We start from the raw sequence: 72,089 nt of genomic DNA, 5'->3' as shown, positions 1-72,089 counted from the left end.
ATTGAACGCTTTATGCTCAGACCTCCCACCCTTAAATTTAGAGAGTAGCAAGGTTCTCATTGCTGAAAAGTGAATTATGTGATTGAATCAGAAAGCTATTGTAAAAGTGGTTTGAAGTAAAGCTTGCACACTTGCTAAATCCTAGAAATATTTCCTAAGGAAAAATCCCAAAACTTAATACTAACATCGGTTGAGCCAGTTAATACACAATATCATCATTGAGGTCATTATTGGAAAGCAAAGCAAACAGACAATTAAGCGATCAAAAGTATAAACAAGATACAAACAGAAAGAAAAGGCAAAGAAAGATAAACAAATGTTGAGCAAGAAGAAAATTTTAAAGGAACAACACCACCCCAAAATTTAGTTTCTCCTGCATCATTGTTATTTTGCTCCTACAGTGGAATTTCATTGGGAAATTGTAGAGGAGCTTGGAGATGCGAGGGGATAGGTGGTTCAACCATGAGCCGAGCAATGACGTCTTGGAAGAATTGGATCATAAAATGAAAATGGTCGTGTTGCCTCTACTCAGTTGCCGAATGAAGTTATGTGTTGCACTCTACTAACCTTGAACAAATTCCTTCAACTTTTTATGTTGCCTAATGAGTTCATCTTGCTATCACCTCAGATCATTCATTGTGCTTAAAGTGATTGTTGCTACCGTGACAGGTCATCAAGACCGCCTAAAATTGGTTCTCAAAGATCATCGTGAGGGAATTTGTACCATTCATCTTTGGGTTCAATTCTTTCCGATGCGTTGGCTTTAGTTTGTTGGCATTCTTCATTGGCTAACGTTCACTGGCCTCGTCAATGCCTGAGCTACTGCCTATTTCAAATCTAGGCGATGGCAAGCTTGGGTCATTAGCTGTGGTGCGTGGTGGACTTGTTTTGGATTTAAGGGAGGGTGGTGGAGTTGGTAATTTGGATGCGATGGGAGAGATAGGAAAATGGTAGTCTTTGGTAGCATATGGCTTCTCGAGTGATGGTAGGCACTTATTGAGATCAACGCTTAGCCTAAGAGACTCTTCATGATCAGTGTATTCAGGGGAGTTTGCTCTAAGCTAAGGCAGCAGAGACCTTTCTTCTTGGGGCGATGCGACCACCCTCTCTTCGACTTTTGAGGAAAATGTCACTTTTCGCAATTTTCGCTGCGACGACTCTGGAAGCGTTTGGCCTTGTTGGAGGTCATCGCTTGGTTTATTTTTTTGGCTGGATCTTAGTTTGAACTGGCAGTCTCATGAGGCGGCGAAGGGTATTACTTGTGAATATACTTCTTACTTCAACATCCTCCTCCTCCGCGAACCAGCCTTGTGCCATACATAGCTTGGTACAAGCGATGGGAAGAAGAGTTGCCCCCTTGGTCTTGAGAAAAATGACCATATTTAATCAGTGATCAGGCGACCAACATTAATTGGAATCAATCGGATGATGCAGAATATAACCATCACTCTCTCTCGTGAGACCGAGTGATCGTGCGTTGTTGGGAGCAACTTCCTCTTGACGAAGTACAACCACACATTTGCTTCAAGTGTTAGGCTGTGTGGTGACAATGTCTTGACCTCTTTTGTTGATGTGGTCCATTTCATTCTAGGTAATGCGACCACCTTCAACGCTTCCCTTTGCTATTCAAATGTTGGGTTTTCGATGATTCAGTTTCCTTGGGTGTTGAAGACATCCAAATTGTACAAATGACTAATTTTCTTGATGTCGAAACCGATGGTCGCTTCACCAAAATCTGTCGATACCAATCCAAGTGCGGCTTCCCTTCATAAAATGTGGTCACCATGGTTGGTTTGACCGTCCTTGCCCCTTCATAAAAATCTCTCCATCCCAACGTATCGATTGTATTTGTGGTGAAGGGGGTAGATGTGCACTTTCTGGGAAGAAGCCCATCTCGATAAAATTGGGGGCCTCTTTTTAGGTGCTCTCTTTTCTTCCACTGTAGGCGCCTTGCCCTTGTCTTCTCCCCTTCTTACCGCTCGCTTTGGCACACTTTCTTTCCTTAAGACACCACTTGCTTCTACCTTCTTCTTTTCTTCCTCCACTTTCTTCTTCTCACCTTCTACTCTTGGCAAACAGTTTTCTTCTTGAATTTTCTTCAAGTTACACTTGATACGCTAGGCCTTTTCCTTTCTGGCCTTCTTCTCTTCATTGCCTTCCTCGCATCATTCCTTCTCAAATTTGATTGCAACACGATCCGCACTGTCCAACGATTTATTAGATCGTGGTTGTGATGAAACTCCCGCGTTTTCATGCTCCTCATCGTACATTTCACGATGGAGTTCTGTCGTCGCGATGAGAGTTGTTGCTTCCTTCCTTATTCCTTTGGGGCCTTCCTTAACTTTTTTTGCCTTACTTTTAAGTTTCTCTACCATCGCTTTTGTAGATGAAACTGGGAGAACCTTGTCATCTCCTCTTCTCTTCTCTCCCTTTGCATTTTCCTTAACAGGGGTACTTCTTATATGTCTATTACTTCGATGCACCCCACTTCAGTCTTGTCGCCTTGTTTCTTCGCTTTCTTCTCTTCGAATGCAGAAAATATTTTTCCTAATGGCCCTTCCTTGACACTAATTGGGCTTAGCGCATTAAAGGCTAATGCCTCTGTGCCACTCATCACATGGTCGGAGCCATGCAAAGACACCTCAGCACCAATCTTTTCCTTGCTCAGTTGGTTCACAACTTCTTCATCGTCCAAGGACTCGATCGGGTTCAGATTCTTCAAAATGTCTCCATAAACTTCCCGTTCGTCCTGTTGCCTGGCTTCACTGGTGGTGGATGTATTTGGCTAAAGGAGATCATGAGAAGATGAAGAGCGCAATAGCGTTGAAGCAGGTCGGATGAGGGTGGGATTGAATAGGGAAGGAGAAGCCCCGTGGGTGGTGGTACAGAAACCGGTGCGGAGGCGACTGGAAAGGTAATGGGTCAAATGTTAGCAGAGGAGGTTATCACCTCATAAGAAAAGTTGGGAATGGAAGAACAGGCAGAGGAAGGGGTGTTCTAGTGGGCCATAGATGAAAAGTGTAAGAAATAAGAGAAATAGGTTGGTCAGAAATTTTTTAAATGGTCGGAAAATTTAGAGAATTTGGAAGGCTTAGGGTTTTAGTTGAGTGCAAAGAACTTTGGGAGATTGAGAGGAAACGATCAATTGCGCCTCGCGATTCGAGGCAATGATGGTGCACGTGCAATAAATGTGATCTGATGGAATGTCAGGCGGCATGTCTTTTCACTATCCTAACAATAGGCTAACGTATGGTTCCCTCACCTGCGATGAGCTTTTCTTTTTTTTTATGCATTGGGCTATAATTCCCATGCATCAACAAGCTCATCGCATCACTCATCGCCTTAAAACCTAAATTTCCCCCTTCCAAATTTTGTTCAAAATTGCCAATCAGTCATGATCACAAAACAGGAAAGAAGAAAAAAATAAACAAAAGATTTCTTAATTAAAAAAAACAAGTAACATGAGTATAAAAGAAAGGATACAAAAAAAGGATATGATGTGTCCCTGAAAAAAGTGCCATCGCTGCTTGACGTAGGGACTCCTCGTGTTACATTACTCAGGTTTTCCCAAGTCAATAGAGGTCTTTTCACAATCAAAATTACCTTCATAGTAGGGCTTTATCCTTTGGCCATTAACTTTGAATGTGTTGGTTCCATCTTCATTTCTCAATTCCATGGCTTCATGCGGGTAGATTTCTTTGATCATAAAAGGTCCTGACTAATGCGGCTTTAGTTTCCCAGGGAACAAATGCAATCTAGAGTTAAATAGTAATAATTTTGGCTGATTTCAAAATTTCTCTTACAGATGCATTGATCATGCCAATGTTTTGTGCGCTCCTTATAGATTTTGGCGTTCTCATATGCTTGCAGTCTCCACTCATTTAATTCCTACAACTGTAGCTTCCTTGCCTCTTCTGCATCTTTCATATTGAGACTGAGTTTCTTTGTGGCCCAAAATGCTTTATATTCAAGTTCCAATGGCAAATGACATGCTTTCTCGAAGGCCAAAGCATATGGAGACATCCCTGTAGGTGTTTTATATGCAGTACATCCCTATATGTGTTTTATATGCAGCAAGGTATGCCCATAATGCTTCGTCTGGCCATTGTGCCCAATCCTTGCACGTTGAGTTAACAACTTTCTTGAGTATTGACTTAATTTCCTGATTAGACACTTCAGCTTTACCATTTGCTTGGGGATGGTAAGCTGTGGCTATCTTGTGATGAACATTGTACTTGATCAAGAGTTTATTGATGATGCAATTAGAAGTGAGTATCTTCATCGCGTATAATAGCAGGTAGAGTGCCAAAGCAGGTAAATATATTCGTTTGTAAGAAATTTGATCTGCTTTATTAGAGGCACATGAAATTGCCTCCACCCATTTTGATACATAATCAACAGCTACTAGGATGTAAGTATGGCCATTAGAGGGTGGAAATAGGCCCATAAAATCAATTTCCCATACGTCAAATAGCTTGACTTCGAGGATAACAATCAGAGACATTTCATTCTTTTTCAGAAATGTTTCTTGTGCGCTGGCACTTATCACATTTCATGACATATTCTCTGTTCGGTTTTATGTTCTATAACTCGCAGTTTGTATTGTCAAACATATTCTATTAGTAACAAAGATGTTATTGACATTTATTCAATAAAACTATTGTTGAGTATGTAAATTATACTTGTAAAGACTAAATCCAATAAATTAAGATCCATGGCTATTACATGAATACTTGGACTTTATGTGAAAACATAAAGATGGATCAAGTTCGAGTAAATAGCCAAAACGGTTTATAGTATATGAATAAGATTGGATACTTTATTCTGGTAACACTATAGGATGCGACCCACTTTGTATCTAGTACAAATGATGTGATCCTAAATCGTTCATGTGGAGATATCAAAGAGTTTGTATAAGACCAAGACCAAGAAATAAATCACTCTTACTTTATAACTTACTATTTAAGACTGACTGATTCAAATCAATGACCTAGATAACTCGACTTTAATCTTAAGTTAACTATGAACTCCTGTTTATTCGAGATTATCCTTAGATTTACATAGGTGAGGATTGGCTCAACAGCACCAGCTCAATAGACCTCCCATTTCAGGAGTAAGACCGGGTAGATAGCTAGGGACATAGGGTGCAAGACGAAATTCACTCCTACCCATTTCTAGGGATAGTAGAGAGGTTGTTCTCTTAAGTATTGATTCCAGGTCTTGAACAAGGGGTCCTACCCTCTCATTGGTCCGAGAGGACTCAGTTTAGTGATTAGATCACAAACTCATTGTTTATTAGAGGATCGATGGGACTTAAGGAGCAAGATGTAATTTCGGGGGTAAAACAACATTAGACCCAACCATTATTACGAACAACCTATGAAGGGTTGACTTACTAATTATGGTTAAATCAAGTGGACAGAAATATATCTACAGTGAGGAGAGTGCAACTATTGATCTATAGTGGTGTATCTCGTTAGTTAACGAAAAAAGATTAATTTAAATAGTTTAGTCAATTAACCTCAAATCGTTAGAGCTCATGATCTGTAGGTTCATAAGGTCCCTCTACTAGCTCATAAAAGATTCTCTTGGTGGTCTACTGAAGACTTGAAGGTCAAACTCGTGGAGATTAGCAAGGATTTGGAGAAATTCTTCAAAGGTTGTATTTCTAAAACCCTCTTTGTAAAACTATGTTTTTTTAGCATGCTTTTCACTCAAATTAAGAGTAATTAAAGTGCTTAATGATTCTGTTTGCTCCCGATTATTGCATGTGTACTCTATCATTCTTGGACATCCTTGAACAGGCTGGGTCAATGATACCCACTTTGCAGTATATTTGTCGTTGTGCGTTAACTCCCAAAGTGGCCACCGTAGGGTGACTCTTGGCATTGGTAGAGAATATGATGAAAAGATGTTTTCAGAACGCATTGTTCAGAATATGATTAGGGCCTCTTTTGTACAAGTTGGGCTCATCCCAGTAATAGAACTTGCAATCGTGCATGAGCTTCCTTTTCTACTGCGATGTATAATCTTCAGGGAATTTTTTATAGAGTAAAAAGTTGATGATGTCTGCAAACCAGGGTAGATATTCATCAATTTTCAATAGTAATTCATCAGGGAAGGAAGCATTTACAACATGCTGGTTGCGATCAGTCTCGTGATTTTCAAGGCGTAGTAGGTGATATACAACAGTGTTTTTCGATCCTTTTCAATTGATTATCTCAGTATCAAACTCTTGCAAAAGCAGAACCCATTTAACCAATCTTGCTTTGGCATCTTTCTTTGTCATCAGGTATTTAATTGTTGAGTGGTTTGTGTAAATAATGATCTTTGACCCTAATAGATAAGGTCTGAATTTCTCCATGGCAAAGACCACTGCAAGCAACTCTTTTTCGATGGTGGTGTAATATTCTTGAGCACTGTTAAAAGTTTTACTTCCAAAGGCGATAGGATGCAAAACCTTTTCCATGCACTGGACCAAGGTTGTGCCCATCGCATAGTCACTAGCATCACACATTGAATCAAATGAATTTTTCCAGTCAGGTGCTATCATAATGGGTGTTTTGATTAGCGCATTTTTCAGTTTTTCGAATACGCTCAGACAGTTGCAGTCAAAATCAAAGGGTCTGTCCACTTCTAATAATAAATTCAATGATATGGCAATCTTGGAGAAATCTTCCCCAAATCTTCTATAAAATCCAGCATGCCCAAGGAAACTTCTTTAAGTTTTCATGTTGGTGTCATCTATCTTTTCTTTGTCGACTTCTAATCTAGACTTTGACACTTTATGTACGATGCCTTCAGTTACCATAAAATGGCACTTCTACCAATTCAGAACTAAGTTTGTGTCCTCACACCTTTTCAAAATTTCCTCGAGGTTTGCCAGATATATTTCGTATGTCTTACAATAAACTGAGAAATCATCCATGAATATTTCAACTGAATCTTCGAAATATTATGAGAAATTGTCCATCATGCACCTCTGAAAGGTGTTGGTCGTTGCATAGCCCGAAGGGCATGCATCAAAAGGCAAATGTCCCATAAGGGCATGTGAAAGTTGTCTTCTCTTGGTCTTCTAGTGCGATCATTATTTGATTATATCCAACGTAACTATCCAAGAAGCAAAAGTAATCATTCCCTGCTAGTCTATCTAGCATTTGATCAATGAATAGTAAGGGAAAGTGATCCTTTTAGGTTACTACATTGAGCTTCCGATAGTCCATGCATATCATCCACCTAGTGACTATACGCATGGGTATCAACTCATTGTTCTCGTTGGGGACTACAATCATTCCTTCTTTCTTTGGAACGCATTGTACAGGGCTGACCCATGTGCTATCTGAGATTGGAAATATGATCCCTGCATCCAACCATTTGATAATTTCCTTTTTAACCACTTCCTTCATCATAGGGTTCAACCTACGTTGGGGTTCAACGGATCCTCCTTATCCTTCTTCAAGTCTTATTTTATGCATGTAGTAGAATGGACTGATACCTTTGATATTGGCAAGAGTTCATCTTATTGCCTTAATATACTTCTTTAAAACTTTCAACAAAGCTGCTTCTTTCTCTTTTGGTAGCGTGGCTAAGATAATGACTGGTAGGGTCTCATCTTGTCCAAGGAACTCGTATTTTAGGTGGGTAGGTAACACCTTTAAATCCAACACAGGTGACTGCTTAAGCGAAGGCTTGATCTTGCCTTCCCTCTCTTCCATACTTAATGGTTCAAAATGTTTCTGTATTTCTCTCACCGCCTAGCATGATTCAAGTGATGTAATGGTTTCATCTTCCAACTTCATCTCTTCATCAATTCCAAACTCAAGCCTGCAGGACAATTCATCCTCCAATGCAACTGCCTCACATGCATCAATCTCATTGGGATAGTTCATTGCCTTCAAGATATTGAATTTCAATTGTTGGCCATTGATGTACATCGTAATTTATCCCTTATGTACATCGATCTGAGTCCTTCCCGTGGAGAGAAATGATCGTCCCAAGATGATGGGGACACCTTTATTTGCTTTGTAATCTAGTATAATGAAATATGCAGGAAAAATGAACTTATCCACTTGGACTACTACATCTTCAAGCTTTCCCTCCAGATGTACCAATGAGCGATTTGCTAATTGAAGAGTAACTGTGGTAGGCGTCAGTTCTTCAATTTCCAACTGTTTAAAGATTGACAATGGCATGAGTATGCTTGCTCCCAGATCACATAAGGCATGCCCGATGTAGATTCCACCAACGGAACGAGGGATTCTAAAACTTCTTGGGTCTCACATTTTTAGAGGAATGATAACATTGCAATCTTGCATCAGAGCTATTGTCTCATAATTGCCTATTTTCCTCTTTTTGGATATAATATCGTTCAAGAATTTGGTATATACTGACATATGTTCTATCACCTCGATGAAGGGAATATTGATGCGTAGTTGGTTTAGCACTCCAAGAAATTGTAAACACTGGCATTCATCATTCTTTTTTCTTAGTCTCTAAGGAAATAAAGGAATTTGTACCTCATTTGATACTTTTGACATGGAGGCTACATTAGTTGCGTCTCTTGATTTTTCTTAGGCTTCATCTGTTTACTATTGATAAGTATTGTCATCAGATGCATGTTGTCGTGCTTCCTTTTGAGTTTCAACAGCTTTACTTGATTTTCCTTTCATGGTTTCTATTGCGACGCATCCACTTCTCAATGTCAATACTTGACATTGCTCCTTTCCTGAATTTCTCACATTGTGAGGAATCTCTGTGCTGCTTGGGAGTGAGCCTTGTGGTCTATTCTTTAATTTGCCAGTGATTTGTCTCATTTGAACTTCTAGATTGTGAATTAATGTCGCTTGATTTTGGAAAACCATTTCATTCTTTTGTATGTATTCCTTCAATAAGCTTTCAAAGGAAGAGGAGGTTGATGGTTGAGATGAGCTGGCTGCTTGCTGGTGCTGACTTGGTCTTTGATGGAACCCTGGTGGTCTATCTCTTTGGGCGTTGTGAGAGTTGGCTTGTGATTTCTGGTTACCTCCCTAAGAGAAATTGGAATGATTTCGCCAACCAGGATTGTAATTGTTGGAGAAATGATTATTTTTTATGAAGTAAATAGATTATGGATCGCGCGAGCACCCCTCAAAGAAATTAGGTTATTCACAAAAAATGCAACTTTCATTGGTCATCAGAACAATTGCGTTCACTTGCCCACTTCACGCGCAAGACTTGTTCATGGTCATCACCTGAAGCAAATTAGTCATTGTGCTCACCTGTGTTTGCAATGATGCGATATCATCATTATTTTGACCTCTATTATTCACCTTAACCCGTATTCATTTTCTTGTCAGTCTTCATGATTCTTTGAAATTCGATAAAAAAAAATGTTATTAGCCTCAATATATATCTTGTCCAATAATCCACCTGCCGCAGCAGCATTTACCGCAATCTGCAATATTGAGTTTAAACCATAATAGAAGATTTCCATCTGTAGGCAGTCAAAAAGTCCGTTATGTGGGCAGTCTCTGACTAGTCCCTTGAATCTTGCCCACGCATCATTGAGCATTTCATTTTCTTCTTGCTGAAAGCTTGTAATTAATCTTCTTCTCTTTGCATTTTCCGCTGGTGGGAAGTATTTTTTTTTTCATAAACTTCTCTACTACTTGCTCCCAAGATGTTATTTCACCTAGTTAAAGTGAATATGTGATGCGTTATTTTATGATGTGAAAATGTGGATGAAATGCAATGATGAAAATGTGTTGAGCACTCAAGTTTTCTCAGTGGAATCCAATGTAAACCCCACTGAATTCCTGGTAAGTCCAAGGTCGAAATAAGGGACTTGGGAAAACAGGTTGCGATAGTAATTTTTAGAAAACTTTGCAGTAACCGGTAACTCAATTAATTGTTGGTTTGTTTGTTGATTGTGGTAATGAAAAATAAACAAATGTGGCGGATTTGAGAAAAGTCTGATTGTATGATAGATGCACTGAGTATGCGGATGAACGGGTTGAGAAGGTCTTTAGCTAGCGTTACTTGGGAATGCGTCAAAGTATGCGATAATGCTACAACCATGCACAGCAAGTCATTTTCCAATGCAAATGTGATGCTTCTAAGTCTAGGACGCATGTGTTGAATGCAAAAGTATCCATAGAGCTTATTCCTAAGTCTCTACTCTTTTCCTATGCAATGATGCAAGATGCATAAAGGCAAGGTGACCACACACAATTATATCCTATTTCTAGGATGAATGCGATGTGTTAATAGCAAACAGTGCTTATTCCTAAGCTTCTATCTCTTGATTATGCATTCTAATCTGACTCTCCCGAGCCTAGATTCTAATCTGACCTTCCCAAGCCTAGATCGTGTCCTTAGACTACCCTCCCGAGTATCTCTAATAGATAAATGAAGCATACATAATAAAAGATAATCGCATGGAATGAAGATCCCCAATTATGCTAGCTAAGTGCTTCTCAACCCATTCAACAGATTTAGCTACTCATGCGTAAATAACAGAGAGTGAACAGATATAGAGAAGTAAATTCCACTTTTATAAATGAGTTTGAATACAAACTAATAATGGAAGTTAAAGGTAGAGAGCTTGGTAGCAATCTGTTGCTGCCCAAGGCTTTTACACTGGCAACTCTATTCGGTTCAAAAGATATTCCTGCTTCCATAGGAGTCAGCCCTCTCTCTGATCTTGAAGCTTCCGGTGCTCTCCCAAGCTTACCAAAATGATTTTCCGACCCAACCTTCTTCTCTCGCGTCCGTCTTAAAATAAAAGAAAATCTAAGAACAAGGCTAAACTATGAACAGAACTTGTGAACTCAGAACTTTCGAATCGATGAATGCCTTTTCTGAAGGATGCCTTTGGTAATTATAGAGCTTCGGGGTGAAGGCGGCTTCTCTCTTATGATCGCAGTGATGGGATGGCTTTAATTCCCTGACTGATATGCCGAATATTTTTCACCGAAAAGCTAAATATACTTGTTATCGTTAGTGGTTATCAGCTTAATTCAGATTCGACCGTGATGACATGCAGGCCTTTTACTTAGAATTATGAAGGTTGTTAAGCAGAATATGCGGCAATCATGATAGGAATTCACGAGAAAGTGAGCTAGCGTCGATTAGCATGTTGAATCTCAGCTAACCCGTTATTTTGCGTTATTATGCATTCAATGCTCTATTTTTGTAGCTAATGCAGGAAATGAATGCAAACGCAGAAACTGGACCACTACATAGATGACCGCATGCAGAGAAACACTCCATCGCAAAGGCAAACGTATCGATCAACGCATGGATGGTGCGATATCAGCCGTATGCGTCCATCGCATGGGAATTGTGCTCGTCAAGCGATTGCGGTCATCATGTAGAGTTGCGGTATTAAGCGAATGCGGCCATTAAATGATTGCGGCTACACGACAACACATTCTAATGGGATCAACACAAGGTAGGTGGAATGAACGCATCAACGCATCTACCTCGAGAAAAACCAAAAGATGATGTTGACATTTCACCTACCACGCCATTAGTGGCAGAGGTTCAGAAAGGACTAACGCGCCGAACATCAGACTCAGAGCAGTCCAATTAATGCTGTCGGCGACCCAAGCTCTATAAATAAAAGTTGTTGAGCTAAAATTCAAGTTATCCGGGGAGGATCCTTGTGATCCAGGGATTTTCCCCGCGATCCAGACAAACGCATGAGAAGATGGCTGAGAGTTCTTCACCTCCTTCATCCATTCCGAGTGACGACCGAAGCTAGATCTCGAAAGAGTCAGTTCCTCCCCCCATCCATGGCACCACCAGCAGCCTTGACGCACATCCGCTGGGAGAAAATCTTTGCTTCCAACCGGTCATTTCCTTTTCCTTTCTTTCTTATATTGTATTGTATGACATATTGGAATTAAGGAATTAATACAATTTGTTTTCAATGCATTTCTCTGTTCCTTCGACTCCATCTTCATCTTCTTTGCTTAGCATCTTTACTTTTATTGCAACACTTAGTGGGACTGCTTAGGTATCACATACTTAGTCAATAAGAATATGAAGCATGTAGCAACCCGCTGAGAGGTGTGTGTTGTGTGAGTGTGGGAGTAAACTTATTTGCTTAGTGTGAAGCTGCTGCAACGCCTACCTATAGGTATGATATTATGTGTGTCACTCTGTCATCGTATAAATGAGAATAGAGGCCTATGTGTAGGTCCTATAGACTTATCGCATATATCGCATGCGTTCTAGTAATGAAAGTCGTAGCATTCGCACCGAGAGGTGGTTTACTAGTATGTATGTTGCATGATCACATTGGCTTGTGTTGACTAAGGTTGTCCTTGCGGTCACTCTTAAGGGTTGCAATGAAATCATCTTCACATTTTATCTATTTTCCCACACATTTATTTCATGTCAAGGTTTGTCGCATCTCTATATTTCATGCATATTCTCATTACGTTGTCTGTTAGATAGAAGTAAGAGTAGGATTAACTTAGCAACATCCCCTCCATTCTTTTATTTAAAACGCTGCATGCACATTACCGCAAACATATAGCTACAAGTCCCTGTGTTTGACCTCGAATTACCCGAGAAACTTGCGTTCGTGTTATACTTGACGTGAGCGCAAGAAAACTTGTGGCAAGACGTATGGTCATCGCATACATTCATTAACACATTATCAGTCCAACGCATGACCATCGACGCATGACTATCAACACATATCTTAGGAACATGCATCGTATACCACGTCCACAGGATTTTAGTTGTTGAATAATTTGACTTCTAATTTCCCACCATCAACAGTCATCAGCTTTCTGTCTCATCGTGATTAATTATGCCTTTCACCTAGATGCGCCCACTAAGTTGCACCGACTCTATGCGGCAATCCTTTTTTAGTAGATGTTTGCAAATACAAATCACTACAAAGCCTTGCGGGAATGCTATGCTCGACCAATGATTTCTTATGATCGCTCTTTTCGTCTTGCATACACGCATATTCTGCATAAAAATACAAAAATCAACTGTTTCTATGCGATGAACGCATGCGACCACAATATTATGAATTTGATGCTTTTTGGACGCAATCTAACATATTTTATCAATGCAAGCCAGCATTGTTTAAGAACTTAGCACTATGATAACGTGCATTTCTGCCCTTTATCACACCCCACAATTTAAACAATGTTTCTCCTCAAGCATAAACTAAAGATTTCCTTTAGCAAGTTGATCGCAATGTTCTTTTCCTAGATTTCTCAAGGAGACTTTGTTCAAATCCTATATACCAAAGTTTCCTTAAGTCTTATTCAAGTCTCCTCTTAAAATATTTCTAAGACCTAGGGACCACAAGCTTAAACTTCAAAAGGACTTTACTAAATTCTAGGACATCGCATGATTTATTTCAAAAAGAAAACTTTTCCACTGGGGTGTCAAATGAATTTATCCTTGCATATTTCTTGACATTATTATTTTTTTTGACCTTGTGCTAATCCGAGTGTCTTGCCTTCATTTTGGCCTGCCCCCACGTGTGTCATGCAGACATCCAACTACGAGCAATGTGCTCTTCCTCAGACTAAACTCATACCTACTTGGCAACGAAGTTGTGGTCATTTATTTATGCGTTGATCCGGCGACTTACTTTCGTTTTGGCTTGCCCCCACGTGTGACATGCGGACATTCAACTACGGGTAAGTGCCCTTCACAACTTAACTCTTATCAACATGGGTTTCCCATTGCGTTGACAGTGGAGTTGTTATTTTCCTCTTTTCTTCTTCTTTTTTTTTCCAAAATAGCAAGGTCAAAAATAAATACCTCACCCCCAAATTTAAAATATGGCAATGTCCTCATTGCCAAAAGATTGAAAGAAATCATGTGATGTTCTTAGAAAGCTTCATAAAGAGAGTTTAAAAGAAAGCTAGCACACCCCTAACTTCTAGAAATATTTCATGAGGTGACTATCTTAAAGTTAAGTTGACTCTAGTATATATGAAAGAAATAGAAGCATATTTTTCATCATTGAAATCATAATTGGCAAAGAGACAGCATGTGGTAACTTACTAAATTTATCGATATTAAATGATTGCGGTAATCAAAGAGGATGCGATGAAAAAACTTTTAAGACTAAAATGCGATGCGATAATGTAAAATTTGAAATAAAGTGAAGGAAGAATACAACCCTCAAATTTGCACGGTCGCCCGCATTATGTATTGATGCATCCTGCCTTACAGCGATCTATCTTCTTTGGATTGCGGTGACGGAGTAAGATGAGTTACTTCTTCGTGTAACACCTCCACAATCCTGTGCCTCAATCGTTGTACTAAAAACAGTGAGAGGGTCAAATAATTTTAAACAAAACAACATTCTTTTACCGCAATCTTTTTTTTTTAGAATGCAGTAGTAATAAGTAAAATGCAGATAGATAAATGATGATTAAAGTGTCAAAGAAATGAGAGTTCAAGAACCAAACAAAGGATACTCCAAAAGGCTTGTGCCCCAGATGATGTTGCTTACCAGTGTAGGGGCCACTCCATTTTTCTCTATTCCGGGTTTTTCAGATCCACAGAGGTCTTTTGTGGCTGAAAATCACCCCCCAATATGCCTTAACTCGCTGTCCATTAACCTTAAATGTATGGATTCCATCCTCAGTGATCAACTCCACCGCACCATGTTGAAGTATTTCTTTAATGATGAAGGGTCCGGACTAGCACGATTTTAATTTCCCAGGGAAAAGCCGGAGTCATGAGTTGAATAGTAAGACCCTTTGCCCAACTTGAAGGTTTTTACCGCATATGTGTTTGTCATGCCAGCGCTTTGTGCACTCCTTGTAAATCTTTGTGTTCTCATATGCGTTAACCCTCCATTTTTCTAGCTCGACCAATTGAAGTTTTCTCGCTTCTTCTGCTTTCTTCGATCAAAGTTTAATTTCTTTACCGCCCACAATGCCTTGTATTCCAGCTCTAGAGGCAAATGACACGCCTTACCAAAGACCAATGCATATGGTGACATACCTATAGGCGTTTTAAATGCAGTCTGGTACACCCACAATGCATCGTCGAGCTTCGATGCCCAATCTTTCTGGGAAGGCCTTACCATCTTCTCAAGTATCAGCTTAATCTCCCGATTAGACACCTCGGCCTGACCATTCGTCTGCAGATGGTATGCGGTGGCCACTTTGTGGAGAATGTTGTATTTGCGCAGCAGCTCCTTAACAGTATGATTGACAAAGTGAGACCCCTCATCACTTATTATGGCATGTGGGGTGCCAAAACAAGTGAAAATGTTTTTTATTCAGGAATTGAGAGACTACCGCCACATTGCTTGCGGCGCACGCCACTGCCTCTATCCACTTGGATACATAGTCGACGGCTAATAAAATATAATGTTTACCATTCGAGGGAGGGAATGGTCCCATGAAATAAATACCCCACACGTCGAACAATTCAAGCTCCAAGATGGTGTTCATCGACTTTGCATGTTTCCATGAAATGTTACCTGTGCGTTGGCACCGATCACACTTCCTGGCGTAGTCAGCTGCATCCTTAAACAATGTTGACCAAAAGAATCCACTCTGTAAAACCTTGGCTGCAGTACGCTGTCCTCCAAAGTGCTCACCATATGGTGAGTCGTGACATTGCGATAATATGCATTGTTGAGCAGCATTTGGTACGTATAGTCGCATAATCTTGTCTACCCCTCTTTTGTACAGTTTTGGCTCATCCCAGTAATAATATTTGCATTCATGTTTAAGCTTCCTCTGTTGGTGGTAGGTATAATCTTCAGGAAATTGTTCGCAAACCAGATAGTTAACTATGTTTGCATACCACAGTAGTTCTTCAATCTGAAACAACTGCTCATCTGGGAACACTACACTCATCTCTGACTCATTGTGGTCAACCTCAGGGTTTTCCAATCTAGACAAGTGATCCACAACTTGGTTCTCTGTCCCCTTTCGATCAATTATTTCTATGTTAAATTCTTAAAGGAGGAGAACCCATCTGATCAACCTCAGCTTTGCGTCCTTCTTTGTCATTAAGTACTTTATCACCGAATAATCAGTATGGATAAGTACCATTATCCCCAGCAAATATGCTCAAAAATTTTTTCAACACAAAAATTACCGCAAGTAGCTCTTTCTCTGTGGTGGTATAATTGGTCTGAGCAGGATTTAACGTCTTACTCACATATGCGATGGGATGTAAGATTGTTTTTCTCTTCTGTGCCAAAGCTGCTTCCATCGCATACCCACTTGCATCGCACATTATTTTAAAAGGAAGTGTCCAGTCAGGTGCAATTAACATGGGTGTGGTAATCAGTGCATTCTTCAAAATTCTGAATGTGTTGAGGCAATTATCGTCAAAATCAAATTTTCTATCAGCCTTCAACAATGCACTCAGTGGTCGTGCTATTTTTGGAAATTCTTTGACAAAGCGTCTGTAGAATCCAACGTGCCCCAAGAAACTTCGTACAGCCTTCACGCTTGTTGGAGGTGAAAGTTTTTCAATTGCTTCGATTTTTGCTTTATTCACCTCCAACCCGTCCTGAGAAACCTTGTGCCACAACACGATGCCCTCCTTAACCATAAAATGACATTTTTCCCAATTAAGAACCAGATTCGTCTCTTCGCATCTCTTCAGTATCTTCTCCAAGTTGGGTAGACAAACTACATAGGTGTTCCCATAAACAGAGAAGTCGTCCATAAAAATTTCAATAGAGTCCTCAAGATAGTCTGAAAAGATAGCCATCATGCAGCTTTGGAACGTGCTTGGCGCATTGCAGAGGTCGAACGACATGCTTCGAAAAGCAAAGGTCCCATATGGGCAGGTGAATGTGGTCTTGTCTTGGTCTTCTGAAGTTATCATAATCTGGTTATACCCGACATAGCCATCCAAAAAGCAGTAAAAGTCATTTCTAACTAGACGGTCTAGCATTTGATCAATGAACGGTAAGGGGAAATGATCTTTCTTTGTGGCCGCATTCAACTTGCGGTAGTCCATGCAAATGGGCCACCCAGTGACAATCCTTTGTGGTATTAGTTCATTGTTTTCGTTCGGGACTACCGTCATGCCACCTTTTTTCGGCACACATTGCACGAGGCTGACCCACGTGCTATCTGCTATAGGATAAATAATGCCCGCATCTAACCATTTAATTATCTCCTTTTTAACGACCTCTTTCATTGCAGGATTGAGCCTCTGCTGATGTTCGATCCTTGCCTTATCGTCTTCTTCGAGACGAATGTGGTGCATATAGTACGCTGGGCTGATTCCTCAAATGTCAGCGAGCGTCTAGCCAATTGCTCGCACATGTTTCCTCAGAATGCTCATCAACACATTCTCTTGGTTTTCGTTGAGTTCAGAGGAAATAATTACTGGTAGCTTCTCATTCTGCCCTAAAAACTCATACTTTAAATGATTCGACAGGGTCTTTAATTCCAATGTTGGTGGTTCTAATAGGGACGATTGCATTGTTTTTCTTTCTTCTTTTTCTGTTGACTCTTCTTCTTGGTTTTCGATCATCTCTTCTTCCTTGCTTGTATTTGTTATAATCGCATTACAGTCAGCAATGGATGCGCTTGCATCATCTTTTTCATTCTCTTCGTCAAACTTTTCTTCTTCACTCAAATTTTGGTCGTCGTCTGAGTCGTGTAGGTCTTCTTCGTCAGGAAACTTCATGGCACGGATTATGTTGAACTTGAGCTTTTGTCCATTGATGCTCAAAGTGATCTCCCCTTTATGCACATCAATCTGGGCGCGACCTGTTGATAAAAATGGTCACCCCAAGATGATGGGCACATCTTTGTCGGCCTAGTAATCCAAGATGATGGAGTCGGCTGGCAGAATAAATTTGTTAATGGTGATCAGCACGTCCTTCACCTTTCCTTCTGGATGAACCAGAGATCTATCGGTTAGTTGGAGAGTCACGGTTATGGGCACAAGTTGCCCTACATTCAGCTGCTTAAAGATCGACAGAGGCATCAAATTGATGTTGGCTCCAAGGTTACACAATGCCTGCCCGATGTATAGTCCTTCTATAAAGCAAGGTATCGTAAAGCTCCCAGGATCACTCATCTTTGGTGGAATTATTGATTTTGAACTCTGTGTTAACGCCACCATGGCAAACTTACCAGCTCCCCTCTTCTTGGTTATCATATCCTTCAGAAACTTTGTATAGGCAGGCATCTCCTCAATCGTTTCACTGAATGGAATATTAATATGTAATTGTTTTAACATAGACAGGAAGCGTTGGTACTATACCTTTTCATTCTTTTTCTTTCTCAGTCTCTACGAGAAAGGTGGTAACTACACTTTCACGGTCCCCTTCTCTATTGGTTTTGAGGTCGACGCAACTTCTGGCTCTATTGCTTCTTTTTCTCCTTCTTCTTCTTGTGTCTACCATAATTTTAGGTTCCGCCGCAATGGGAGCAGTTCGACTCGGCTTCTTTCTTTCTTTCTCCACTGTTTTTCCACTCCGCAATGTCATAACATGACATTGCTTCTTACCTAATCCCCCCGGGTTGCATGGGAGTTTTGTTGAACTCGGCAGAGCCCCTTGTGTTCTGTTGTTTAACTCACTTGCAATCTGGCCTATCTGTAATTCTAGATTTTGGATGGACATAGCCTGACTTTGAAGCACCATTTCATTTTTCTTTATATATTGCTTTAATAGGCTTTCTAGGGAAGAAGATTGTGGCGGTTGTAAGCCACTAGCTTGATTGCTTGTCTGACCGTTATTGCAGGAAGAATCCAGGTGGCCCTTCTTTCTGCGCCACAGGTTGGAAATTTTGCTACTCATTCTTTCATGTAAAATTGGGGTGGTTTCTCTACCCGGGGTTGTAGGTATTCGAAAAGGGATTATTTTTCACAAAGTAAATAGATTGTGGATTCTGTGGGCATTCTTTCATTACGTGCCCATCATCGTAAGTCGTACACCTTGTGGTGTTTTGACTAATTGTGTTGATTTGCCCATTTGGAAGTGTTGGGCTGCTGATCGCAATTCCCTGAATTAAGTTCATCATTGTGATCATCTGATTCTGTAGTGAAGTAATAGCACCATTACTTTCATTGTTATCCTTGATTCTTAGTCTCTGATCACTCTCTCTCCAATCTTCGTGGTTCTTAGAGATGCGATCCAAGATTTTCTTAGCCTCGTCATACATTTTTTCAAGCAGACCACCAGCGGCTGTCGCATTGGCAGCGGTCTGCGAAGCGAGATTCAAACCATGATAAAAGATTTCCATTTGAAGGTAGTCTAACAAACCATTATATGGATAGTCCTAGACCAACCTCTTAAACCACGCCCAGGCATCGTTGAGCGATTCGTCCATGTCTTGTTCAAAACTTTTATGAGTTTCCTTCATCTTGCATTCTCAGTCAGTGAAAAGTATTTCTTCATGGACTTCTCTACGACTTGTTCCCATGAAGTGATCTCTCCCGACTCGAGGGAATACGCCCATTTTCTTGCCTGATCACAAAGAGAAAATGGGAACAACGTTAGTCGAACTTCTTCGGCAGAGATGTTCAGGAACACAAAAGTACTGCAGATTTCGATAAAGCTATGGAGGCGGGCCTGCGGGTCCTCGCCACGCGGCCTCCGAATTGTCATACAGTCTGGATCATCTGTAGCATCACCAGTTTCATTTCGAATCTGATTCCATCGAGGGTAGGCCTCATGATTCCTGAAGAGAAATCATAGAGGTTTGGCAATGATAGTTCATAATGGGTCTATTGCGATCGTTAGCCTGAAGGATTGGATTCGCCATGACATTGTTTTCGTTTGGTGCTCCGTTTCCAGGCTGCTCTGTCATGTCTTTTTTATCTGACTGTTGTTGTTGGCAGTCTCTTAATCCTCTTTTGAATGTACTCTCAATCTCCAGGTCATAATTCGCCAGAGATTGAGAGTCTGTAAAGAAATCAGAAAATTTACCGTTAGCACACTATTTTGCTGAAGTCCCCAGCAACTGTGCCAAAAACTTGATGCGTTATTTTATGATGTGAAAATGTGGATGAAATGCAATGATGAAAATATGTTGAGCACTCAAGTTTTCTCAATGGAATCCAAGTGTAAACCCCACTTAGTTCCTGGTAAGTCCAAGGTCGAACTCAGGGACTTGGGAAAATAGGTTGCGGTAGTAATTTTTAATAAACTTTGCGGTAACCGGTAACTCAATTAATTGTTGGTTTGTTTGTTGATTGTGGTAAGAAAAAATAAGCAAATGCAGCAGATTTGAGAAAAGTCTGATTGTGCGATAGATGCACTGAGTATGCGGATGAACGTGTTGAGAAGGTCTTTAGCTAGCGTTACTTGGGAATACGTCAAACTATGCAATAATGCTACAACCATGCACAGCAAATCATTTTCCAATGCAAATGCGATGCTCCTAAGTCTAGGACACATGTGTTGAATGCAAAAGTGTCCATAGAGCTTATTCTTAAGTCTCTACTCTTTTCTTATGCGATGATACAAGATGCATAAAGGCAAGGTAACCGCACACAATCATATCCTATTTCTAGGATGCATGCGATGCGTTAATAGCAAACAGTGTTTATTCCTAAGTTCCTATCTCTTGATTATACATTATAATCTAACTCTTTCGAGCCTAGATTCTAATCTGACCTTCCCAAGCCTAGATCGTATCCTTAGACTACCCTCCCGAGTATCTCTAATGGACGAATGAAGCATACATAATACAAGATAATCGCATGGAATGAAGATCCCCAATTATGCTAGCTAAGTACTTCTCAACCCATTCAACAGATTTAGCTACTCATTCGTAAATAACAAAGAGTGAACAGATATAGAGAAGTAAATTCCATTTTTATATATGAGTTTGAATACAAAATAACAATGGAAGTTAAAGGTAGAGAGTCTGGTAGCAATTCCTTGCTGCCCAAGGCTTTTACACTGGCAACTCTATTCGGTTCAAAAGATATTCCTGCTTCCGTAGAAGTCAGCCCTCTCTCTGATCTTGAAGCTTCTGACGCTCTCCCAAGCTTACCGGAACAATCTGTCGACACAACCTCCTTCTCTCGCTTCCGCCTTAAAATAAAAGAAAATCTAATAACAAGGCTAAACTATGAACAGAACTTGTGAACTCGAAATTTTCGAATCGATGAACCCCTTTTTCTGAAGGATGCCTTTGGTATTTATAGAGCTTAAGGTGGCTTCTCTCTTATGATTGCACAGATGGGATGGCTTTAATTCCCTGACTGATGCACCGAATATTTGTCACCAAAAAGCTGAATATACTTGTTATCGTTAGCGGCTATCAGCTTAATTCGGATTCGACCATCATCAGCTTTTTGTCCTAACGTGATTAATTATGCCTTTCACCCAGATGCGCACACCAAGTTACCCCGACTCTATGTGGCAATCCTTCTTGAGCAGATGTTTGCGAATACAAATCACCACAAAGCCTTGCGGTAATGCTGCACTCGACCAATGATTTCTTATGATCGCTCTTTTCGCCTTGTGTCAACGCGTATTCTGCATAAAAATAAAAAAATCAACTGTTTCTTGCGATGAACGTATGCGACCGCAATATTATGAATTTGATGCTTTTTGGACGCAATCTAACATATTTTATCAACGCAAGCCAACATTGTTTAAGAGCTTAGCACTATGATAACGTGCATTTCTGCCCGTTATCAGTATGCCCACTTTCTAGCATCATCGCATAGTGAAAATGGGAATAATGTGAGTCACACTTCCTCTGGAGTGATGTTGGGAAATACAAAGGTGTTGCAAATTTCGATAAAACTTCTTAGATGAGCGTGAGGATTTTTACACACATTACCCTAAATTGGCCTGCTGTCTGAATCATTTGAAGCATTATAGGTTTCATTTCGAATCTGGTTCCATCTAAGGTTGGTCCCATGATTCATGGTGAGAAATCATATAAGTTGGGTGACGTATAGTCCCTAATGGGTTGGTTGTGATCATTTGCTAATAGAATGGGGTTGGCAAATGAATCATCATCATTGTTGATCACTACTCGCGGCTCTTCCAGATGAGCTTGCTGTTCTACTAGCCTTCGAGCTCTATTCTGTTGTCTTCTTCTGTTAACTCTCTGTCTTCTGCAAAAAGTTCTCTTGATTTCTGGGTCATGTATAAACTCGGGCATAGTTCCTTCACTTATAGAACGTTTGTAACTTTCTCACAGTCAAGATACAATAATCCAACAATCGAGGTCTACAAAGATTAAAAAAAAAAAAAAAAGTCTTAGCACTCTTGTTTACTGCAATCCTCAGCAACAACGCCAAAAACTCGATGCGTTCATACTATGCAATGAAATAAATAATGATTGTGAGGTTATAACGCTCTGTTTTATCTAGTCGAACCCAAGTGCAAGTTCAACCAGAGTCCTGATAAGTCTAGGGTCGAACTCAGGGATTTCTTATAAGTATGCAATGCAACTAACACTTTGATCTAGATGCGATTGAAATGCTTAATAAAATGGCCAATTTTGATATTATTCTAACTTGAAATTATATGCGATGGGGTTTGCACTTTAGGTGAAACAGTGTATGCAGTGGTTGTTGAATATATATATGTGATGGTAGGGTTGAGAAGAATATTCTCTAACACTTCCTAAGCAATCATATGAATCATGCGTTCAAGCATTATTCTCAATATTACAACTTACACTTCTCAGTGTACTTAGCCACATTATCCTATCTCTAAAATGCGTGAGATGAAAGTAATATGCAAAAGATGCAACTTATTTCTAAAGAACCTCTCTTCTTATTTTATGAGTTCTAATCTCGAGTTCTTTCAAACCTAGATTCGATTTACTTAAAGTAATCTTTCGAGTTGACCAAGTATCTCATTCATGCATACATAAAATAAGTAAAACACATGATTTAAATGTTGCTTAGTTTATGTTAGCTAGATGCTTCTCAACCCATAAAATAATTTAGCTACTCATGGTAAAAGTAGAGAAAATGGACATAGGATGAAATGAATATGTATTCATATTGTAGAATTGGGTCATTCAACGTTAAACAATACAAATACACTTTAAGGTAAAGGATAGAGATAGAGAATAAATTCGTGGTGCACAATTTCTTACTTCCTTCGGCTCTACAATGGTTCCTTCACTGCAAGTGTTGAACAATGGAGTTCCTCTCCTTCTTCCACAAAAGACCCAAGCTCTCACTAAGGTTTTGACTGGCTATAAGAGAAGGATTTTTTTTACAGAGTTTGGATTTTTTACAGAGTTTTTCTTCTCAGAAATACGGTCTCTCTTTTGCATGGCGATTTCATGGGTATTTATAGGTATCCAAGGATAACTTTTCTTCTCTCACTTATGATTGCGCTAAAAGGTACATAAAATTTCATACCTTGATGTGCCATCTGCTGCGTGTCAGAAGTTCATTGGTTTTGTAACAAAGCTTTCTTATTAGCCACTAACTCAATCTTTGTTTTGACCTCCACCGTTCACATGCCATATCATGCTTCATTGCCTAGAGTCATCGACTTGACCAGCTATGCGATTAGTGGACATTCTGCACTTAAACAAAGAGATTAGGATTTTGGCGTTGAGCGTGTGTGATCACATACGTCAATTATTTATATGAATTTCTTAGCAAAATATCGTAATTTCAGAGCTTTTTTCTTAATTGATTTAGATAAAAGAGGCAGAATAACTTGTATTTCTACAAGTTATCTATATCCAATATTAATAAATATCCACCCAAATAATTTCCTCATATTAAATGATTTAAAATATTTGAATCACATTTAAATAGTTATTCTCAACATGAGATTCAAATTAAGTAATTACTTTTCTAATCCAATTCAAATAAATTAATTAAGTCTCCATTTATTTATTTAATTAAAATCTAATTTAAATTAAATAACCTATTTATATGGATCTTATCCAAATAAATAATTAATTCTCTATATTATATAGTTATTATTTGAATCTCATTCAAATAAATTTTGTAATAAATTATATATTAACCGTATCCAATACAATTAATATTTTTCCTAAAAATTTGAACACTTCAAATTTTCTTTCAAACATAATTGATCATTGTTGGTTCGTGGTGAGCTAGCAAGAGATCTTATGGACCTACAAAATATAAGCTCCAATGTGATCCAATATTAATTAATTAAACTTTTTAATCAAATTCACCTTCATTCATTAACTATAGGTAAACTACTATAGACCCGTAGAACTCTTATGTAAGTCGATCCTTCATGAGCTATTTTTATTTAAAGTTGGATAAAAAAATGTTTGTTTTACCCCTGTAATTACATTTTCCCTTAAGTCCCATTGATTCCTCTAATGAATAATTTGTTTATTGTCCAACCACAAACTAAGTCCCTCTCGGGCCGATGAGAGGGCGGGATCCTTTTGTTCAAGACCCAAAATCAACAATTAAAGGAACTACTCATCTCATTACCCTATATGGGAAGGAGTGAATTCCTTCTTGTGAAGTTATGTTTCCAGCTCCTCACTTAGTCAAGTCTCCAAAATGGTAGGCTTATTGAATCGGCAAATCAGATCTCTGTCACCCATCCAAACCAAAGGACTGACCTCACAAACCGGAATTCATAAATCACTTAGGATTAAGATCGAGTCGTACATGATCATCCTATGAAATATTATCTTATCAATTGACGAATTTACAAAGAAAGATTAAATATTTCACTGATATGATATTATACAAACTCTTGGTATAGGATACACTCACTCACATGTCTCTACCTGAACGGTTTAGATCAAACCATTTGTAACTATTACAAAGAAGGTCGTATGCATAGTATCACAAGGATAAGACATACAACTTTATCCATATACTATAGACCTTTAGGTTATTTCTTGAACATGATCCACCATATGTCAACTACATACATGTTCACGATTTCATACAAAAACCTTGGATTTTTCTAGTTTATTGGATAATGTTATGCAAAAGAAGTAATTAACCTAAAATACAACAATTTATTTTATTAGTTAATAAATAGTTTATAGTTTATTTACAAAACTACGAGCTTTAGAGCATAAACCTCAATAAGTTTTAGGCCCCGTGTGGTAACCATTTGACTTTTTATTTTTTATTTTTGAAAATTAAGCATACAAAAAATTATTGCACATGTAAATATCTTAAGTTGTTATCTACTTTTTATCTAATGAAAAAAACTATCTAATAGATCATTGAAATTTTAATTTTATGTCTAATGTATATCTAAACTTTGAAAACGTGCTTATGAGATCTTTAAATTTTCACTTTTGTATCTAATAGATCGAGATGATAAAACATGAATATCTTTTGCTTTGAAAAAGAATACTTTTCCAAATTTTTTAGAGGCAAGACTAATAAATATTTTGAAGTTTTCGTATAATTTGAGTATTATTTCTCAAATCTAGTCAATCAAATTTTATTATTTTTTTCACACAATAACTAAATAAAAACCAAAAGGTTTGATTTTTGTTCTATTTTAGCTCATCACCTCATCTTTATTAGTATTCTTTTTATAAATTGTGAAAATATATTTATGAAGAACTTTTTATCTTTTATTATATGAAAAGTATTACTATTATTTCACCAATTTCAATAAAAATTAATTTAAAAAAAATTAAATCTAAGATTTATTAAAATGTTAAGTGGAGAAATAAAAATATAGGGACTAAAATATAACAAAACTCAAATAACATAGACCGAAATGATTGAAACTCAAATAAACAGAGATCAAAACGATATTTTAATTTAATTTTTTAAAAAAATGATCCCTTTTGTTGGTTTATTGTAGATTTTTTCAGCAAAAAAAAATCTATTAACATTTTCGGTATAAATTTTAAAACTAAATTCATTTAGTTTTTTTCATGCAAAGTATTATTATTATTGTATTCATTTAATACGATTTAGTTTCGAATGACTAACATTAAGATTGTTAAAGTAAAAATACTAAATTTAAATATTTGAAAGTGTAGAAATTAAAATGAAATTATCTCTTAGAGTAAAATAGTACTTTACCTAACTAAAATCAAATAAAAAGAAATAAAATCTAAACTCCACCGGAACCTTAATTTTGAAAATTAAAAATTAAATAAATATGAAATTTGAAACTTTATTGAGTAATTATTAATTAAATTTAAATAACATCGGTTAAAGTGTTGATTTTGAATCAAATCTTTTAAACTCAAAGTGTAATTGGTCCTATTTTTTAAGTATCTCATAAATTACCATAAATAGTATTATTTTATTCACGTCATAATAATAGAATATAAGTCTTAAAAAAGTATATAGAAAATAGAATTTAAATAAATAATCCCTGATTATTTCAAAATTATTAATTTCATTCAACAAGATTTGTAGTTTTTTTTTTTTTTTTTTTTTTTGGACAACGACAAGATTTGTAGCTTTGTACCAACTCTCATAATGATTTGAATTTTGATCCATTGACCCGAATGTAAAAGTAATTGAGAGGCTGATTAGAAATTTGTTTCTAAAGTTGTCTTTGCTATTTTACAGACCCATTGTTTATTCCTTAAAAAAAAAAAAAAAAAAAAAAATCAATGAGATAGATTTTGAAAAATGGTAAAAAAATAACATGTTTAGGTTTTCACATTATAAAATTAGTACGTTTTTTGAAAACTCGTAAAAATAATTTTTTTCGATCCATCTCAGACGAGATCGACCACCAAGTTTTGAGTCTTCAGTACATCTCACCTGATTACATATAAGATTTGTTCATTTTTTTTTATGTAATCGTCCCAAAATCTTATACCAAATCTATATTATTTCCAAATTCTCCAAAGTTGGTTATGTTTACTAAAAACTATATCAAATTATTACGTAATTTTTCAATTTTTTAGTATAATTTATGTTTTCACAATTATATGAATTTCTAACATTCCAAATGGGTTTTCCAATGATCAAAATAGATTTTTCAAATTGATTCAACATTTTTAAATTTTGGGAAATGTCAAACTTTTCAAAAAATTAAGTAAGATTTGAGAATATATAGAATCTTGGTATTAATTTTGCCTGAGATTCTAACGAGAAAACTCAAATATATGAATTTTGGTGTTAACTATACCCGAAATTTCACCGAGAAAGCTCAAATATATATAATCTCGATATTATTTTGTCCGGGATTAGCACCGAGATGCACATAACCTCGGTGTATGATCTGTCGAGATGTACCCAGAAAGACCCAAACAATGAATAAGTTGGAAAAAGTTGATTTTTTAACTAAAATCTCATGTTCGATCTCACCCGAGATGAACCGAGAAAAACTGTTTTACGAGTTTTCAAAAAAGATACTAGTTTTGTAAGGTAAAAACTTAAACGTATTATTATTACTATCAATTTCCCATAGAATTTCTACTATAGTTTCCTTTTTCTCTTTTTAATTTTTTCTAAAGTTGACTCAAATTTAAAAAATATTTAGGTATATTTCAGACAATACTTAATCTTGTACATCTCATTAAATTGTCTAATCATAAATTACGTTGGGCAAATTCTTCTTATTGTTTTAAATATATATATATTTTTTTTATGAGTGATAAAAATGGAATACATAAAGATCAACGCATCTCGAAATGTTTCTATAATTTGTCTTCTGCCTTCTACCTACCTCTTTTTCTTTTTTTAAATAAATTTGGATTAATATTTAATTTATGGACTTTTATATCTCTCATTTTTCCCTAAACTTGCAATATATTTTTTAATAATCCTTCCGTATTAAAATATCTTGTGTTGTTCTCTTGACTTCAACTTCTTGGTATATTATTGCGATTTATTATATGTGGATTCCAAAACCTTTTTTTAATAAAAAAATCTAATGAGTGTGAAAATTAAAATATAATTTTAACTGAAAGTTAATTAATATCCATGTGAACCATAAATAAAGTATGATTCAAACTAGCATTTTGAATATTAGTATGATTCAAACTAGCATTTTGAATATTTTCGATGAAATTACATGGTTTTTTTTATTTAATCTATTAATTTTCAAAAGTGCTGAGTAGATCGCCTAAACTATCAATTTTATATATAACAAAATTTCTTTAATTCTGTGTCTAATAAATTTCTGACGAGCATAATTTTAATTTTTTTATAAATTAATTGATTTATTAGATATAATTTTTAATTTTATGTTTAATATAACATTAAATTTATTTACTTTGTATCTAATAAATATGTGAATTTTAAGATTTTAAAAGCTCGAATACCAATTTTGTAATTTGAAAAGTTCAAAAACTAAATATGTGATTTAACCAAATTTCTCCAACTTTGCAACTATATATAAAATGCAATATCAACACGGGTTTGAAGAAGGTGTCAAAATGAGTTCAACTCAACGATAATTGACATGACCTTCTTCTCTAGATATCAGAGATTCGATCCCTCATCCATGCAGTTTATTGTATTTAAAAAGTTTGACAAGTGTTTATAGAAACAGAAAGTAAGTTGTGTCACATGGAAATAATTTTCTAAATTTTTATTTTTATACGTTATGTAGTTTAGGGTATGATTATAAATTTAAAGTTTGTAGTAATTAACCAGGCTTAGAGTAGAGAGAGGTGGGTATTTGGATTATTTTGTTCACAATACAATTATCATTGCATTTTTATTTATGTTATGTGATTTTTTTTTTCATTATTATCGATTGTGTTTTGTTTTAATTTGTACTGTATAATTTTAAAAGTTTGAATTCATTTTTATTAGGCCAAATAGAAAATGTCATTTTATTATGTAAACTTTGGAGGGGGAAACTCGCATGTGTTCGTTGTTGTTGTGAACCTCTCATGAGTTAAGTTATTAGCCTGCTTCTTTTGGTCTAGTCTCGATTTTCGAGCTGACTTGCATGGAAATTCCTCGCATCGGTGTGGTGATGAGCACACCACATTCTAATTCAAAAGTTAGTACAATGAGTGTATAGTTCAACTAAGCATTTAAAAGTAAATGAGATTATTTATAATGTTATTCCTCTGACAATCATCTTTGGTTATATGTAACTTGGCAATGCCAAAATAGTTGTGACCCTTGAGGTTGCCCTTCCTCTTACACTCGCTTAAGATTGTGTGTAACATCGACGATATGAGGGAGTTTGTGGCTCTCGAGATTGCATGAGTTAATCTTTAGCTTGACTAGTCAGTCCAAAATTTGAGGTCCTAAGTTTTTCCTTTTGGAACGGGCGATTCCCCATGTCACCTCCTAGTTTCTATAGGGTTTGGGCCTATCCATGCACTTTGGGCCTTGCCTCGAGCAATCTTGATGTATAAATAAACAAATATGATCATCAATAATTGAGTTGATAAATTAATCTATACAAGTTAGAAATCTAAAATTTTTAAATAATAGTGACTAAATTGAAACAAACACAAATCATAAGATTAAATTAGTAACTTAACTTTTTTTTAGTGGCTTTTACTTTTCAAGGGTTACAAATCTCTTATACTATCATTCGAAAGAGCGGAACAACAAAAAAAGAAGTGAAGTTAGAAAGACATATGATAAGAGTAACTAATTTGTACGATTTCGAATGAGTCTTCTACTGTTTTACCATTAACTATCATTTTTTTCTTAGAAGTATAAACTCACACAGCGTAAACAAATACAGCATCAACAACCAGTTGGAAAATTTTATTCTCACCGGCATGCTTAGAAATCTGATATTGCCCATCTTGCAATTTTGTTAGCAACACAATTCTATATATTCTGTTAGTATACAAAAATGCATGAATATTTGCTTAAAAAACTAAGCTAAGTATCGCACTAGTGAATGACTTGATGGATGTAAGATTGTAATTTTTTCAATTCAACAATCGAATAGATCCACGCTTCCAACTCAATGATAATTACAAGGTAGTCTATAATTAAACACCATTCAAATCTCTTATAGGATTGCAGTCATCTCCAATAATAATATTTTTGGTGTCATTATTACTAATATTATTGCACAAAATCATGTAGTTTATCTTTACCCATTGAAGCTTAGTTAATTAATTACATTTCTACTGTCAAAGTCCACCAAATAAGGTAGTTAATTTAAATAATATACATTTAATTTACCACTAGCTAACATTATGAAGCATTGATTATTTTTGTATATAGTTTTTATTAGGTACGAATCGTACGATAGAGTGAGGTTCCTCTCAATCCCGTCGTGTCTTTTTTCTTAATGAAGCTAGTGGAGAGTTGAAAAAAATCCCAAATAATTGATGATAATTTATTGTATTTGGTATTAATATTTGATTATTTTTTCAGTTATAAAGAATGATATATTAATTAAAAGTTTTCGGTGGTATAATTTTTTTCCAACTATAACAGAGGATAGATGTGAAAAATCAAATTGTAATATGTGTCTTATTTATTAAACCACATTTCCGTTATATAATTTCTTTGGAAAAATATCAACTCAAAACATTTTTCAAATTAAAAGTATAACTCAACCAACATATAGATGTGTTGGCGTCTGATGACTAGAAGATTTGTGATTCAAATCCCTTATCTCGTATATACTAAAAAAATAAACAAACTTAAAATTATAAACTAATTATTGTGTTGGTTTAAACCATGAAACTCAACTAGTATATCAATTTATAATATCCATTATGTTTCATTTAAATTAATATATATTATATTTTACTTATACTTTTATCAGTTTAAATTCCTAAACTTACATACAAAAATCAATTTAAACTAGCAATTAAGATTTTTATTTGAAAATTACAATGTAAACCTTATGTCGGTTCAGTCATTATCATATTTATATATCGTTTGTTTGTTATATATAAAACCATAAAAAAGAAAAAAAATAGTATGATTAACAATCAAAGTTTTGAAGGGATTTGAATCCCAATGGAAGTATTTGGTCACTTTATTTGATCCTTTTTTTTCCTTTTTAATTATTACACATTCCACCATATTCTTTCTAATCCTTTCTTTCTTTTTTTTTTTTTTTAATTTTTCATTTTATAAAAACACTTTCTAAAAATATTTTATTATTTTATTTAAACTCTAAAAAGAATAAATTTAAAAAAAATAATAACTCATAAAAATAAAAAAATGTAAATTAAATATCTCATTTATATAAAAATAATCACAAAAATCAATGTGTCCCACAAGGCGGATGTCGTCGATTTCGAGCTGGTTTTCCTTGTCGACTTCGAACTTGAGGTTGCTCGGGTTCTTCTTGATGTTGCTCTGGTACCTCTGCAGGTGCTTCATAATATAAATATTCATTATGCTTCCCACGACCCCGACCATATCCATGCACGTATGAAGACAAAGGACCAACGTCTGAGTCATAATGTCTTGAACCAAATGCTGGCATCATCATCATCGGACTAGCATAATTAGTTTGACTCTGCGTCTGCGTCATAGAGGGCAACTCTTCAATATTATGTGCAACCTCATCAAACTTATCCTCTTCCCGAACAGGTCTTCTACATCTAGGAGCTGGTGGAGGAACAATAGGTATATCGTACATATAATGAATTTCTTCCATATAGCTTTGGTTGTCACTATATATAGCAAGAACTTGGTTCGATCATTCGCAACCTCACGGAATCTACTGTTGTTCGATCTCTATGAATTATAAAACAATTAGACTATATTTAAAATAAATTTAAATTAAAAAAATAAGATAATATTCATTCATTTACCAGATGACCCACAGCTGCTCCCGGACGAGTGACGTAGCGCCTTGTGATATTATTATATCAATGAATATACGGAGTGACATCTGTGTCAAGCTGTTCAAGAGAAACCCCCACTGCAATAAACATTGCACGATAGTGCCATCGTACTACCAATGTGCAACTTTTTCAAACCAATCTTCAATCCTTAAGTCAATATCATGCAGTACGGGTTCAGTATTACAAGGCGATGGGACATCCTACTGAAAACCGAACTGTCTCATCACCCTGTCAGGAAGATGCCCCTCACTAATGTGAAAACATATGAGAGGATTCATCGTCTGTCATATGTTTTGATCATTCGTACAAAAATTAGGCAAAGTATGCACAATAATTTTGTACAACTCCCAAATAACCTGAAACACAAAATATTATATTAGAGAATATTAAAGATAAATACAATAAAAATGTGAATAAAATAATCAATTAGGTTTAGTGTAATGTACCTATTCAGGTTGAAGCAGATCAAACATGTATCTATACTTGTTGACTACATGTATGGCTATCCTAGTCACACAAAATTTGTCTCTCCACCTAAATTTTTAAATTGATAATTTAAAATTTAAATTAACTAGATCAGCGATATAAAAATTAAATTGAATTAAAACAACATACCAAGAATAGGCTCGTCCAACTAACTGAGCGTCATTAACATGATGTAGCTGTGGAGCCATTGTTGGAAATCGCTCCCAAGCCCATAGTTGCAAAAGTATGAGAGGCCCAACTATCTTTCGCACCTTAGGTCTTGTTGCTTTGCATAGTTGTCTATACAACCATGTCAAGCATGCTCCACATCACGAATACTGCCCCGCATCATGGAGGTTAGCTAACAGTGGCAGGAACATCAAGTGAACAAAATGACTTGATTTATCTGAAAACAGACTTTCACCCATCATTTGTAGTATATATGCTCGCGCATATCTTATGACGGTTTCCTCGTCTGCATCATCTGTGAGCTCACGAAATTGTGTTCCTAACCATTTGAAGAATGTTATCTGAGCAAGAGCATTTATAGGCAACATTCGAGCTCTTTTAAGGACTCCATTTATGCACTCTGATAGATTTGTTGTCATCCACCCATATTTGAATCCTCCATCATGTGCTTGAGTCCATTGCTCTAAACTAGTGTTGTCAAAAAAACTTAGACAACTCCAATTTATTCCTTTGATATCTTCAATTGCTTTGTTGAACTTTTGAATTTGAAACTGACACCTGGCACGATAAACATAATTTTTCAATGAATTAAATTTATACTTTTTATTGAAGTTGTTGACGATATGTCGTAAGCAGAAACGATGGTGACATTTCGGTCCCGTCCAACCATTTGCTGGGTTATTCACTACTGCAATTATACCAGCCTGTCGATCTAAAATTAAACACACCTCTTCGTGTGTTACAATTTCTCTCAGGTGTTTCATACTTAGTGATCTCAAACAAGCCATTATACCGAGCGGTACTGTTCATGTAACAAGTGGCAAGCATTCAGCATTCCATGCTCGCATTTTATGGCCGTTTGCTCACATTTTAACATGAACTACGAAGATTTTATTAAGGACTACTACAAATTGTCAACGTATGTTGAATGTTACTCTCCTCAATTTCAACCTGTACCGTATGAAGATTACTGGATCACGCACCCTAATATGCCTGTCTTACATCCTGATCCATCGTTGTTGAGAAGACTTGGTAGACTGAAAAGTTCACATTATCACAACGAGATGGATTGGACAGAACTAGTCACTCGACAACGATGTGGATTTTGTAACCCGCTAGGACATAATCGAAGGAAGTGTCCTTCGTTACTAAGACAGGCTCCAGATTGTATTCAATTTTTTTTTTTTTTTTGTAATCAATATAATAATCTAATATATTCAATTTATAGTATAATAATTTAATATATTCAATTTGTTGTCTAATGATTATTCAATTATAGTATAATAATCTAATATATTCAATTTGTTGTCTAATGATTATTCAATTATAGTATAATAATCTAATATATTCAATTTATTGTCTAATGATTATTCAATTATAGTATAATAATCTAATATATTCAAATATAGTCTAATGATTATTCAATTATAGTATGATTATTAGCTCTTTTTTCTCTTTTTTATTTCTATGGAAAGTTCAAATAAAGTGAAGACTCTCGCTCTCTCTTAAGATCTCGCTCTCTCAAAATCGCTCTCTCCTAAGATCTTGTTCTCTCACTCTCGCTCTCTCCTAAGATCTCGTTCTCTCAGTATCGCTCTCTCCTAAGATCTCACTCTCTCACTCTCGCTCTCTCCTAAGATCTCGCTCTCACTTCCTCCTAAGATCTCGCTCTCTCACTCTCGCTCTTTCTCAATATCTTGCTCTCTCTCTGTTATTGTTGTTATTTTTCCATTAATGATTACTAGCTTTCATTTCTTCTGGAACAATCACAAACACTTTTTTTATTATGGATCTACTACCAGAAACTCAATGCATAATCTTAGCATTCAATGTGTATTCCTGAATAATCTCATTTTTCAATTATTCAACCATTTACCAAATTCAATGTTAGTCAGATTAGTCAATATAAACTAAATCTCGCTCTCTCCAATATTCTCGCTTTGAATCTCGTTCAACATCTCTCTCTTACTATCTCGCTTTGAATCTCGCTCTCTCCTTAATCTGCTTCAGCCCACTTATCTCCTTAATCGCTTTGAATTTTTGACATGTGTGTAACCTTCGATAACCTAATATACAAAATTTTATTCGTAGACAAAGCTAATTCGGAATTGTCTTTCATTCCAAGGCATAACTTGTATCCATGCGCTTCATATTCGCCTGGAGTTTGCTCCCAGAAATATAGTCATCCCCATCCCCTCACGTCAATCCCACAAGCCTCCGTCTAATTTGAAATGATAATAAAATGCATAAGTTGTTAGAAGCAGCTCGAGTACACAGATACATATAATATACCATCTCATTACTTTATTTCCTCTACGAGGGAAAAAGAAAAGTAATAAACTTGTAATCTCAAGGGTGGATGTGTGTCGAAACTTCAACCTTCGACAACCTAAGCAAGATTCGCGAGATTTTCCTTGTCGAGGGTTGAAGTTTGGGCCTATGTATTGTTTCCAAGTTTTTCTTTGTTCATCGAGTTCTCAACGTTCGACCTCCATATTAGTCGAGTTCTCAACGTTCGACCTCTAGTCTCGAACTCCCAAAACAACAATATTTCTCTAATAAGTTTCAAAACAACAATATTTCTCTAATAAGTTTTGAAAACGACAATATTAATATTAAACGTCCGTGCGAATGCAAATCGAGAATTATTGTTATCCCTTGCGGCTGTGACCGTTGTCTCACGCAAGAAGAGTGGATTAGAGGAAGGACCGCCCAATCAGAAAGCAGGATGAGATTTTCGATTTGGCCGTGACCATTCAAAGGCCACAGCCATGTGACTTTCGAGTTTCGACGCCAAACCAATCTCCTCCTTTCCCCAATTTCCCCAATGACCAATTACTCTCTCCCTCACATCTGCCAGTGCCTCACCCGCATAGCCACCGCTCGTCGAGCTTCCCCGCTCACCGTCGCCGGCAACAGGCGCCAGACCGGCCAGCAATTCGTCGACAGTGTTTTCGCTCTCGCCCGAGGCCTGCTTGATCTCGGCCTCCTTCCGGGACATGTTGTTGTCATCTCTGCTTTCAACAGGTTTTCTATTCCTTCCTACTTTTCCATTTTCAATTCGTAATGCTTTTACCAAGGTGATTTTTTGGATTCTAGACGTCGGAATTATAACTTTGAGTTTACTAGCTGGCAGTGATTGGTACTTGGAGTGGTTGCTTGCGGTTACATTTGTTGGCGGTATTGCTGCTCCTCTGAATTACAGATGGGTATGTTATGTTAAATTTTCCTTGTGTTGAATTCAATTAAGAATGGTTTTGTGGAACTACATGCGTAAATGCATATAACATTAATGATGCCTCTCAGTGCGTATTCCTGCTTTTGTATTTGAGTCATTTTGGTATCTCCGCTTGCATGCATGCATGTCTGTATTTAGAAGAACTGTGTGTTATACATCTATTGGTACTCGGTTTTGAAGGGGATCTCTAAGTTGACGAGTTGTTGTTTTTTATGGCGGTGATTGATGAACGTGCTAGATGTGTATAATTGTGTTGACGTCTTCTAGAGTTAGTATTTTTTTTTTTTTTTTTTTGTCTTCCAGTGAGGACAGATTGCAAACGGGAAGCTTTGGTAATTCTTAGGAATGATATCTGTTATTGAGATTTATGAATTTAATGGGTTGTGTGGCACGCACAAAATAGAATGAGCAATAGCCTACTTGAGTCCGAACCTGAAAATTCAATATCACCAGTCATGTAAATTGTTGCTTCGGTTTAGTAGTTCTTGCTGTAAACTGGCATGCGTGAAACATATTTTTTTCAATGTGTAGAGCTTCGAAGAGGCAATATCTGCAATAGTATCCGTGCAGCCAGTGATGTTGGTCACTGATGAGAGCTGCTGTCAATGGTATTCAAAGCTTCAAAACGATCACATACCTTCCTTGAGATGGCATGTCTTAATTGGTTCTCATCTACCGGGTTATGAAAAAACTAGGGGAGGTGTGTAGTTTATTTGGTTTTTTACCATACAAAAAAAGGTAGAAGGAGCGTTTGTCTTATTTGAATCTCGTGTTTCTTTCTGTTATGATTTTATCAACTTTTCTAATGCAAGCGACTGCAACTTGCCAGCACTGTCCTCTGAAGAATTGAAGAAGCATTATGTGATAAACATACCTCCAAATTTCCTCCATGCAGCTGAAGGTGTAGCTCTAATATGCTTTACTTCAGGTATGTGTTTTGCTCTAGGTCAACTTCACTTTCTTTTTATGCACCCAAAATATCCATGTTTGGGGTATAATGTCAGGGAATTATGAGATTCTGGTTGAAGTGACATTCGGCACCAAAGTTGTCAACAGAATACAAGTTTTGTAGCGAGAACTGACTTTTTTTTTTTAGTAGCTTGGTTCATATCAAGCATTCTAAAGCAGCCGCTGACTTCTCTTGTAGTCTGAAAGATTAACTTCACTCTGGTGTTATCTGAAGCTCAGAGTTCACCCCCCTGTGTTTGGAACTCACTGATTTGTTTTGATCCTCATATTTATTGTAGGAACAACGGGAAGGCCAAAGGGAGTTGCTATTACACATTCGGCTCTGATTATGCAGGCCCTTGCAAAAGTTGCTATTGTTGGTTATAGTGAGGACGATGTATGCTTTTCTGTAATATATGAAGGCTCTATCCATTAGATTTAGAGCATACAAAGTCTTAGTATATTCCTTGAAGGGCATTCAGTGGATCAATTCTAGAGCTCAAGTAGTTCAAGCAGAAATGACTCCTGATGGTTTTAAGTGTCACGTTTTCAGGTTTATTTACATACTGCTCCCTTGTGTCACATTGGTGGTTTGTCATCAGCCATTGCCATGCTAATGCTTGGAGCTCGCCATATATTAATTCCTAAGTTTGAGGTTAAGTCTGCTGTTGAAGCAATAGATCTATATGGTGTGACTTCTTTAATCACTGTCCCAGCGATGATGGCTGATTTAGTTTCTTTAATCAGGTGTCTTTATTTATTCTTTGTTGGACTTGTCGTACTTCTCTTAAAGATTTTCTCTCGTTGATGAAGTTTGTTTCCTTTAAAAGAATTCTTCTCTTACGAAAAAGAAAAAGTGACCATTCTTGTAAGATGTATTCATGGCCATTCTCTTGAAAGACATTTGTAATGTGTGTATTGTTTAATCAAAACTAAGGAAAGTTTAGGGATCAGAGGGATTTTTTGTTGAGAAAAAAAATCGTGAAAATTTTAGGGTTTTTTGTTTGGGAACAGTTGTCAAAACACTTCTCTATTTTTGTTGTAGAACAAAAATTTAATGAAACATGTTTAGATAATTGTTTTTAGGAGCTATATAAAATATTTGTTGTTTTCTTTAGAATGCTCATGATGAGATCATTTTTAAAACAAATGAAGTTGTTCTTGCCTCCATATCACAAAATTTTGACTTATGATTTCAATTTGCATGATGCGACTTACTTTCATATTATATCACAACTCTTAAAAGCAGAAGTAAAAAACTGTTAACCGTTACGAAACCGGTTTCCCAAACAGCCTGTTATTCATTTATGAGTATTTTTTAACCATTAAAGATCATTATTCACTTATATATGAATGGTTATCTATGGATTATATATTTTTTTAATTCTTTATTTATTTATTTTTTTTAGTTTTTCAATATTTGGAACTTGTTACATTTCTGGTCCCTAGTCTCATAAATTCTGTGCTATATTATAGTATAAGATAAATATTCCTATTTAATTACTTCTCATTGTGTTGTTTTCTGGAAAAGAAAATGAATTCTAACTGTCTTAAAATTTGCTTTGTACAAATCTACCACATTGCAAAATCCAAGGCGATGTTTCTTTTAGTTCGACTGTCTGCTCTTTATCTCAAATGACTACTCTGAAGCTTGGTTTTCTTGGCCATTTGAAACTGGCATGGGTGTGCTTGTGGTTGTCGAGGTGTCAAGTGTCTCACTTAGCTCTTTGAAAGATTTTTCAGGGAAAGAGATAGTGGCAAAACAAGAGAAAGTGTGAAGAAGATACTAAATGGAGGTGGGGGGCTACCATTAGAGCTAATCAAAGACGCCGTGAAAATTTTTCCCCGAGCTAAGCTTGTGTCAGCTTATGGTCAGCTTCATGCACCCTCATCTTTTCCTCTTGCAAGCTATTAATATTGTTGGTGATTATATCAAATTTCATATCGTTGATTTGTTAGAACAACTCTAAAACAATGTGTTTGCTTAAGTAGGAAAGGACTTTATGTGTATAAATCTTGGACCCTTGGAAATATCACTTTACCTTTTTGCAATATTTTACTGACTGTTGTTTTAACTGTTTTTCGTTCTTCGCGTAGATCTTCTGCTTTGTTTGTTGAAGGGTTTGTCATTTTATTTTCATATATTTTTATGCCCGGTTTAAGATCAAGGTGGCTGGTCTCAAATTCAATGGCAATAATCTTCCTCCAAAGAGCGGAGTGATATTTCACAATTCACATTCTTGGATATTTCTTTTTGGTTGTATGTAGTGAAAAATAAAGTGTTGAATCTGTCGATCTGGATTTCATTATATTCTTATTTTACCTTTTCTAAAGGTGTTTTTCATTCCTATGTTTTTCTTATGTCTTATATTTCAGCTTTCTTTTATTTTTACCTGTCAGGGATGACTGAGACATGCTCGTCATTGACCTTCCTGATGCTTAGCGATCCAATGGGAGAAACTTCTATTCCACATTTCCAGAGCTATGAGCATTCAAAATGTCATTCAGTATATCAACCAGAGGGTGTTTGTGTTGGCAAACCTGCCCCTCACATAGAAATAAAGATTTGTTTGGATGGTTCTTCTCATGTTGGGAGGATTTTAACCAGAGGACCACATTTAATGCTTAGGTACTATGATAAAATTTCTGCAAGGCCATCAAATGATGTCAACGAAGTTTGGTTTGACACAGGTGATATTGGTTCAATAGATGATAGTGGTAATCTGTGGCTTGTTGGACGATCAAATGGCAGAATAAAAAGTGGTGGAGAGAACATTTACCCCGAGGAGGTATCATTATTTTTCTTAGCTTGATTGCATCATTAGAGCTTCTAGACGTCTCTTAGTATCCATTTGAATTATGTGCTACATATTACCTATGTTGATTTAATCTCTTTCCCATTTGTCTTCACCTAACAATTTTCTTTTGTAGCATTATGCTTGTCATTGGACAAGCAAACACTCGTGTAAGAAACCAGAACCAAATAAATAGTTTCATTCAAATTTTGGTGAACTAGGAAGTCATTTCTTTGTTTCTTTTTTCCTCTCTTTTTAGTTTTTAAGGTCTGTACCATTGCTTTGCCTAAACGCGGACTAATGCTTAACTTTGTAAATTTAATATGCTTGAAAACTTCGCGAGAAAATATTAACATCCTGTATGATTTGAATCTTGATCTCTAACAAAGAATCGTATTACTTCAACCTTTGTGCAAATTGTTCTCACTGATGGAAGCAATTTCATTGCATTGATGGCAGCGCATATATGCAATCTTGATCATTGTATTAATCTAGTTATCATATAGGACATTTTTTTGCAGGCTGGATCCTTGGCTTCTTGTTGGTTTATTTGGTTTGACAGAAACCTGAGGGATTTTGAAGGTTTAAAGAGGTCATGGGAGGTTATTTGGAATTAATACATTCGAATGCCTCTCATGAAAATGTGAAGTTGGGTTACATACGAGGTCAAACCTTTATTTACAGGCTTTGATCTAGTTACAAACCGAAAGACAATTAACATAGCAGAAACACACCACCTACGGTGCTTAAAACAACTAACTAGGGGCTAACTTCTAACCTCTACAATGGTTAAACAAAAATGTCAACAGTGAAAAGGACAAAAACAAAACAGCAAACATTGAAGATGGCTGGGAGAGAAATAGAAACACGGGCCTACACAAACCTACATCAATTACTATAAACTTTACATGATTTCCCTTTGCTTTGATTGTAAGCAGTTAGAACTCCTTGTAATTTACCTTTTTGGAGGCTCCATTTAGTTTCAGCCTCTGTTTTTGTATGTCCTTTCTCTGCTTTCTTTCATCTGAATGAAAGCAGTTCACTTTGCCCCACCCCCTCCCACCCCCACATTCCCAAAAATAAAAAGAAAAATAATTACCATTCTAGCAGTTGAGAAGTGCATAATACTATTAGATGGCTTTATATGTTTACTGAAGTATATACATTTATGAATTTATCTTGTTGAAAAATTGCTTAGATTAATATTTACCATATGTATAGGTGTGGGTTGGACAAAGCCATTGAAATTTGGTTAATAAATGGATTTAAACCATATTTAACTATTGCAGGGGCATTCTTCTACTAGTTACACTAATATTGATTCATCTTGTGAAGTAGATTACACAAATGAGTTTACCACAAATGAGGTAAGTTAAAGTGACATTCAGATTCATTGAACTGTGATGCAAATGATTTATGCTGATTGTAAATGATTTTCATCATAATTTCATTGTTCCACAGATATTCAAAAGCCGAGAAGCTTTAATTAATTGGACACGAGAGGTTGGAAAGAGAAAGGGATTGGTTATAGTCATAAAAACATCTGATGCAGGCGTGAATGGTAGGAGGCCTAGAATTTCTTTTGGGTGTGAGAGAAGTGGGAGTTATAGAAGGATATCAAAATTGGAAGTTTTAGGAGAAAAAAGAGCACGCAAGCTTACTGGAACCAAAAAATGTGGATGCCCCTTTTTATTGAAAGGACAAAAATTGACCACTGATGATGATTGGATGGTAAAAGTAGTATGTGGGATACACAATCACCTTGCAAATAAAAATATGGAAGGACATACATTTGCAGGGAGGTTATCGCAAGAAGAGAATGAGATTTTGATGAACTTGTCTAACTCATCAGTTCGTCCTAAAGATATATTGAGCACATTGAAGAGCCGAGATGCTCGCAATGCTAGCACAATGAAGACTATATATAATGCTCGACATCGACAAAAGAGAGTTGAGAAGAAACGAAAACCAGATATGCAACAACTTTTTGGTGAGTTAGCTACATAACACTAAATTGAGCTCCAGAATTTTATGAATTGTTGTGAGAGTGCTAGACAAGCTGTGTCTATGAAATGAGGGCCTCCCTTAAATCTCAAGTTGATTGAGGCTCACAAGCGCTGGAAAAATTTGTAGGTATGGTTTAGTTGATTAAACAATAGTGGAACTATAGCATTTTATTTATGCTATCTTGTTATTTGAAATATTGGATATATGTATTAACAAGAATAAGTTCTTCAGGCTTCTGGCTATATAGTAGGCTTCGTACAACCTAAGAAGATGGACCCTCTTTTACTATCTTAGATTTGAGTAGGCACTCTTTTGGGGTTTTCCATGCTTTTATTGAATAGGAAATAAAATATCTCATTGATTCACTCAGTTTCAAAGGGTATGAAAACCTCTAACCCATCCCATGCTTCCGTGCTCTATTGAAAATTGGAACAGGGGACTGCAAGATAAATGGGAGTTATATTTTAAATCCGCCTTCTGGTGGCAGTGTAGGTCTTTTCTGGTCAATGTGGTCATGCTGGGTTTTTATTTATTGAGATTTGGTCAGAGAAGCCAGAGGATCTCTCGTATACGTGATAACCAAGGTTTCTACTTCCCCCCACCACCCAACCTTTTTCCTCCTTGCTATTTCCATGAAGAGTTTGTTAGGTTCCCTCTCTCTCAAAAGCCCCTCTAAACACAAGGAAATGGACAAGCTGGGTGGAAACTTTTTCTGGGATGATGGAGACTATAAACAGTGTACGCATTTGGTTAAGTGGAATTGGGCAACACTTATTCATTGTGGGGGCCTGTGCATCAACTCTTCAGAAATAGAACCTTTGCTCTATTATTATCATTATTAGTGGTAACCATACTTTCATTGAGAAAAAGAAAAAGGAATATATGGGCAGACAAAAAAATGAAAGCCCACAAAAAAGAGGAGGCTCCTAAAAGAAAGGCCTCCAATCAAGCACAATATAGCTAATAATTATTTTAAAAAAAAGAAAAAAAAAAGCACTTTGTGGTTGAACCCCACAAAGAAATATGGAATCTAGCAAGGGACCAAATATCAAAAGGATTAAACTCGTTCCCTCGAAAGATTCTATTGTTCCTCTCACTCCCCACAAAATAGCACACATCCCTGCTCGCTACAAAAACTTTCCTTTAGCACACATCCCTGCTTGCTACAAAAACTTTCCTTTCTCCCTTGGAGAAAGAACTCCTTGATCATATCTCTCCAACCGCAATGTCTAAGCCAACACAGCACCGAACTCATCAAAGAAGCAAATCCTCATAGTCAAAGTCACAACTCCAAAGAATATAATCTAGGTCTTCTGGTGCCCTTCTACAAAGAATGTGCCCTGACACGACTTTTAAAATGCATGTTGGGTTAAGCTGCTACAATTACTTCAGCAGGAGCTCTTGTTGGTATTAGAAATGTGTTCAGTTCTTTGAGAGGAGGGCTCATGTCTTATTAGCTAGTCGGTCAAGAAAGGTAGCTACATGAGAGCGCTAGGACCTTTTTTTTGGGGGGGGGGGGGGTTGAAGAATTTGTCCAAACCACCCTCGGCTGTCTTTACATTATGAAATACCATGAATTGGGAATTAGTTATCTATGAAAGTTGGAGTTTTAGCTATAACAGCAACAAAAATAAATGCATTACGACCCCATCAAATTAGGCATCTTCCTGGCCACCCTGTCCAAGGTGTTCGCCCTACCATGGAGAGAAACTTTGCTCAATTTATGAAATGGGTTTAGAGGTTCTCTCAAGAAAATAACTTCTTTTGGAAGAAGGTGATCACTAGTATTTATGGGGCTATTAAAGTGGTTAGAAGGCCTTGGTTAGATATAGCTAAGATTAGAATGTTGCCTAGTTCTTAAAAGTTGCTAGATTCAAGGCTAACAACGGGGCTCGTATAAGATTTTGGAAGGATCGTTGTGTAGACCATAATACCTTAGAACATGACTTCCCAGATCTCTTCACTATTTCTATGAAAAAAGATGCTACGGTTGCTGCTTGTTGTAATGAAAATGAAAGAGTATGAAACTTGGATTGGAGAAGAGTACTCTTGTTTGAGAATTACAAAGTTGGATTGGGCTGGTGAATCAGATAAACTAGGGTTGAAGAGGACAAGTTGTTGTGGTCCTTAGAGCCCTCAGACTTTCCTCAAATTCCTCTTCTTCTTCTTCTTCTTCAGCTTCAGCTTCGGCCCAAAGCTGTGGTTTTCCCAATCAAATCTACACTGGCTTCGGTCCAAAGATATGGTTTTCCCAATCAAATCTACACGACACACTAGCTAAGGGAAATCATAAGCTTAGGTGATCTTTTTAGGATTTGATCAAGTATTCAACTTAATATGGTTAATATGGTTTGGAATGAGAGATCTCATCGTCAACTCACCGGTGCTATTCAATCTTCGCTCCATGCTGTCTTAACTGTTATTGGGCCGATGTGGGTTAATTAATTCTTGCCAACTAATTCATAATCTCAGATTCCACGCGATGTGCCCTAAGAAGCAAGTCCCTTGAGTGGGACTCTGAAGCTTGCTGCACAGTAATCCCCTTGGAATTAATGTCAATAAACCCATGGAAAATCAAACTTTAGAGGCCAATTTCCAGTCCAATCATCATCCTAGAAGGGTATATTCTAACCATTCCCCATTTCACTGTCTATAGCTAATACCATCTCTCAATTACGGTACAACATTTGGCAGTAGAAACCGAAGGGCCTTTCTTTATTCTGAATTGGAGCCTTGCATCAGAATCCGAAGGTCATTCCTATGAGCATATTTGCTAGCAATCACTTTCCCCTAAATGGAATTATGCTCGTTCACTTATCTCCAACCCTAGACAATCCGCTCTTTGGCCAAGCGATCTGGCATTTCTGGCTATTAAATTTCCACTTCCAGGTTGCCTTCCGAGTAAGGCAAGGAGGTAAACCTCCCTATGATTTATCCATGTCTTTCCACAAGAAGTCATGCATGAATTTCTCTAATCTATTAGCTGTTAATTTAGGGCATTTGAAGACTGAGAAGTAGTAAAGAGGAAGATGAACTCGTAAACCATTTTGGTAGCCATATCCTGATTTTTATATCTTTATTCAATGGTAAATTTATTCGATTTTCTGTTTGTAATACTTGAGGAGTATCACTTGAGATTTTAAGAACTCAAATTGTATGTGTCTGTCTGCTGAGGTAAGGAAGAATAGGTTTGTGAAAGCTGATTAGATCTTGACACACAGATGGAATGATTGTTGATGCGTGATCACAAATACATTGAAATTAATTGAAGTTTAGCTCATTTTTAGACTGTTTTAGACTATAGATAGATGTCTTGGTGCTGTAGGTGGAGAGAATTCTATTGCAACATCCAGGAGTTAAAGGTTGTGTTGTGGTGGGCATTCCCGATTCGCGTTTGACAGAGAAGGCTGTGGCTTGTGTTCAATTAGAAGAGGATTGGCAGTGGTATGAAACCAATCATGAACTTTTTCATGTAAAGATTAAGCAGCATCTATCCAGTGAAATTCTTCATAAACATTGCAAGGAGTGTAAATTAACTGGGTAATTACTCTCCCCACTTCTCGTTTTGATATGTTATTGACTTGAGAATGGCATTTCCCTTTCATTTTGCTGTAAGCCCAATGTAGAGCTTACTTTATCATAATCTTCTTTTATCCTTTGAAGGTTCAAAGTACCAAAGGAGTTCATCAAGTGGGGAAAGCCATTTCCAGTCACTACAATGGGAAAATTGAAAAGAGACGCAGTTCGAAATGAGGTAATATCTCAGTTTCGATTACTGCGTAGCACCCTTTGACATGAAACAGATGAATCTGCAAAAGCTAAGTCGAGGAAGAACGCCTTCTGATTATAGTTTTGTTTGTTTGTTTTTACTGTTAAAATCATGTTGTTGACATTTGGTTAATGTGATCATTTTTAAATTATTCCCGAAGGGAGTTTCCAATAGAAAAGTTGAAATACTGTCTTTATTGATCTAATAAAGCATTTTTTTTTCTATGCTGCCATTTTCAATATTTTCACCATTGCAACTTAACATAAATTTTATATGGCATATTTGAATTGTTGTTTTGTAATATACGTAATATAACTTCTGGATGTAGATGATGAGGAGAGGACACTTCTGTATTTTAAATTAGATAAAACTGCAAGTTTTGTTTTGGAAGTTTTAAGGTGAAGTTTAGATCATTAAGGTCCCGCTTGGTAACCATGTTTTTTGTTTTTGTTTTTTAAAATTAAGTCAATAGACACTAGTCGGAAAATTGTAAAAAATAATACCTTCAACTTTCCATCTTTCAAAACTAGCATGTTTTTTTAAAAGTCGTTAAACTAGTTTTTCTCGGTGGATCTCAGGCGAGGTCAACTATCGAGATTTAGTTAAAAAAATTACTTTTTCTAACTTATAAATTGTTTGGCCCTTTTGGGCCTTTCTCGGTACATTTCAAAGAGATTAAACAACGAGATTTTAGTAATTTTTCCAAATATTAGATAATCAATTTAAATCTTATACCAAATCTTATATATTTTCAACTTCTCTCCAAATTCGGTTATCTTTACCAAATATTATATTAAATTCTTATGTAATTCTAGACCACTTTCTATTTCCATGATTTTAGGTTAATTATTGTTTCCATGATTATATGAATTTTAAATTTCCGAATAAATTTACCAATTAGATTTCTTCGGATGGATGATTGCATTTTGATTTTTAAATTTTGAGAAAGACTAAATTTTGCCTAAAAAAAAAAAGGTAAGATGTGGAAAATATATAAAATTTTGATATTAATTTATCCAAGAATTCATCGATATGAGATTCATATCAAGATTTTATATATTTTCCATATTTTACCTTTTTTTTTTTAAAAAAAAAAAATATATTTCTAAAAATTTAAAAAGCAAAATCAATTACCTAAGATCAAATTAAAAAAAATTCATTTGGATAATAGGTAAATTGATTTTGGAAATTAGAAATTTAGCTAAAGATTTAAAAAATTACAAAAGATTTTGATATAATATTTGGTAAAGATAATCGAATTTGGAGAAAAATTGAAAATATATAAGATTTGGTATAAGATTTAGAAATATCACATAATATTTTTGGAAAAACTATTAGAATCTCGGTGTAATCCCTCCGAGATGTACCGAGAAAGACCCAAAAGGGCCAAAACAATCGATAAGTTAGAAAAGACTAATTTTTTTTAACTAAATCTTGGTGGTCGATCTTGCCTGAATGGATCGAGAAAAGCTATTTGGACGAGTTTTCAAAAATGGTGCTAATTTTGTAAGGGAAAAATTTTAAGGTGTTATTTATGACCATTTCTCACACTACTTCAACCTCCCAATTTGTTCCTTTATTATCTACTTTCACTAATGGTTTTAAAAAACCAAGCCAACATTTGAGAATTAAAAAAAAAAAAAAGTAGCTTTTAAAAAATTGTTTTTGTTTTTGAAATTTGGCTAAGAATTCAAACTTAAAATATACAAATTATTGTAAGAAATGTGAATGAAACAGACTTAATTTTCAAAAAGAAAACAAAAATAGAAAAAATCAAATAGTTACCAAAGGGACTTAAATTTTTAGGTTTGTATCAAATGAGTTATTGAATTTTAAAAGTATTTAATTGGTTCTAATTTTTAGTTTTGTGTCCGGTGAACTTTTGAAAGTCTTTAATTCTATCAACTTATTAGACCCATAACTGAAAGTTGCATGTCCTATTAGATACTGTTCACACAAGATTTTAAGAGAAATTTATTTTTTGGAACTTGATATTTGTATTTGTATTAATTTTGTGGAAAGTGAGTACAATATCATACATAATATTTTGATGCTTTCAAAATAAACTGATTATAAGGTGGTTGATCTTCTTGAATGATTAGTCTTTGGACTATTTGATCTTCTTAAATGATCGGTCTTTGGGTTTATTGATCTTCTTGGATGATCGGTCTTTGGGCTTGTTGATCTTCTTGGATGATCGGCCTTTGGGCTTGATGATCTTCTTGGACGATCGTTCTTTGGGCTTGATGATCTTCTTGGACGATCGTTCTTTGGGCTTGATGATCTTCTTGGACGATCGTCCTTTGGGCTTGATGATCTTTTTGGACGATCGTCCTTTGGGTTTGATGATCTTCTTGGACGATCAACTTTTGGGCTTATTGATTTTCTTGGATGATTGGTCTTTGGCTTGATGATCTTCTTGGACGATTGGTCTTTGGGCTTGTTGATCTTCTTGGATGATTAATGCTCGCACGAGGCTTTTGGAGAAACTTGTTTCGTGGAGTTGAACTTGAGTTGGTGTTGATGTTGATGTTGATTTAATGTGATATGGTTTGATCTCTAGTACTTGATCCTCTGAATCTCTCTCGGTTGAATGTGTATGCTTGATGTATAGAAGCAGGACGTGTGGATGTTCTTGAGCTTCGAGTCTTTGAAAAACGTTTGTATCTTCAAAGGACTTCAGTCTTCAAGCATGGTCAGAATGCTTGTATCTTCAAAGGACTTCAATTTCAGAATGCTTATATTTTCAAAGCACTTCAGTCTTCAAGCGTGGTCAAAATGCTTGTATATTTAAAGGACTTCATTCTTCAAAATGTTTGCATCTTCAAAGGACTTCAATCTTCAGAATTCCCTCTAATTGGATTTGAGCCTTCAAGAGTGGTCAGCTTCAAGAGTCAATGAGTCTTCTTATTGTAGAGAATTCCCTCTAAGCTCTCTGGAGCGTAGAATTGCTGACCCCTACAAATGAGAAAAGTTTATAGAGTTCTCAGGTGGGCTTCATGGACTTAGGCTTGGCTGGTCTATAGATTTGGCCCATGGGCTCAACTAATTGGATTTGAATCTTATTTGACATTTGGGTCAAATTAAGCCTATTTTTGAGCTCAAGTGAACTTTTAACCCGAATAATAATCTCAAATTTGGTCAAATTAATCTTATCTGATTCAATGTTCATGATAAAACCATGTGGCGTCATTGAACTTTGTCTTCAACTTCCATTTGAGACACATGTCCACTCCTAATTGGTCTCAAATTTGATGATTTGGAATTTAGTCATTAATTTAGTAAATGACGTGACAACTTATGATTAGTCCGAAATTTCTCCTTTAACAAATACCCTTTTTCGAGATTTATGCACATATATGGTGGATGAATCTCGAAAAATATAGAATTGGAATCAAAATCCAAATATATCTGTTCTTGAATTTGACCTCAATTGATGTGTCAGTCAAACTATAAATTTAATACATAAGTTTAACTCGAATTTGGGATAAAATTTGGAATATGGCTGAATTTTAATTTAAGATTTTACTCCAATTTGATTTGGATTTGAGATAAAATTTGGGATATGCTCAAATTTTAATAAAAGGATCAATTGAGATTTCTTTTCTTATCCACAATTTATTTTGATTGAAGATAAAAACTCAAGTTTGGATAACTTGAATTTGGAATATGAAAATTTTTAATTTGAGATGAATTTAGATCTTTCCCACAACTTGATTTGGAAATGGAAATAGGGATAAGAACCTAAATTTAGAGGAGTGTGATAAAAAATTTGGAAGATGCCCAAATTTGAATTTTACATCAATTTGAGATTTTATCTTAATTCAGTTTAACCTAAGGATAAAAGTCTAAATTTGGATAATTTAGATTTGGGATAAAATTTGGAATATGTCCAAATTTTAATTTGAGATTTTATATAAGGTTTAATCTCAAATTGAAAATTTTGATTTAGAATAAAATTTGGAATATGACCAAATTTTAATTTAAGAAATTTTTTTGAGTTTTATCTCCAATTTTATTTGATTTTGAATAAAATTTGGAATATGTCCAAATCTTTTGAAGATAAATTTGACGACAAAATCTAATAAAATTAAATTAAATAGGGAATTTTTTTAATTAATTTTTTTTTAAAATTGAATTTGAAATTAGGATATAATCAAAATAGGAAATCTAATAAAAATATAATATTTTAACTCAAATCTTTATTTGATTTGGATTTCCTAATTTATTAGGAAAGCTGGGAATCTCTATAAATAAGACCTTAAACTCTTCCATTATCTTCATCCACTCCTCTTCTTTACACTTTCCTTTCTCTCATTTTCTTCACTTTTTTCAATGTTTTTTTTATTTAACTTTTTCTTCTTTTCTTCTTTTTTCTTTTTTTCACCCTTTTTTTCCCCCCAATTTTCCTTCTTTTTTCCTTTTTTTCCTTCTTTTTTTTCTTTCGTTTTTCTGTCTTTTTTCTTTCCCTTTCTTCTTCTTCTTTCTTTTGATCTTTTCTGTTTCGTCTTCTTTTTTGCAGTAATGCCCTTCTACGCAACCGTTTCCTTAACATACATAAGGATGACCTTGGAAATGTCTACCTATTGTATCGCCGTCCATGCTTATGTTTCCTGATTATTATGGGGCCTCAGAAAGGCTTACAACTCCCCTATTCGATCAACCTAGGGATGACCCCAAAAAGGTCTACCCTAGAGTATCACCGCTCATGCTCATGCTTCTTGGTCATCATGCGGGGGCCCAGAAAGGCTTGGAACTCCCCCATTCGGATCAACCTAGGGACGACCCCAGAAAGGCCTACTTATTGTATCATCACTAGTGCTCGTGCTTCCTGATCGTCATAGGGGGGACGAAAAGTCCTACAACTCCCCCATTCGATCAATCTAGGGATGACCTTAGAAAGGTCTACTCTAGAGTATCACTGCTCGTGCTAATGCTTCCTGATTGTCATGGGGGGGCCCTAGAAAGGCTTACAATTCCTCCATTTGATCAACCTAGGGACGACCTCGGAAAGGTTTACCTATTGTATCGCCGCTCATGCTTATGCTTCTTAATCATCATGGGGGGAAGGGGGCCCGGACAGGCTTATAACTCCCTCATTTGATTAACCTAGGGATGACCCCGAAAAGGTCTACCTATTATATCGTCGCTCATGCTCGTGCTTCCTAATCGTCATGGGGGGCCTGGAAAGGCTTACAACTCCCCAATTCAATCAACCTAGGGACGATCCCGGAAAGGTCTACCTATTGTATAGCCACTCGTGCTCGTGCTTCTTGGTCGTCATGGGGGGTCTCGAAAAGGCTTACAACTCCCCCATTCGACCAACCTAGGGACAACCTCGAAAAGGTCTACCTATTGTATCGTCGCTCGTGCTCGTGCTTTTTGATTGTCATGGAGGAGTCCTGGAAAGGCTTATAACTCTTTTATTCGATCAACCTAGGGATGACCCTGAAAAAGTCTACCTTATGATATTACTTCTTGATTCGACTTTGAAGATGAGGCAGATATGCCATCAAGCTTTTGAGTGGAGTCAGGTTGACCGAAGTCGATCTCGCATATGAGGCGGAGCCGGACGGGCAAAAGTTGCCCTCGTATATGAGGTGGAGCTAGGCAAACCAAACTTGATCTCACATATGAGGTGGAACCATACTAACATTTTTGGAGAGAAAGCGAAGTTGTACCAACATTTTTTTTTTTTTTTGGGGGGGGTGGAGTTGTACCACCCTTTTGAAGAATGAGCAAAGCTGCACCGATATGAATTATGAAGATGAAATGGAGCTACACCAGAATTAGGAGATGAAGCAAGCCACGCTAGACTTGGGAGATTAAGCGAGTCACGCCAGCCTTGGGAGATGAAGCAAACACGTTAGACTTGGGAGATTAAGCGAGCCACACCAGCCTTGGAAGATGAAGCGAGCCCTGCCAGACTTTGGAGAATAAGCGGGGCACGCCAGACTTTGGAGATATAGCAAGTTATGCCAGACTTTGGAGATGAAGCAAAACCACGCTATCAGTTTGGAGATGAAGCGAAGCCACGCCACGACTTTGAAGATAAAGCGAAGCTGCATCATGACTTCGTAGACGGAGACATTGAAGATGGAGCTGAGCCATGCACACCAACCATGAACTTGAAGATGGAGCAGACCCATGCACACCGACCTTGAACTTGAAGATGGAGCGGAGCCGCACACATCGACCTTGAACTTGAAGATGGAGTAGAGCCAGACACATCGACCTTGAACTTGAAGATGGAAGCGGAGCCATGCACACCAATCTTGAACTTGAAGATGGAAGCAGAGCCATGCATACCGATCTTGAACTTGAAGATAGAAACGGGACATGTACGTCGATCTTCAAGTTGAAGATGGAGAAGCATCGGCTGAGCCTTTGAACTTGAAGATGGAGAAGCATCGATGGAGCCTTTGAACTTAAAGATGGAGAAGCATCAACGAAACCTTCGTGCTTGAGTTTGACAAAGCATCGGAAATTTTTTTGCATTTGAGTTGATGAAACATCAGTGAATGCTCTACATTTGAGTTTGATGAAGTATCGATGAATCATCAGCATCTGAGCTTGACAAAGCATCGGTCAATCCTCTACACTTGAGCTTGAAGTATCGACGAATCTTTCGCATTTAAGTTTGAAATATCGGCGAATCCTTCGCATTTGAGCTTGACGAAGAATCAATGAATCCTCTGCACTTGAGCTTGAAGTATCGGCGGATCCTTCGCAATTAAGTTTGATGAAGCATTTGCAAATGCTCTGCATTTAAGTTTGATGAAGCACCAATGAATCTTTGGCAGTAGGCTTAACTTTGTGACTTTGAGCATGAAGATGGCATTGCAAAGCCTCCAAACTTGAGCATGAAGATGAAGCATAAATGAAACCTCTGAACTTGAAGATGGAGAAGCATCGATGGATCCTTTACACTTGAAGATGGATGAGCATCGACGAAGCCTTCGAATTTATAAATGGGCATCGAAGAAGCCTCTGAACTTGAAGATGGAGGGAAATTGGTGAATCTTTTAAACTTGAAGATGGAGGAACATCGGCGAAGCCTCTGAACTTGAAGATGGATGGGCATACAATCCAACTCTTGAACTTGGAGATAGAGAAGCAACAGTGCAACCATCTAATTTGGAGATGGAGAGGCATCAATGTAACCATCGAAGTTAGAGTTGTATGCAATAGTGCAACCCTAGAGCTTGGAGATGGGGAAGCAACCGTGCGACCATCAAATTCGGAGATGGAGAAACAACGGTGCAACCATCAAAGTAGTAGTCTGATCCTCGAACTTGGAAATGAAGAAACAGCAACCCCAACATATTTGTAAAGGAGGCAGAACTACAATAACTTTTAGAGAAGAAGTGAAGTTGTAGGGAATAATATTTTTTTAGGGGAAGCAGGGAAGTCGCACCAAACTTGAACTTTGAAGAGGAAGAAACGAAACATCAAAATTTGACTTCAAAGAGGAAGTGGTGAAGCCTCTGAACTTGATTTCGAAGAGGAAGCGAAGCGCCATTCCAAATGTATGCTTTTAGTTTATTGTGTTAGCTTCTTAAAGGGATAAATAATCTTCAATTTGTTACGTTGCCCCCATCAGGGATGAACATCTTCAATCTTTCGTGTAGCACCATACGTAGGGTGATTGTCGTACCATTTTTTTTTATGGAATGAACCTAAATTTCTTTAAGTTGCCTACGTACCCTTGAAGAAAAGGATCAAGTCATGACGTAGTTCAAATGTTTTTTTTTTTTTGGACTAAACTTGAAGTTTCTTTCAAGCTGCCTACGTACCCTTGACAATGACAGGGATCAAGTCATAACGTAGTTCAATATATATATATATATATATTTTGCTAGACTGAACTTGAAGTTTCTTTCAAATAGCCTACGTAGTCTTTACAATGACAGGGATCAAGTCATAACGTAATTTAATTATTTATTTTTTTGCTGAACTAAACTTGAAGTTTCTTTCAAGCTGCCTACGTACCCTTTACAATGATAAAGATCAAGTCATAACGTAGTTCAATAAGAGATTTTTTTGGGTCGTTCACCTTTTAAGCTTATGCGGGCCAAGAGCACCATGCAGTTTAGGCTCTTTCGATAAGGAGCTTCTTCACTTAAATTTCAGAAGCTCTTATTTCATCATGACTTTAATCATCCTTTTCATTTGTAGTATTCGTCAATATGATGAGTTTTGACTTCACTATCAAGGAACCTTCTATATTTATATCAACTGACAATTTTCTCTTCATGCGTGAAGAGACACGACTGTGAATCTTGTCATCGTTGTTTTCTTCACGAAATGGTCTTTCTTTCAAGGTTTTCATCTTTCTTTTATGTTGATCGCTTGTCATCTTGAGACAATCAAAAGCAGATGTTAAAGGTCGATCTTTCTTTGATGTGAAGATACATAGCCTCTTGAAAGTTGAAGTTCGAGTTGCAGTAGACGTTGGACATTGGCCTTCTTCTTCTATCGTGGCCATACTCAAGTTTGGAAGACTGAAGATCGAATAGTTGAAGGCTTGATACGGTTGAAGATAGAAACTCTTTGCTCTATTTCTTTTGAGTTGTCAACTTCTTTAGCAGTTATATGATTGTTGTCGGCTTCTACTATGCTGACAACATGACATGCAATAATTTTTTATACTTCCTCTTGATGATTATCGAGGAAGCTTCTTGGGAGAAATTCTGCCAAAGTTATCAGCCATCAAAGTTTAAAGAAGTCCTTGTCTCTTTCTTTAGTAGGCTTAGGCTTCCATGCCATCTTTTTGCCTTTCTTTTTATGAGCCTTGTTTCTTCTTCTATAGTTTTGATAGGAGTGCGACTCCTTTTTAGTGAAATTTGGCTGTCTTCTTTTTCGACGAGTCACAACTATCCACCCTTCATTGTCATCTTCAATAGGATCATCGTTTCGGAAATCTGTTCTTAGAATCTCTTGTTGGAACCGAATGACTATAGACTCAAAAGTCCCAAACTGGATGAAGCTTTCTCTTTGATCATGAGACGAAAATGGTGTTGGAACACTTAAAATCGTCACTATTGTAGCATGATTTGTTTGAGCTACTTTATTCAAATCTAGCTCAATCTTCTTTTCACGAGCTAACTTTAGAATCAACTTTTTCAGCATGAAACAACTTTTAACTGAGTAACTAACGACCCGATGATACTTGCATTATTTAGGATCATCTACTTTTCCTGCTTGTTCCGGTCGCTTGCATTTCAACAGTTGAATAAGTTGCTTCTATAGCAGTTGCTCCAACATGTTTGCCACATTAGAGTTAGGGAATGGATAAACTTTCTCCTGTCTTTCTTTAAGAGTTGGACAACACTTTTCACCCTCATTGTGTCTTCTTTCAAATTTTGTTTGTTTTCCTTTGGAGGGAAATTTCAGCGGGGTCACATGAACGACCATAGATTCTTTTGTGGCACTACTCACGATCTCTTCAGTGCCCTTGATTTCTTCTTTATCCTTTCTCTCTTTAAGGACTAGGAAATATTTAGTTCCCCTGTTGGCAATGCTTAACTCCATATCATGAGCACGTGTTGCCAACTTCTCAAATGTACGAGGCTTTATCCTTTGCAGAATGTAGAGAAGTTATCAGTGCATGCCTTCGGTGCACATCTTTACTGTAGATAATTCAGTGAGTCTATATTTGCAATCCAGACCCAGAGCTCTCCATCGATTGATGTAGTCGATGACTGGCTCTCCCTTCCGTTGTTTTGTGTTCGTCAGCTCCATCATGCTAACAGTACGCCTTTTGCTATAAAAGTGATTAAGGAACTCTCTTTCCAACTATTCCCTACTGTCAATCGCTTCCAGCTCTAGATCAATATACAAATCAAAATGTTTCCTTTCAAGGTACGGACGAACTACTTGACTAGCTAGTCTCCTCTGGTTTTTGCATTTTCACAGGTTTCAATGAAGTGAGCAATATGTTGTTTCGGATTGAAATTACCATCGAATTGTTGGAACTTTGGAGGTTGATACCCAGCTGGCATTCTCAGGTTGTCGATTCTCTTGGTGTACGGCTTGAAGTACATAAAGGAAGATTGCAATGGTCCTTCATACTAAGCCTTTATGGAGTTTGTAATCATATCCCGCAGTTGTTGAACTGACAGAGCGACGACAGAGGTAAATTTATTACGGCTGGTCTTCCTGTATAACAGTCTTTCCTTTGTCATTAGCTTTTGTAGCTGGAGATTGACTCGACTCAGCAGTTTCTCGAGCCTGTATTTGATCTCTTAAAGCATCAATTTTATGATCTCGCTCTTCTATAACTTTCATTAGGAAATTTATCTTTCTCACCATCTCTACCATGGCCAACTCAACCGCTACGTTAGTCACCATGACAGACATTACATCAAAGTGTGATTCTTTATCTGATGGATCAATAGCAGAAACATAATTTTCGAACAAGGGATTTTCTCTGATGACGATCCCGCCTTTAGGATATTCCATCAACTGTTTCTAGATTTTCTCCGTGATGACATAACTTATGTAAGTGTCATTTGCGATGATAGCTTTAGATGCAACTTTTTTAGTGTCATATGTAGATTTGTTGATTTGGATGACGAGAGAGAGATGAGAGGCAGAAAGGTCCCACTGGGTATGCTAATTTGTTCGCACGAGAATTCAAGAGAAATTTATTTCGTGGAACTTGAACTTTTTATTTGTATTAATTTTATAGAAAGTGAGTACAATCTCTAAAACATAATATTTTGACACTTTCAAAATAAACTATAATCTTTAAGGTGGTTGATCTTCTTGAATGATTGGTCTTTGGACTTGTTGATCTTCTTAGATGATCGATATTTGGGTTTATTGATCTTCTTGGATGATTGGCCTTTGGGCTTGATGATCTTCTTGAATGATCGACATTTGGACTTGTTGATCTTCTTAGATGATCGGCCTTTGGGCTTAATGATCTTCTTGGATGATCGATGATCTTCTTGGATGATCGACCTTTGGGCTTGTTGATTTTCATGGATGATTGGCCTTTGGTTGATGATCTTCTTGTACGATCGACCTTTGGGCTTGTTGATCTTCTTGGATGATTGGTGCTCGCACGAGGCTTCCGGAGATACTTGTTTCGTGGAGTTGAACTTGAGTTGGTGTTGATGTTGATGTTGATTTGATGCGATGTGGTTCCATCTCTAGTACTTAATTCTCTGATTCTCTCTCGATTGAATGCATATGCTTGATGTATAGAAGTAGGGTGTGTGGATGTTCTTGAGCTCTGAGTCTTGAAAGAACGTTTGTATGTGTGGATGTTCTTGAGCTCTGAGTCTTGAAAGAACGCTTGTATCTTCAAAGGACTTCAGTCTTCAAACGCGGTCAGAATGCTTGTATCTTCAAAGGACTTCAGTCTTCAGAATACTTGTATCTTTAAAGGACGTCGATCTTCAAGCGTGGTCAAAATGCTTGTATCTTCAAATTAATTCAGTCTTCAAAATGCTTGTATCTTCAAATTAATTCAGTCTTCAAAATGCTTACATCTTCAAAGGACTTTAGTCTTCATAATGCTTGTATCTTCAAAGGACTTCAATTTTCAGAATGCTTATATCTTCAAAGGACTTCAGTCTTCAAGCGTGGTCAGCTTTAGGAGTCAAGGAGTCTTCTGATTATAGAGAATTCTCTCTAAGCTCTCTGGAGTGTAGAATTTTTGATCCCCACAAATGAGGAAAGCCTCTCTATTTATAGAGTTATCAAATGAACTTCATGCGCTTAGGCTTGGTTGTTCCATGGACTTGGCCCCTGGGGCCCAACTAATTGGATTTTGGCCTTATTTGACATTTGGGTCAAATTAAGCCTATTTTTAGGCTCAATTGGACTTTTAACCCAAATAATAATATTAAATTGGGTCAAATTAATCTTATCTGACTCAACGGTCATGATAAAACCACGTGGTGTCATTGGACTTTGTCTTCAACTTCAATTCGAGACACATGTCCACTCCTAATTGGTTCCAAATTTGATGATTTAGAATTTGGTCATTAATTTAGTAAATGACGTGGTAATTTATGATTGGTCCAAAATTTCTCCTTCAACAAATACAAAATCTAATTAATTTTAATCTAATTGATCCATTAATTTTAAGAAATATTAAGTATGCCAATAGATCTATTAACTTTTAAAAAAATTGTAAAATGTGTCGTGTACTTATTAAATACTTTTTAAATCTACCTTTTAAACTAACAAACGAAAGTTAGGATTAAACTTAATATTACCTATGTGGTTTTTGAAGGAAAAAAGATTTTAGCAAAGATTGGCCATAATTGTCATTCTTTTTTCTCAAGCTATTTATTGATTCAAAAATTGAAGTTTAATGCCTTGGCAATTGAGTTATGTTCTATCTTCTATTTTTATTTATTAATTAGTTTTTTTTAGAGTTTAATAATATATATGGGGTAGGTGATTTGAACTTTTTACATTTTCATTGAGAGTATATGTCTTAACCAACTAAGTTATAATCAAGTTTGACAAGTAAAATATTTTTTACATTTAGATCCTTTTGGTTCTTACTTTTGAATATATCTTTTAAACTTTGTAGTTAAATATATATTGGTTCTTTAAATAGGGAGGAAAAGAAGAACGAACCATCAAAATTTTAGAAGGAAAATTAATTTAGATGGCAAAACTACTAAAAATATTTACAACTAATAGCAAAATATCACAGTTTATTTGTATTAGACCGCGATAGACTACTATCTGTGTCTATTTGTGTCATGATAAACATGTTGAGAATGGTGTCCTAAATCTCCTTGTAATCTCATAGTTTGTAAACTCTGTATAAACATATTGTTGTTAATAAAATAAGTGTTATTTTATAAGCATATACCCAATCCAATAAACTAAGATTCGAAATTATTTCATGTAATTTAAACAAGTATGTAGAGACATACAAGTGGATCTTGTTTAAATAATAACCTAAATGGTTTGTAGTAGATGGATAAAGTTGGATACCTTATCCTGGTGACACTACAGATACGCCCCACTTTGTAGATGTTACAAATGTTGTAAAGTGCTACAAATGATCTGATCCTGATCATTCATATGGAGACATGCAAGCGGGGGTATGTTATACAAAGAGTTTGTATAAGATCGGACCACGAAATGATTAGTCTCTTTATATAACGCCGTTAATAATAGAGACTTACATTTCACTAGGATGACCATAGGTGACATGACCTGAATCCTGAGTGAGTTGTGAACTCCTGCTCATAAAGGTGGTCCTTTGATTTGTATGGGTGAGGGTGGCCACATTGCCAACTCAACAAACCTACTATTTTGGGAATTCGTTTGACCGGGGAGCTGGGAACTCAACTACACAAGACGAAATTCACTCATTCCCTGATGCAGGGGCAAGTAGATAAATTGCTCCTTTAAGGGCTGATTCCGGGTCTTAAACATAGTGGTCACACCCTCTTATGGGCCGAGAGGACTTGGTCATAGTAGAACTATGGCTTATTGTTTATTAGAGGAATCGGTAGTACTTAAGGAGTTAAATATAACTACAGGGACAAAAAGGTATTTTAGTCCAACTGTACATACGAGCAATTTGTGAAGGGTCATCACACTGTTGATTGGTTATATCCAATGGACACAAAAATTTATCTGTAGTGTGAAGAGTGCAATTTTCGGTCTTCAGTGGAGTAACCGACAATTAACAGATGTTGGGTAATTTAATTAAAGAGTTTAATTAATTATCCGAGTAACATTAGAGCTTCAATCTACAGGTCCATAAGGTCTCAACTGTAACTCAACAGGGATTTAATCTTTGGATTAATTTGAAGTGTTTAAATTAATTGAGGGAATTAATTATATATAATATAATTAATTATAATGTATTTGATACATTGTAAGAGGAATTTGAGTATTATTCAAATACCAATTATATGAATGAGATTATGTAATTAAAAATAAATATGATTTATATTGAGAGGAATAAAATATTTGGATATGATCTAAATATCATTTATATGAATGAGATTCATATAATTGAATTTAATATAAATATGATTTATATTAAATGCTAAAGTTAAGAGAGAATAAAATCTATAGTTTATGTTATATTTGATACAATATAAAACTATAAGCTATATGTTATATTTGATATAACATATAGTGTATATATAATAAAGTAATTATTATATATTCTATTTTATTAATTTATTTGAAATTAATAAAAGGGAAGGAGTTATAACTCCCTCCCATTATTCTGTCAATAACAAACTTGTGATAAAAGAAGTTGAGAGATCATCTTCTTCCAGGAATTCACAAAGAAAAGTTATATGAAAGAGAAAGGTTCTCCGAAGAAAACTCCCCTCTCATCCTCTCCTTCTCCTTCCCTCTTCCTAGGACTCAAGCAAAGTCCACAACTCTTGCTTGAGTCTTTGAATCCCAAAAGAGAATATAAAGAGTTCTCGACTAGTAGTATCCGTGTGTGAAGAAGGAGATCAACGAAGAAGGAGTTCTGTACGTGACTAGTACAAGGATTACTTGAAGAAAGGTTCTTCAAAGGTGAGGTTTCTTAAAATCTTTTGTTTTTTCATCTAAAAGCATGCTATAATTTAACCTTGAATGCACATCTATTTATATGTTTACTGTAAAATTTATATTCAATAATTAATGAAATTTGGACGATTCGCTTCCGCTCAAGGATCTCCTCATGTCGAGTTCTATTCAAAACACATATAGTAGTCTATTGCTCTCTATCACAGATAGACAGTAATATTTTGCTATTATTTATAAATATTTTAGTTAATTTTCTTATATTTGAAAACCGCCCAATTTAGAATGGTAACAAGTGATCACTAAACAAAATCTAATTAGCCCTATATTTTCAAAACAAAGTAAAATAAAAATTTAAGAAATTTTAGTTTATGAAAAAAGAAGGAGAAGAAGATTCTAGCTTTTGGAAATGTCACATAATTAAAAGTCTTAAAATGTGAAATTAAACATGTGAGAATGAGATGAGAAGTTCATATCTCACAATCACCATTGATGGTTGATGGTTGATGGTGGAAGTTGAAAACAAACAAAATAAAGGCCTTCCTCTGTCCCACTCCATCTCTCATCACACATCAAAATATCTTCTTCGTACTCACATTGATTTAGACACTTTCATTTTAATCAACCACATTTTAATACATAATTTTGATGTACTTTGCAACAATTTGATGTGATACATTTTAATGTACAAAATGTTTTTAAAATCTTTAATTAATTTTATGTTTTATTTTAAAATTTATTATTGAAATTTTAGTCCATTTGAAAGGTTTTTAAGATTAGATTAAGATTTTGAGAATACTTTTCAATTGTTTTGTTTTATTTTAGCTTTAGATTACAAATATTGTTTTTATTTTTGTGAAGAAGTTATGCAATATATAAAACGTAGATAGATTTTCATTATTAGGGTGAGGTTTGAAGATTTAAATTATATAAAAGGTAAATAGATCTAGCTTTTATAACTACTCTCAACTAATTTAACTTTTTTAAGTATTTGAATTAACCTTCTATGAAGGTTGAATTTGATTTTTCTTTTCTTCAAAATCCCTAAGTACATATTTGTTTCACATATGTTATCTTGAGATTTCTATTTAATATTGTTGTTTGTTTCACAGGATTTCACTTTTTAAAATTTATAGAGAACTTTAAAGCTCATCTTATATAGATTTTTTAGTATCCGAATTTTTACATTAGGGACATGAACAAAGCTTGATTAATTAATAAATTAATATCAGTTAATCATCACTATTAGTTTTAATTAATTATTAAATATAAATATAGTATCTAGACTCAATAAGTTTCAAATAATAAATTTACCATTGATATTTTATGTTCCCTTAACTATTTAATATATTAATTAATTTATATTTAATTAATTTTATATTTAATTAAATAAAATAATTTAATAATGTTTAATTAAAAATACATTTATTGATATTTTAAGTGATTAAATAATTTATCAAATAGTTAAATTTTAATTATGTCTACATTACTTGTTCTCTTATATTTTGCTAAATAATTATTTAGTTTTGGTTTATGTATACAAGATTGGTAAATTAAACATATTCATTTGACTTCTAGATGTTAATTATCCTACATATCTAAACACAAACATTAGTTATTACAGATATTTAAATTTTAGATATTTAATATTCATACTCATGAAACAATATCTGTGATCTAAACGATCCTTAAAGAGAAAAAAAATCTTTAAATTGTAATTCAATGTAGTTCTCATTACAAATGTTAATGTTAGTTAAATAGATGTGATGTGGTGTGTCTATTAAACAAATGATAGTTGAGTTTGTATAAAAAGAGAGATTTCTTTTTTGACAAACAAAGAGAGTAAGACTTTTTTTTTTTTCTTTTTTCTTTTTGAATTGAATGAACTTGTACTAACCGCCAACAATAGAAGAAAGTTTCTTAACATGTTTACAACTCGAAACCAACCAATCAAGAAAATTAGAGAACAAATCAAACGAAACATCAAAAGTACAACGACGAGCAAGCATTCCAAAAAAGAATAAGGTCTAGTTTGGAGTTGTTGTAAAAAGTTTATATAAATTGATTTATTAAACTAATGGTTGATACATCAATAATGCATTTTTACAAATTAATAGACCCAACCAATTTGACCAAATAATCAAATTGATTAAGGACCCGATTAGATTACTTAAGAAAAATGTATTTTTCAAAAATCTCATTTTTAGTTAAACAAAAATTATTTTGAGTAATTATCAAATACTTCAATTTTTTCTAGAATGGCTTAGTTTTTAAATTAAATATTTAAAATGCATTTCAAAATCGTCCTAAATTTTTTGATGTAAACAATACTCTCACTAGTAATCCCAAATTCTCTCTAATTCACTTCTTTTGTTGGGTAAATTATTATGTTAGTGATAAAAACCAAAAATTGATCATAATTTCACATATAGAAACTCGAGTCTTTTTTTTGGAAAATAATTCATAAATATTGACATGAGATTTCATATAGACATTTAATATTCTTGGATGTTTTATAAAACTTAGGATGTTATTATCCAGGAAATTTTAAAACCCATATGACATGGGTTTTTTAATACCTTCCATTCTTGGGGGATTTTTTTAACAATAAGTTGAATAGAGCTTGATTAATTAATAAATTAATATAAATTAATCATTACTATTAATTTTAATTAATTATTAAATATAAATATATTATCTGGACTTAATAAAATTTAATTAATACATTTATCATTGATATTTTATATTATCTTAACTATTTAATATAAAATTTTATAATTATTTATTAATATTCTAATTAATTTATATTTATTTAATTAAATAAAATAATTTAAATAATATTTAATTAAAAAATATTCATGTGTTGATATTTTAAGTGATTAAATAATTAATCAATATAATAATATATTAAATAATTAAATTTAATTATGATATTACTAGTCCCTTATATTTGATTAAATAATTATTTAGTTTTAGTTTTTATATTCAAAATTTATAAATCAAACACATTCATTTAATTTTCAAACATTAATTATCCTGCAAATTTGAAAACACATACATTTTGATTTAATATCGAAACATTGTCTGCAATCCAAACTATTTTTCATGGGTGTTTGACTCACCGATTATATAAGTGAGTGTTAAACAATTAACTTCTCTAGAAGTTTACACATTTTTAAAGAAATTTTATATATATTTTTAATGAGTTTGCTAAAGTCCATTTTTTTATTTTTATTTTTCTATATATTTATCAAAAAAATTCATCTTCTTATGTCTCAAACATCCACTTAAATTTACAACATGCAGAGTGAGAAATAAACTAAAAAATTATTGGAGCAACACATCACATAACTTCTTGTTTATTGCATCATAATTGATAACTGACCCTTAAAAAAAAGGAAAATTCACGACTGACCCCAAGGCATTTTATTTTAATTAATTATTTACTTGTTTACGTATTGATGATCTTGTTGTTGTTAGTCTTCTCTGCCCTATCAACTAACCAGGTGAAAATGGTGCCATAAACAACCTCCACATCTTCCTTCGGCTCTCCGATCAACTGGTGCCACATTCCCGGATACACCTTCAACGTCTTGTCCTCACTCTCCGCCGATTCGAACACAAATCTCGCCGACCAACTATCGCAAACCACGTCGTCTTCTCCATGAACCATCAGCATTGGGACCCTAATTTCATGGCAGTTTCTCTTTATGTACTCGCACACTCGGAGAAACTCCAATGCTGTCGCCATCGGCGGTTTTCCTGAAAATCGCCGATTAGGGTTTCTCGCCACCAATCTCCTCTTCCACTCTTCTTTGTACGATTTGCTCGCGACGGGCTTCGTTATCACCAATCGCAATGACGGTGCTAAAGACGCTGCTATTGGAAGAAGCTTCTCCAATGGCCAAATCGGTTTGAATTTCGCCGAGATTCCGCACATGGAACCGTTCAACACGATTCCGTTCCAAACCCCCTTTTGCTTCAAGGAAATCAGGATCGAAATTGCACCGCCGAGGGATTCCCCGTAGAGAAAAGCAGGGAGGTTAGGATTCTGTTCTCGAACAGAGTCGAAAAACAGAGTACAATCGAGAACAAGCAGTTCGATATCTGGGATCGAACCAGGGGCTCCCTCGGAGCGGCCATGGCCTTGAAGGTCCAGCGAGCAAACGAGGAACCCAAGTTTAGCTATGGCGACGGCAGTGAGCTCGAATATCCAGCCACTGTCAGAGGTGTAGCCATGGACCATGGCTACAACCCCTTTGAGCTCTGAGTCAGAATCAGGGCGCCATGATTGAGTGAAGATTTTCATCTTCTGGGCATTGAGGATGAAGCTTTCATGGTGAGTAACTTTGTGTTTCTTGTAGAATTCTTCCCTTGTTAACCCTCCATAGGGGCTGTTCTCGTTGGCCTGGTTAATTGGATGCAACATTTTCAGGTACCAAAAGAACTGAGTCTACTATTCAAAACAGAGAGAGTGATGCAGAAGACAAAGTGGAGAGGTTGAAGAGGTATATTCTTTTAAAATTTGAATTGGGTTTCGTTTGGCTTTTGAAGAGGAATGAGTGTGTGGGGGAAATGTGTTAATTTAAGTTTGCATAGGGAAATGATAAGTACCCATTGATGGAGTAGGGTCCAAGAACATTGAAACCTTATTTATATAGTGTGAACGGAGTAAATACATAGAATGACTAAAATTTTTTCTAGAAATCAAATGATGATTGATGAAAAATTTGAGATATGTGGAGTATGTTGTGCCAATAAATTAGGAAAGGGTGACATCCTAATTCCTAAACAAAGTATAAGTGTGCCCTTTTCTCATCCTTCTACTTGACAGCTCCCATCTCAACTTTTGAGCATTAATTTCCATTCAAACTTTCAACTGTCCAAGTGGTGTGCTTTTTATGGTTAAATTTGAATGGTATTTGAGAAGTTTTATGTTTGGAATAGAGAGGTATGTTATGGGTTTTGATAATTATGCAGGTAAGTTATGAGTAAACTTGTGGAACTTGTTAGATACGCTACATATTTGCTTTTAGAAGGCTCAAGCTTGTGAATCGGGGCGGATTTAGTAGTGGATCTATGAGGCTCGAATCCTTCTCAATTTTATGCTTTTTGTATAATATATATAAAAATTTGGCACAGTATCCTTCCTGCCCTCTCGACCAAGGTTCATGTCCCACTCATTATATTTATTTTTATTAAATTATATAAAGTCTCTTGTCAACAAATTTTATGATTCTGTCACTGCTTATGAGTTGTCTTTACTTATTATTAAGATAATCATTGCATGTGAGGTAAACACTTTCTATAGATAGGTTGCAATCTACAAAATAAATAAAATTATATGTATTTCTCGTTTTGCAATTGAAGTATAAGTTGTACAATTATGTTTTTTGGTTCAACAATAATGTAGAGATAAAAATTCAAATTGTTAACATCTTAATTGAGATTGTAATGTCTTAATCACTTATATTTCAGATGACATTTGTCTAACTGATTGAAACATAGTTTGATTGGATATTACTTTGAAAGAAATATTGTTACTATTTGAAATTTGAAAAAAAAAAAAAAAATCCTTGCTGGATTTATCAATTCAATATTTTTTTTTATATTTACATTTTTTTTTAAAAAAAAAGACCATTGCTAGATGTACAACCTTTTATTATTTATTTATTTTATTTTATTGCTATTCTTGGTAATTCATTGTTAACTGCTTTTTCTTTACAAATTTTGGATAATTATGAAACTAAAAGAGAAATAGTTCAATGTTTTTCCTTCCTTAAAAAGAGAAAAAAAAAATTGCAGAAACGGACCTCCACTTTTTCCTAAATTACATTGAAGGAAACTCTTTGATTCAATGGTTAGTAATAGTATGAAGTTGATCTAGAGGGGGTAGCTGGTTGGAGGGTCCTATTTTGGATGGGTGAAAACTCAATTCTTCATAAATGTTCCGTGAAAGCTTTTGATGCCAAAACTTTTGTAGAATGCTCAATACGTTGGAAGTTGAGTGAAAGTTGTGAATTTGTTGAATCATTATGACTCAGATCTGTCTGAAGTTTTTATTCTTTTGCAGACAAGGCTCTTCATCTTGCAGCCTTTGTGAATGCTATTTATTTTCTTTTGTAAAATTTCTTGGGTGAGATGGGTTGATGCCAAAATTTAGATGAACCAAACCCTAAAATTTTAATCTAGGATAAGATAGTTCAAGTGTCCCACTAAATGAAGAAATTGAATACTGGTGCGGTGTCTTGTCACCGATACTTTTGACACTCAAGTCAATAAGGAGTTAGATGAATATTGATAATAGAGTAGTATGGAGTGTTTTCGGCGTATCTTTAATGAAGGATTCCAATGGCTCATATAGAATTGGTATTATGTAACGGATGCATAGACTCATAACGGTTCCTCTAATCCATGAAATTGTTGGACTGTTACACTTGGCCCGTTACAACTCCACCAACACATGATCTGTTCGGCTTAATTCTTTCATTGATTGCTATTATGACTTTGTACTGCTACCACTAGGCTTCCACTAGGATCTTGATGGGTTCTTTGAGCTTACTATAGACTTCTTCATAGATCATCCTAACTCGCTATAAGCTCTCTCATGGTCCTTTGAGCTCCCTCTGTGTTTCCTCATGGGACCTTTGAGCTCACTCTAGGCTCCTTCAAGGGTCTTCTGAGCTCATTCTAAGTTCACTCTAGGCTCTCTCATAGATCCTATGAGCTCACTCTAGATTTCTCCATAAGTTTTTTGAGCTCCCTCTAGGTTCATTTATGGGTCTTTTGAATTCACGTTAGGCTCCTTTTAGCTTTCTCACGAGTCATCTAAGTTCACTCTAGGATCACTCATACTTTTTCTGAGTTTACCCTAGACTTCTTTAAGCTCACTCTAGGCTCCCTCATAGATTCTTTGAATTCACTCTAGGCTTCTTCATAGCAACTATGAATTCACTCTAAGCTCTTATATGGGTCATTTGAGCTACCTCTAGACTTCCCCATGGATCATCTGAACTATCTCTGTAAAAGAGAGTCTTGGTCTATCTCGATAAATTTATCCTTAACAATTTGTGATGTTGATGAAAAAAAGAAATACAGGTTGTTGCCAACTCAAGTTTCTCCTCCACGTGCTAGACAAATTCAAATTGAAAATATCTGCTGTGGATTTATGTATCCTACCCCACTTTTACTTTTTAAACTTCCATTCCCAACTTTTTATACTTTTGTGAAATGATATTTATTGGTTCTTTTATCTTTGGACAAACGAGACATCTATCTCGACTACGAGTTTTAGGATACTAACTCTCCATTAATGATGAAGATCATAATGCAAATAGAAAAATTCTTCTTCTACATAAAAAGAGACTTTAAGGGATGATACCAAAACCGTAATAAAGTGTACAATTTTGTTGAAAAAAAGAAATGTCTAACATTTATCGATGATGCAACAAAAATATCCGTTGAATAAAGGTCAATCTATATATACTTGGTTTAAAATAAAAATAATTTATAGAAAATAGTGAATAAAGAAATTTCGTAATATCTATTAAATTGCTAAAAGAATATATTTGAAAGGAAAAAAATATGGTGAACTGGACCTTTGATGAAGTGGAAAGAAAACAATATGTTAAGGGACTGTTTGGGATGCTGAGATAATATAGGATGTGGGGAATTCTGATATATAGGATGTGGGGAATTCTGATGTCTGAAGAGTTTTGATGCTTAGAGTTCTGATCGCATATGAACGATCGAGTATGTTCAAGCACTGAGATGATATACGATACACAAAAGAAAAATACAAAACATATTCTGAAAATGGGTCCACAAATAATTAAATCGGTGAGATATGATAATGGACCTCCCAACACCGAAATGATATAGGATATGGGGATAAAAAAAATAAAAGAATAAATATCCAGAAAAAGTGGTTATTCAGTTAATTCATTTATTATATAGGGATACATTATTGGACAACTTCATTGCGTCTTGTAGCTGGTCATTTATTGTCACATCACATCAACCCTGATGTGATATTAAATTTGATGTTAAATATATTTGGACTCTCATTCAATTTTAGTCCTTATTTTTAAATATTCAATTTTAATATATGTATTTTTACTCAATTTTAAATTTAGTTATTTGAACTTAATCTTTATCAAAATTTTATTTATTATTCAACTATTTATTTTAAAATTTTAGAGACCTATTAAATATAAATTGAATATTTATTAGACATGTTCTAGAGTTTGAAGATTTTTTTTTAATGCAAACTAAAATTTTAGAAGCTAAATTTATAATTTAACTCATATTTTAGTCCGTATAGGTTATAATTGGTAACTATTTGGTTTTTAAAATTCAGCATATGTCCTCTTAATTTCTTAGCATGTTTTTTTTTCAATCTTAAATAGAAAAAGAATTCTAGGTAAATTCTAAAAATAAAAATAAATTTTTAAAAGTTTTTTTTTTCAAAATTTTAACTTGGTTTTTAAATTATTTGTAAAAAGTAGATAATAAAACAAAAAAAAAAATAGAAATAGAAAAGATGTTTATAAGTTTTAATTCTTAAAAATTTAAAACAAGAAATACTTAAAATTTTGATTTACATATGGTTCATTGAACAAGTCTAATGTAGAATCATTTATTTTAATTCAACAACCTACAATAGAATATTCGACCTATAAACATTTGATGATTGATAGATATATCTTATTATTGAACTTTATTTAAGTCTACCATTTACCAAAAAAAAATATATTAAAATGTTGTTTAGCTAAGTGATAAAAAAAAGAAAATGAAGGAAAAAAAAAAACTTAATTGTCTATGATTTCCACCATCTCCTAGACTTTCACATATATCTACCACCAAACCTCACGTCCCCATTCCTCTCCTAGTCTCCTCCCCTCTATCTCCTACTCTATTTCCTACATATATAATATATATTTATAAATCATACAAATTGTTTTAGTTAAAAAAAAAAAAAACCCTGTAAAGTTAAATCTCAGTATATTAATTAATTTATGGGCATGTGTTTTATTAGGTTATAAAAAAGGATCTTTTTAAATATAAAAATATTTAAAAATATTTACATTTAATAACAAAAAGTACTCAAAATACAAATAAAAAAGTCTTAAAATATTTTTAGAATTTTTCTACTTATAAGAATTTTCCATAAAAAAACATGTAATCTACAAAATAGTTATATTTTTAATTTAAAAAATCAATTTATAATATGAGAGTTTTTATATTTTTACATTGTGTATTTTATAATGAATTTGAAAAATGTAAAATATAATTCATATTGCATAAGATATGCTTTAAAACCGGCTAAATTAACATCAACAAAAATTAATTAATAAGGAAGATCAAAAGAGTTTATTTTATTTTAAACTATAATAATTTCCTTATATTATTATCCTCTATGTCATCTAAACTTTTTTATATATTTTTTTTCAAGTAAGAACTGTTGGATGTCTATTGTCAATTAGAACAAAATTTAGTAATAAAATACAAATTATTGAAAGTTGAATTTAAATTAGAAAAAAAGTTTATATGGTGTAAATTCTATTTTGGTCCCTGAACTTTAAAATTTATTCTATTTTGGTCCCTAAATTTGTAACAACCCGACCTTTTTTAGTACTCTGATAAAGGCCGTTACTCATAATTACACATTTACATTCAAAATATTTTGATCATTGAGGAAAATAAATTTCATCAAAATAATAAACATAGTTTTCCAAAATAAATAACAACTAAGTAAAACCTTTGTTCGGGGTCCCTAAAATAATGGGAAAAAAATAACTTTAACAAATAAAATTTTGACCAACATTGAGTTTCAAATCAAAACTTTTAAATAGCTTGAAAACGAAACTGAGCGGAAGCGATTTACATGTCCTATATGGCACGATCACATTTCTCTCTCATCACCCGTCGGTCCATTCCTATCATTACCTGAAAAACATAAATTAAGAAAGGTACTCAGTAAGTGATCTCATTACCGGGATCAAGCTATGCATCCACGGGCAAAGAAAAAATAGCTTGTGGCTCATACAGCTAAATCGGTTTTTCATGATGAAAGGAAAACCAAAAGACGTACTATCTTGCCTTGATACGCATGTCTAGCGGCCCGTAGGCACACCGTCAAACATGAAAATAACATAAACATGAACCCATTGGCCCGTAGGCACACTGGAAATAACATGAACATAAACCTGTCGGCTCACGCATGTCTAGCGGCCCGTAAACTCGCCGTCAAACATGAAAATAACATGAACGTAAACCTGTCGGCTTACGCATGTCTAGCGGCCTGTAGACACATCGTCAAACATGGAAAAATAACATGAACGTGAACCTTTCGACTCACGCATGTCTAGCGGCCCGTAAGCACACCGTCAAATATGAAACTAGATCCGTAGGTCCTCTGAAATAAAACATGCGCGAGACAGTAAACCGCTCTATTGATCTATTCATGCACCACATACATAATATCAGTACTGATTAGAAATTCGAACATTCCCATAATACTTATAACTGTCATACAACAAGTAAAACATAATGACAAAATCATGTTTCAAGAGTCCATTAGTTAACTTTATAATTCTAGACTAGGTCGCCTAGCACAAAGGCACTGATAATAGTACCACTTAACACAACTTGGTAAAAAACGCAAAACAAAATCTCCTTAGAACTTCTTTAACACACTTGAATCAACCTAAAGTTGTGGCTTGGTCCAAGACAAATTCCAAAACTTAATTCAATTAGCCAATCTGATCAAGAATTAAATCCAAAATCAATAACTTAATTTTCCACAATTACTCTCAATCCAAAAGAATAACCATCCAACAACTTACAAAACTTACCGATTTTCACTAATTTTTTGCAAAACAAAATGGTCTTTAGCTTGATGGTCAATGCCTCAAAACTTCCAAATCTTAAATCTAAGTTTCACACCAAACAGAGGTTACTAATTTAACCCAAAATCAAATGGGTGAATTTCACCTCCCAAATTATAAGGAAAATAAGTCTTACCCAAGGTTTTTCTCAAGATTCCGACAAAGATCGGGCAATGGCGGTAGATGGCGCATCGAATCGTGGATACTATAGATAGGCAGTGGGTGTTGCTATTGGACGGCACAAATTGTTTAGGTTAGTGGCTGGTAGCGAGGGTCTTACATGATGAGGGTTTGCGAGAGTGGGAGAGAAGGGGAATTTCTAGTTTTACAGATTTTATTCAGCAGCAATTACGAACAAACCATAGTTTCAAACAACGATCCAACCGTTCAAAATGAAACTCCATATGTCTCGAACAGATTGACCAAATTTAAGCACGATCTATCGGTTAAAACTCCGGCAATCGATAATTTTGTGAAATCTGTCGCTGAAAAACCTAATTGCTTTCTCCCCATTTTTTTTTGTCTCTTTTCCCTCTCATTTAAGTTCGAAACAATCTAAACTCTTTTTTTTTTCTTCAAATTTTTAAAATATAAATTAAATATTTTATCACAATATCTCCAAAATCTCCAAAGATTGTATTAAATTTATAAATCAATTAACTTTTCAAATTATCTTAATTTAGGCTCTAAAAACCAAAATTAAAGGGCATAAAATTCATCAATATGATACAAATTAAATCCTTCCAAATATTTAAACCAATTAAACCACATGAAAATAATTATCTCTTTAAATTTTTTTTGTAAGTTGGTCCTAAAATCCAAAATCAAAGGGAAACAAAATTCAATATTTTCAAAATAATCCGTTCGAATATCTAATCAATTAAATTCAATTTAATCAATAAAAATTTTTCAATTATTTCAATTTAACCCCAATTTTTCAAATGAAGGGGAAATTTAAACTCAATAATTTTAGATAATTAACTTAAATTTTCCTAAAATTCGAGATATTACATTCTTCCCTCCTTAAGAAACTTTCGCCCTTGAAAGTTCAAGTCCTTAAAGGCTCGTGATACTTAGTTCTTATCTTATCCTCATGTTTCCAAATTGTTTCTTCATACCGATAATTCTATCAAAGAACTTTTAATTAGCATTAACTCCACGTTTCAGAAAGTTTTCACCTCTTACCATGAATTGTATAACTCATCTGAAACAATATCATGTTACTTTCTAATCTTAAAACAAATACATATCACCATTTAGACCCTCATATGCAGAGTATGAAAATCTCACTTAAATGAAACTCTTGAAGTCCCCATATAGCATTTGTCTTTCCAAAATACATCACCATAACCTCATAATAGTTGTAACCATTACCTGATGTTGGTTTCTAAGATAAAGACCTTCATGATTGCATACATCTATATCGAGAATGTTCACACTCCATAGAGTGGGTCACCTCATTATCCATGCAACAGAAAACATATCTCTCATGACATCTCAAGTCAGGATTCAAAATTCAGTCGGCACCTATTTTCTCTGACAATCCCCTGCAACCGAGATACGCTATCATATTCAATCTGTAATAGTTGATACAAAGTCGCATGAATCATCTTTCTTTCCTAATAAACAAAGTTGATGTGCTCCAAGGCA

At 35.2% G+C, this 72,089-nt stretch overlaps 2 protein-coding genes across 15 annotated transcripts; one reads left to right on the top strand and one right to left on the bottom strand.

Moving 5' to 3' along the window:
• Positions 1 to 35,006: 35,006 nt before the first annotated feature.
• AAE14 (acyl-activating enzyme 14) lies at positions 35,007 to 45,274 on the top strand. Of its 14 annotated transcripts, none has more exons than XR_016528602.1 (12): positions 35,007 to 35,303; positions 35,413 to 35,485; positions 36,046 to 36,214; positions 36,344 to 36,442; positions 36,762 to 36,859; positions 37,016 to 37,209; positions 38,206 to 38,333; positions 38,863 to 39,251; positions 40,547 to 40,624; positions 40,719 to 41,247; positions 44,590 to 44,804; positions 44,928 to 45,274. XR_016528602.1 is itself a non-coding variant. In XM_090312231.1 (11 exons), exons 1-11 carry the CDS (start codon positions 35,104 to 35,106, stop codon positions 45,055 to 45,057), a joined length of 1,773 nt encoding a protein of 590 aa, XP_090168357.1. In that variant the 5' UTR covers positions 35,007 to 35,103; the 3' UTR covers positions 45,058 to 45,274. The 14 variants fall into 14 exon arrangements, 6 of the variants coding, with proteins under 6 accessions (XP_090168357.1, XP_038882140.1, XP_038882142.1 ...); XR_016528604.1 differs by having other exon boundaries at positions 40,719 to 41,390; XR_016528605.1 differs by having other exon boundaries at positions 40,719 to 44,178.
• A 17,619-nt stretch (positions 45,275 to 62,893) lies between these two features.
• Positions 62,894 to 64,274, bottom strand: LOC120073068 (caffeoylshikimate esterase-like). Its single transcript, XM_039025679.2, has one exon. It carries the CDS (start codon positions 63,977 to 63,979, stop codon positions 63,002 to 63,004), a length of 978 nt encoding a protein of 325 aa, XP_038881607.1. The 5' UTR covers positions 63,980 to 64,274; the 3' UTR covers positions 62,894 to 63,001.
• Positions 64,275 to 72,089: the final 7,815 nt, after the last annotated feature.

Source organism: Benincasa hispida, chromosome 3, assembly GCF_027475165.1.
Source record: "Benincasa hispida cultivar pf3 chromosome 3, pf3_genome.v1.1, whole genome shotgun sequence".
In the NCBI taxonomy this organism is placed as follows: domain Eukaryota; kingdom Viridiplantae; phylum Streptophyta; class Magnoliopsida; order Cucurbitales; family Cucurbitaceae; genus Benincasa; species Benincasa hispida.
The sequence above is the reverse complement of the archived record's forward strand: the minus strand, read 5'-3'. Positions and strand labels throughout refer to the sequence as shown.

Excerpts from the sequence above, each read along its gene's own strand:
- AAE14 (XM_039026212.2), top strand. The coding sequence starts at position 35,104 with ATGACCAATTACTCTCTCCCTCACATCTGCCAGTGCCTCACCCGCATA. Across the intron at positions 35,486-36,045 it reads CTCCTCTGAATTACAGATGG|AGCTTCGAAGAGGCAATATC; the intron begins GTATGTTATGTT and ends TTCAATGTGTAG. Across the intron at positions 36,215-36,343 it reads TTATGAAAAAACTAGGGGAG|CACTGTCCTCTGAAGAATTG; the intron begins GTGTGTAGTTTA and ends GCAACTTGCCAG.
- LOC120073068 (XM_039025679.2), bottom strand. The coding sequence starts at position 63,979 with ATGTTGCATCCAATTAACCAGGCCAACGAGAACAGCCCCTATGGAGGG.